The 72,089-nt window shown below is 35.3% G+C and overlaps 1 protein-coding gene and 1 long non-coding RNA gene across 2 annotated transcripts; both read left to right on the top strand.

Annotated features, from left to right (window-relative positions):
* Positions 1-32,678: 32,678 nt before the first annotated feature.
* On the top strand, positions 32,679-33,726 carry LOC109081924. The gene is made up of 3 exons (XR_006155076.1): positions 32,679-32,899; positions 33,075-33,131; positions 33,374-33,726. It is a non-coding gene; the product is annotated as an uncharacterized LOC109081924 (long non-coding RNA).
* A 9,118-nt stretch (positions 33,727-42,844) lies between these two features.
* LOC122137783 (carcinoembryonic antigen-related cell adhesion molecule 5-like) lies at positions 42,845-68,966 on the top strand. Its single transcript, XM_042726717.1, has 9 exons — positions 42,845-42,875; positions 55,341-55,622; positions 63,090-63,371; positions 64,239-64,508; positions 66,432-66,689; positions 68,220-68,321; positions 68,487-68,567; positions 68,752-68,802; positions 68,886-68,966. The coding sequence occupies exons 1-9, from the start codon at positions 42,845-42,847 to the stop codon at positions 68,954-68,956; spliced, it is 1,428 nt and encodes a 475-aa protein (XP_042582651.1). The 3' UTR covers positions 68,957-68,966.
* The last annotated feature ends 3,123 nt before the right edge of the window (positions 68,967-72,089 follow it).

Below are 72,089 nucleotides of genomic sequence, written 5' to 3'. Positions count from 1 at the left end.
TTTTATCATTAATTGAGAGTTCCTGTGTTTTCTAAAACCTTGAGAAAGCCTCAAAACAGAAATTATTTACAGTAGCTCTGTAACCTCTTTGTGTCCTCTGTTTGCCTAAAGGTGTCGATTCATCTAACATTTGCTCCCCTCATGTCGTTACAAACCCTTTTAGGACTTCCGGGGGGAAGGGTTCTAATTTTTGTTTTTTTTGGAAATACAATTTTTAATATAGTTAACACAAAAAATTAAAGTAAAATTTAAAACTTTAAAGATTTTTAGCTGAAACTGTGGTCATTGGTGATTCATTAATGCAGACGATGGTACCATCACTTGGAGTAAAAACAAAAACAAACTAAAAAAAAAAAAAAAAAAAAAGAAACATGAAAATGAATTTATTTACAGCATTATTCTTGTAATCACAGATCGGACAAACAGTCTGCGGGTGTTACAAGTCTGATTGTGCATGCATTGTGTGTTGTATGGGTCATAATCAAAATGGGTATTGGTTTACTTATCTTGGATCCAAACACCTATATTACAAATTAAAAAAATTTGCTGTGCAGTAGCTTCAGGAAGATTGATCCTGTGGAGTGTGCTCTGCGAATACATTATAGTGCAGGAAAACACCCGCCCAGACGTGTGAATGCACTCAGGACCGCTGGCAGACGTTTGGGATGTTTGTCAGACCAATTGTTTACTTCGTAAGACCTCAGTGTATGGCTCAGGAGTACTCCACAGGTTTAATTCAGCCTATTATATACATATTTAATATACATATATATATATTACATACTACTATTACTATGGCAATGCCGTTCAGGAAAAAATTTATATTGATGAATATGAAAGTTCTGAAATATATCGAATGAAAAGTCTGAATATATAGAGATAGAAAGTCTTCTTAATATAGAAAACGATGATGTCTGAATATATAGAATGAAAAGGATGAATCTATAGTGGAAATGAAAGTCTGAATATTTAGAATGACAAGTCTGAATATATAATAGAATGAAAGTCTGATAACTATATGAGAATGAAAGTCTGGATATATATAGAATGAAAGTCTGAATATATATAGACTGGAAAGTGTGAATCTCTATAGAATGAAAAATATGAATATATATAGAATGAAAATCTGAATATATCTCAGAAATGACAAGTTGTGAACTATATTAGAGACCGAAAAGTCTGAATATATATATCGAATGCAAATCTGAATCTATTGTTAATGAAAGTGTGAATATATATAGAACGAAAAGTCTATATATATATAGAAGAAAGTCTGAATATATATAGTAGAATGAAAGTCTGAATATTATAGAATGAAAATTGAATATATATAGAATGAAAAGTGTGAATATATATAGAAACGAAAGTCTTGAATATATATAGAATGAAAATCTGATATATAGAATGAAAGGGTGACTATATATAGAACGAAAGTCTGAATATATATAGAATGAAAATGCTGAATATATAGAATGAAAGTGTGAATATATATAGAACGAAAGTCTCAATATATATAGAACGAAAGTCTGAATATATATAGAATGAAAGTCGAATATATATAGACAATGAAAGTCTGAAATATATATAGAATGAAAGTCTGAAATGATATATAGAAATGAAAAGTCTGAATATATATGGGGAATGAAAGTCTGAATATATAGAATGAAAGTCTGAATAGATATCAGAATGAAAGTCTGAAAGGTATATATAAAATGAAAGTCTGAATATATATGGAATGAAAGTCTGAATATATAGAATGAAAGTATGAATATATATAGAAGATGGAAGTCTGAATATATAGAATGAAATCTGAATATATAAAAATGAAAGTCTGTAATGTTTGCTTGATAAGCAGCGAACTTCCTGGGGCTGTTGAAGTTCACCGCATTCGCTCTTCCGCGATGAAATAACGAATACATTTCTTCATCAGTAGATGATGTGGTGTCGGTGCCAATATTTTGGCCCGTACACCGCATTCGCCAGGGTGTTAATTAGATGATCGTTACTTAAATTGCCTGCTACTAAATTTGTCTGCGGACTCGCTCATTGCTCAAAATGGATAAAAAAACTGGTAGAGACGAATCCAAACAAGATGGCACTGATAACCTCAGATTTTTCATTCCATATATTCAGACTTTCGTTTTATATATTCAGACTTTCGTTATATATTCGGACTTTTATTCTATATATATTCAGACTTTCATTCTATATATTCAGACTTTCATTCTATATATATTTCAGACTTTCGTTTTATATATTTAGACTTTCATTCTATATTATTCAGACTTTCATTCTATATATATTCAGACTTTCGTTTTATATATTCGGAGTTTCATTCTATATATATTCAGACTTTCATTCTATATAATATATCAGACTTTCGTTTTATATATTCAGACTTTCATTTCTATATATATTCAGACTTTCATTCTATATATATGAGACTTGCGTTTTATATATTCGGACTTTATTCTATATATATTCGACTTTCATTCTATATATTCAGACTTTCATTCAGTTAGATATTCAGACTTTGCGTTTTATATATTCGGACTTTCATTCTATATATATTTCAGACTTTCATTCTATATATATTCCAGACTTTCGTTTTATATATTCGAACTTTTATTCTATATATATCAGACTTTCATTCTATATATATTTCAGACTTCTTCTATAATCTATTCAGACTTTCATTCTATATATATATATTCAGACTTTCATTCCATATATGTTCAGACTTCATATTATAAATTAATATAATTATTGCCGGAACGGCTTGCAATAATATGACATATACATATCTATATACATATATTATATACATAATACATATACATACTACATATATATAATACATATTATATACATATACATATACAACTATAGATCCATATGAGACATATACATAGCCAGGAATTATATACATATAATACTATCCATATACATATCTAACTATATAAACCAGATTTATATACATAGATATTAACCATAGATTCATACATATATTATCATAATACCTATAACATACATAACATATATATATATATATATAATATATAGAGTATATATATACATACATATATATATATATACATATACTAATATACATATACATATACAGATATATATATATAGATATATATATATATACACATATATACAATATATACATATATATATATATTTATACATAGTATTACAGATATTACATATACATACATATACATATATATACATATACATATATTATACAGATAGAATCGACATACATTATATACATATATTAATATACACATCAATATACATACAGATATACACAACATATATATACTATTATATACATACATATATACACCTTATATTGTATGCTATTAACTATTTTTTTAAATATTTTGTCTAGATATATATATAGATATAGATATATATATGTGCGTATGTTATATATGATGTATATGTGTAGAATATATAGATACCATATACAGAATAGTTATAATATATATATATATATCACTATATTAGTTATGATATATCACATACATACATACATATATACACAGACATCTATAATATATATACACATACTACATAACCCCCCCACCCCCCAGATACTATATATATACATATATTATTATACATATATATATATATATAATATATAATTACATACATATTATTATACATATATATAATATATATATATATTATTTAATGTTATGTATGCTATTGTATATATGTATACTATATATAGATGTAGTGTATGTATGTATGTATATATATGTATGTATGTGTAATATATATATGTATGATGTAGTGTCGTATATAGATATGTATGTATGTATGTGTATATATATATGTATGTATGTATGTATGTATATATATATTATGTATGTATGTATATATGAGGTCAGTATGTGTATATATAATATGTATATATGTATGGGTAGCTAATATAATATGTATAATATATACATACATATATAAATAACATACATATATATATGTCTGTCGCTATGTTTGGCGGGTGCTTGTGTGGAAACTGCGTTGGGAAAGCTGGTGGCTGTAGGGGAAGTGAGTGCGTTTGGGTCGCTGTTGGTCGATATCTATCTATCGATCTATCTGTCCTGTCATCTATCTATATCTATGTATTTATCTATAATCTGCGCTATCTGAAATACTCTCGATCTACTACTCGTCTCATCTAGTGCAATCTCCCATGCTCTCAAGGCGGGCTTGGTAAATTCTCTCCCACAATGTGACGTAATGCAATGCATTGTGGGGGAGGAAAAGGAGAATCGTTGCAAAAACCGCTGTAAGATAGTACCTACTTTTTCGTTATTTATATTCATTTTGGGTGATACCCCAACCACATAAAATACAAATGGATAACAGTTTAAATTGTTGATTACCAACAAGCAAATTGCACAAATATTGAAAAATTAACCATGCAACACGGCCATGGACCATTATTGAGAAGTTATCTAATGAACAATTTCATGATTGTTGCTCTTATGTTGTTGGACTCTGATGACGATTTACTGATGCACATTGGAATCCTCCTCACTGAGCATGAAGGTGATGTGCTCTCATCTGCTCTCCATATCAACCCCACCTTATTGAAGATCATCATTAAAGGAGAAGTTGTGATGGACACATATGACGACTTGCCAAAAGCTATGTGCATTCAGTATGGACTTTGCATACACACTGCATCTCAAACTACCCTAAAGCCGTCTTTCCACTGCACACGGCAAACAACAGCCGGTTGACCGGAAGTCATTCATTCCAATGGAGAGTCGCACAGGGCTGTGTTGTGGTGCTGAACATCTGTGAATGGGGAATTTTCGGATCCGATTTGAGCTTCGAATGCGTTTCAAATATTTGAACTTAACCGACTACAACCGTATGCGACACACGCTGACCAGATATGATGTATTCCAAAGTTGTCCAATCAAATCAGTTTGATAATTATAATTAATTTTTTATCACATTTTAGTTTTAAAACTTTTTAAAAAATGCAATGATTATTGATGAAATAATAAATGATTCATTTAATTTACAACAATTTATTATTTTAATGTTGTCTTTATTTTCCCTCCAAATGTTTGGGCGGACTTTGTCCTATATGCATAGCTGTTTATTGTTGGCATTCATTAATTTAATCATGGTGAATGTACGGAGGATATAGGCTCTTTCTCTTGCACTCCTTTACTGGAGACGCAAAAAGAAATACCGCAAATCAGTTGTGGAAAAAAAATAACCTACCTGGATCGGAGGAAACATCTTGGGCGACTATCACTGTTTAGTGCAAGAGCTGCGCCTTAAACGGGAAAGATTTCTGTGAGTATTTTCGGGTCTCATGAGAGGAATTTAATGAGAATCCTTCAGGTTGTTGGCCATGTGTGGCAATGACGGCAGGGCGGGGATCCGGCAAACAATATGAGGGCCGATTGTTGGTGGGAGGAGTGGGGCCCAGATCAGTCAGGTGATATGTGGCCCAAATCAGGCTATGATTCTGGCAGCATATTATGGACCCATGATAAACAAGATGCATGATAATGGTTAAATGATCACATACATTTTTTAACGAAGTGTAGTATTGTTAATATGTAGTGCTTTGAAATGGCAAGTCAAAACAGAATGAAACATTATCATTTCAAAATTAAGCAAATTAGTCAAGTGCATTAAACTGCACTTAATTAAAATTTTATTAAATTTAGATTTATATTCTTGGTAGCTACAAACAAATAATCTTAGAATCTCTTACATGAGAGAGAGAGAGAGAGGCGGAGAGAGAGAGAGAAAGAGTGAGAGAGAGATCATTTAAACCATCATGTAATAATTATTTTGTTTACCATGAGGCACATCATTATTATTAGTATGCTGTCATGCACAAGCATTAAATAAAATGATCATGAAAGTATTTTATTTTTGTATTTTTACATCCTCTGTAATCCATGTGATGCTTGGTGTGAGGAAAAGAACAGATCCAAATTCAAACCGCATTCATCGGCGATTATGCATCTCCTTCCTCTGTAGCTATAGTAACAATTGAAAAAGGTGCCGTTAATAAGTTTTACAACAAGTTTTACGGCAGCGAATATCAAACGCTCATTGGCTCTCGCCATTGGTATCGTCATAGATTGCGACATGCCGTGTTTCCGGTGATGCGTGTTTTGAATGAGAAACGCGCGCCTTAACGGAGTGGATCAGGATAGTATTTTCAGCGTTTAACCAATTTAGATTATTCCTGCTCCCGCACTACTATTTATTCTGCCAGAGAGGACTGCAACTGCAATGTATCGTCATTTGGACTACTGTGGTACTGCTCTTTGACACACCTGTAATAAATTATTATGATTAAAGGTACATGTGTCTATCTGTTACGTTCCTCTTATAGAATGCATTATTTATATACTCACTCTTTATTGGTTTGATTTGTTCTTTATAAAAATAAATAGAAAAATCAATGCAAAAAGGATATTGTTTATTGCACAGTTACATGATGTGTGAGTTTTAAGTCTGATTTTCTATTCAGTTTAAATGTACGTTTATTGGCATAGTTTGTGTGTACATTAATGTACAGATGTGGGCCGGATCTGGGCCAACACTATGTTGCTGTCTGGTTTTACCAAAGCATGTCACAAAATGAATAATTGTGATTATAGTAATATACAAGGCAAATAATCTGAAATATTAAGATTCTGTATTCCCAGACAGCAATATAGTGGTGGTCCAGAATCCGGCCCACATCTGGCCCGCATGAAATCCAACAAACTGCTTGCTGTCTGGGTTGGGTCTGGGCTATATAAGGCTCAGGTGTGGCTCAGATTTGGAGATTCTGGTTTACTTAAGGCTGAGAATTGGCACCAATAATAAAACCTGTTTTGGCCCAGTTCAGGGACAGTTCAGGGTGATTAACTGGCTGAGATTCGGCCCGGTTATGGCCCATGTGTGGCCCTTGTCTTTAATCCAGTTCTGGGTCACTTCAGGGCCGTCATTCTTTGCGGTACTTTGGCCGAGTGATTGTGTGGCCCGGATCTGGGCCAGAAGACATTTGCTATGATGGGAAGTCTAAAGGCGGTGGTATTTGCATAATGATCAATGAACGCCTGGTGTACAAATTCTACAGAACTCACCCATGTATGCTCACCTCATCTGGAATACCTTACTGTTAAATGCAGACCATCATTTCTCCCACAGGAGTTCACGTCAGTAATCATGATCTGTGTGTACATTCCACCTGAGGCTAACACTATCACCACCATAGCCGAGTTAGCCAACTACGTCTCCTCAGTGGAAAATATACACTCGGACGCAGCAGTCATTGTCCTCGGGGACTTTAAACCAGACTAATCTGTCGTCTAGAGCTCCCCGGTCTGGGCTACCCCGCTCCATCAGCAGGTAGCCCTGCCCTAGCAGACCAACACGCTGGACCTTGTTTATATTACCATCAAAGAGGCTTACCGTGCTTTCCCAAGGGCTTCGCTGGGCAGGTCCGACCACGCAATGCTGCTGCTAATTCCACAATACAGACAAAAAGTTAAATCCTCCAAGTCACCATCAAAATTCGTCCGGTGCTGGTCCCCAGAGACATCGACAAACTTTGTGGTTGTTTCGCGTGCACAGACTGGGAAGTTTTCCATGCTGCAAGTGATCTCCATGACGTCACCGACGCAAAACTTCATATATGTCAATTACTGTGTGGACCTGTGGCATACCAATCAAAAAAATCAGTAATACTACAAACCGTGGTTTCAACAAAGATGATAAACAGTTAAGAAAGGAGAAAAAATGCAGCTCTCATATCTAGGAAACAAAGAACAATAATTATGGGACTTCCAAATCACCAAACTGAAATCTGCAATAAGAGAGAGCCAAATCCAAATTATGCTACTAAACTAGAAGAACCAATCACCACTAATGATACACATTTTAATCTGGAAAAAACTTCAAAACATGACAAATTACAAAAAATAAACCCACCCCCACACCTGATGGCGACGATCAGCTCTCTGATACACTCAACTTCTTTTATGGGAGGTTTGAGCAGGTATCGGCTACTCCACCACCATCTCCTCCCGACCCCCTCCCCTCCCCCCTTTTATTATTTACAAGGAGGAGGTGAGGAGCACCTTCAGGGGACTTAAGAGGAATAAAGCCCCCGGTCCAGACCACATCAGCCCCACTGTTCTCCACCACTGCGCTGCAGAACTGGCTGGGGTCTTCCGCCGACATTTTCAATACCTCCCCTCGGTCAAATTTAGTACCCAAGTGCTTCAAAGAATCCATTATCATTCCGGTTCCTAAGACCAAGACCATCTCCTGCCTCAATGATTACAGACCTATTGCCCCTTGACAAATCAGCAGTCATGAAATCATTCGAGCGCATCATACCAATCACCTAAAAAAACTGCACCACCCCACTCATGGACCCATTCCAATTTGCATACAGAGCCAAAGGCAGTGAGGACACCGTCACCTTAGCAATCATCACATACTGAACCACCTTGAGTCTGCAATACATATGCCCGCATCCTGTTTATGGATTTCAGTTCTGCATTCAATACAATAAACCGGCCAAACTTTTTAATATATTACTGGACATGACATATTGCCCCATGCATCTGTCCCTGGATTCACATTTTTTTCTCTGGAACAGCAACAAGAAAGGTAAATATTAACAATTTACACATCCTCGTCTTTCTTCTGTTCCAACATTACGGCGCACCTCAAGGTTGTGTTCGTTCACCCTGGCTATTCTCCTCTTTACCACAAACCATCTCACATCACACCATAGTTTCTGTCGGACTATCCAAAGATGCGGACGATAAAACGATCATAAGAGTCATCACCAACATACCGAAACCGAATACCGGGCCCAGAATCAAACCAAGCCGTGACCTGGTGTACAGACCATGATCTGCCTACTCCTACTGCAATCATCAAAAACAAAATAGCCTCATCGTCGCAATAATACGTTTAGCCATCCCCCAAAAACTCCAGTTGCTCATTGACGGTGGAACCCCATTACCATCATTGATACAAATTCAACTTCCTTGGGACCCATATCAGCAACAACCTCAAATGGAAAAGCAACAGCAGATTCATATCTACAAAAAAGCCCAGCAAAGACTTTTTCCATCTCCGACAGCGTTCAAGAGTGTCAGAGTAAGGTTACATCTCCTGCTCCGCTTCTATAACGGCCATCGTTGAAAAGCATCCTCACCCACGTCCATCACATGTTTGGTTTGGGGCAGTCTTAACACACTTTCCCGTAAGAAGATTAACGCGCAATCATCAACAGAGCATCCAAAGTTATTGGTTCACAACCCCTACCATCCCTTGAATCAGACCCAGAAATAATCTACATAAAACGGACACTACGCGAGCCCCACAATAATATTTCTGATATCAACCCACCCTGCACACCGAAATACGCCTTCCCGCTACTGCCCTCTGGGAGGTGTTACAGACAATCGTCTCCAGAAACAACTCGCTTCAAACACCGTTTCGATTCCAAAGCAATAATCTTTTTAAACTCTGAACGCTGAGGACTGTGGATTAATCGTGACCCTTTATGTATTATTATGTATTCATGTGGCTGTATGTTATATGTATTGTTATTTTAGTTTTTAATGTTTATTGTTTTGTTTATGTAAGTGCTGGAGACCTGTATCGTCAACAGCTGTACTGAAAACACTTCCACCATCTTGTGCTTGTGTGGTCCGTAAATGTAAAAAAATCAAAATCAAAATCAAATTAAGGCATGACAAGGATTTGCATACATTTAAGAAAATTTTTTTTTTTTTTTTTGGCAAACAAAACATACCTGACAAACTGACAAATCTCACTAACTCTCTTCCAAGCCCCATTTTTCCTATTAACATCTCTGTATGATTCTAGGGAAGAATCATACAGAATGGGGTTTTCTGATACCGCAAGGATAATTTTCTCTCCCAATGCTGCCGACGGATCAAATGAAATTTCCGTGCGACTGCCACTGAGGGGGCGAATCGTAACAGTCATGTCCGCGACATGTCCGTGTGCAGTGGAAAGCAGGCTTAAATCTATGAAAAACAATCATTCCAGTCCTCCACACAGTACTTCTCATGAAACAGTAGAAAAAGAGCTTAACAATCGTTAAGGCAATGCGCGTGAGCGGTGCCCTCCAGCGTGAGAGGTACTGCCATCCGTTGTGACCCTTGCTGTATAAGACATTAAAGGTGTTTCTGTTCCACTTTGGCATATTTGTGCTGTTGAGGAGTTGCTCTCGTTAATGCGTGTTCGGGCGCACAACCACAAGCTTTTTGCAAGGGATTACTTAGCATATATTGTTCGAATACTGTGTTCTCATGTTTCTTCTAATTGTAAACGTAAGTACTTTCAAAAGCTTATTTTTTACCTTTCGTCCTGTGTGCCCTGATAAGTTTCATGCATTGTCCATGATACAGCAAGGCCAGCTCAGATGAGAAAAAAGTAACAAAAGAAGGGTGCATTGGGAAATCTTTTTTCCTTTTTTTAAAAAAATTCATTGAAAAAAAAAAAAAAGTTTCATACAATAAAACTCATTCTATGTCTAATTACATTGACATTACATAAATATAACATTTATCTTATTACTTAAACATGTAAAAACATGTAGATCTATCTATATATATACTACACACAGTAGCAGTCAAAAGTTTGTAAACATTACTATTTTTAATTTTTTTGAAAGAAGTTTTCTTCTGCTCATCAAGCCTGCATTTATTTGATCAAAAAACAGAAAAAAATGTAATATTGTGAGATATTATTACAATTTAAACTAATTAAATTATCATTATTTCTTGTGATGCAAAGCTGAATTTTTAGGTTCATTATCACATGATCCTTTAAGAAATCATTCTAATATGATGATTCACTGATCAAAGTGGAAACAGTTTCTGCTGCTTAATAGTTTTATCAGAACATGTGATCACTTTGTTATTAAGGATACTTTTGATGAATAACCAAGTAAAAAAAAAAAAAAAAAAACAAAAAATCCTGTTTTTAAAATATAAATATTTTTGTAACTAACAATATACACTAACTGGTCAGTAATTTTGGGGTCAGTAATTTTTTTTTTTTCTTTTTTTTTTTTTTAATAAAATCATACTTTTATTCAGCAAGGATGTGTTAAATTGATAACAAGTGAAAGTAAAAAAATATATTATTAGAATATATATTATTAGAATTTTTTTTATTTTATTTTGAATAAATGCAGTTCTTTTTAACCTTTTATTCATCAAATATATTAGACAGCAGAACTGTTTCTCATAATAAATCAGAATATTAGAATGATTTCTAAATGATCATGTGATAGACTGGATGTTACATGTGACAAAGTGAAATAAATATAATATTGTTAAATATAATTACAATTTCTATGTTTATTAAAACTACATAAAATAATTTTAAATACAAATAAATACCATTCAAATAGAAACTATTATTTTAAGTTGTAATAATATTTCACAATATTACTGTTTTTTTTCTGTATTTTAAACAAATAAATGCAGGCTTGATGAGCAGAAGAGAATTCTTTCAAAAAACATTAAAAATAGTAATGTTTCCAAAAACTCTTTGACTGCACTATATATATATATATAGATAATATATATTTTGTAACTTACAATAAAGTTATTTTTATATGCAACCTACAGTATACTCCAAATAATAAAATTGATGTGAACTTTAGATTGCAGTAAAGACTACTAATGTAAACTTATTTGTCTACTGCATAAACTCCCAGATAGCAAGCATAGTCGGTCGGCCTGATATCGTAGCTGAGTGTCGGCACAATCGGCTGGAGTCCGGGTCGGCTAGAAGTACTGTCTCACTCGTCGCACCAAAGTCTGGCCATCTCTGTATTCGTATTAAAGTACATTGCATTGTAATCTGGGCCCTATGATATGGCTTTATGTGTTGACTGAGCTGGTTGGTGGCAATGACCTCTGTACATTAATGATGATGATGATGATAGGATACAAACACAAAAACTGGCCTATATACTATTGTAGTAATGTCCATTTTTACCACAGTTGATTTTCATGATGATAATGATAAATCATGATAAATAAAATATATTATATATTAATATTATAATAACATAACCTAAAATAAACTAAGATTACAAAACAACAAAAATGATTACAAAAAATGGTACATAAACTTGCACATTAGTGGGAGAAGTCGTGGCTCTAATGGTTAGCGATTTGGAACCTTGCAACCCAAGGTTGTGAGTTCGAGTCTCGGGCCGGCAGGAGTGGAGTTTGTGGGGTTGTAATGTACAGTTGCTCTCTCCACCTTCACACACACCATTGAGGTGCCCCTCGCATCCAGTTACAAACAAGATAAATATTTTTTTGTTTTATTTTTAAAACATAAAGGCACAGACTTTGATTAATTGTTTGCATCACAGGTGAGAGGCGATTAAAACATGGAAAAAAGAATGATACTTCAAATAAGAAACTTTAAAGATGCTATGAGCGATTGAGTGTGGAATAAATTAACACTTTAGCTGAATGGTGACAAAAACCACAGGAAATGTAAAGCCAAAAAATAACTAAATAAATAAATTAAAATAACAAATGTCTCACCAAATGCTTATTTAAAGTCTTAAGATTAGATCTTGAATTTATTATGTAACACAGCCATAACATTCGGTTCGAAAAACGTGAACAGAATAACACCTCCCGATCTTCTGGTCTGTAACTACCCCCTCTCTCCTGATGGGGTCTGGAAACATTCATTTCCACAATGTGTGTTTAACGACCCTTGGCAAAAACCCCGCTCTGTGGACTTTTTGTTTAATATTTCAAACTTTAAATAAATGCATTTTATTTTTATTGGAAACCTAATTCATTCACGGCATGCAACATCATTTCTTCACAGAAAATGTAAGCTATATGTATTGTGACCTAAAACTATATTTAAATGTGTATTTTAATAACAAGCGTGTTACTATATGTACTTATAGGTTATTAACTTCTTTAAATAAGGAGAATAGTAAGTTTATAAGATCACTAAGCTTAATAAATAAGTTTGGGGAATACATGGTTAAATGTATGATACAGTAGTTTGGGCTTTCCAGTAATATGTTACTATGATGGCATATAGTTTTATTACCATTTAAAATAGAGATATAAGTCTCATCTTTAGCTCGAAAGTTTCAGGTATGTGTAATGCTTGGTTATGATTTATCAGAGCACCAAAATTGTATAATGCAAGGCAAGTACTCTTATATATGAGGTAAATTTGGTTTATTATTAAATTTCTTGAGTCCTCCTAATTAAAATACTTACACAAACTATTTTTATAAAAAAATTTAAATATGCAGACCTTTTTTTTTTCTGTGTGATGGGGAAATGTTTGTACGACGCAACATCATTTACTCCTATCGAGCGTCCCCTAAAACATAAAACCAACAACGTGTTTGAGTAGTGTGAGTGTGAGTGTGGGGTGTTTTTGAGTATGTGAGTGTTATTGTGTGTGTGTTGTGTGGTGTGTGTGTCGTGTGGTGTGTGTGTGTGGTGTGTGTGTGTGTGTGTGTTTTTTGGTGATGCTGTGTGTCAGCAGCCCCGGCCTCAGACATGGTAATTCACTTCGCTGTTAGTGATGACGACGCTCAAAGCAGGCTTTAATTTTCCAACTTATGTACAGTTTGGTAAACTTTTTACTCGAGGGTATGAACGTCCTTGGGGCTAATATGTAAAGCATTTTTTATTGACAAATGAAACTATAGTAAATTTGTAGTTTTTTTTATAAAGCTATGTTTATGTATCACCACTGGTGCACTGGATATATGTTGACATGATTGTACATGTTTGAATTTTTTTTTTTAAAACAACGTTTATACTTAGTTAGTGAAAATCTAAAATCTTTATTTAAAATGTGTTTTAATAAGACTCAATAAACATAATGTTGAGGTTGTTGTTTAAAAAATGAAATCTGCTTTAGTCACATGTTGTCCCATATTCCTTTTAAATGGGGATAAGTTATCTTTTAGCCTGTAAATGTTTACATTTGTGTGTGTGCGTGTTTATATTATTTATCAGAGCAACATTTGGTATAATGACCAGATTTTTAACACTGATATATCAAAAGTAAACGTGGTTTCTGAAATGTCTTAGAGTTCTCATAATTCAGAATTTTTCCCCCCTTTAAAAACAATAATTTCAATTCAAAATGTTTGTATGCATATTTTGTGTTTAAGTGGGTAGGTGTACAGTTTGTACAGTAAAAATCATTATGTCTATGGAATGTCATAATGGAATGTAGTTAATACTCCAAATGTTTGTCACCATGAGCATGCTTTTTGTAAATTAGAAATTATAAAACTATAATGTAGAAACTGCTTAGAATGTTTACTGTGATGGGTAGGTTTTGGGGATGATAATGTATACAATTCATTAATATAATATAAATATTAAAGTTTCTAAATATAATGTAGAAACTGCTTGCAACAAATTTGTTTTGTGAAAAACGTTATAAAAAATGAATGTGAATTGAATTGAATTATGTCATTGTAAAGCCTCCTATACAACATGGACATTTGACATGGCTGGGGGATCCCGATAACCCTTACCATTTGGCCTGTTAAAATATATATTTTTTCCCGATCCTGGCAAAATGTACAACGTTTTTATACTTTTAGTGATGACTAAAACTAGCGTAAATTTTTTGATTTGTTTTATATCATGTGTATCACATATTCTATTTATTTATTTTCATTTAAAAGAGAGATAAGACTCGGGGCAATTGAATGTGCATGGCGTGCATGAAAGAGACAGAGACGTGGGGGGGGGTTGAGAGAGGGGGAGAAAGAGAGCGTTTCCATCTTAAACATTTCATTATTTGAAGAATTGTCATACCTGTGTTAGGAAGAAGACTTTCTCCTGAAAATGTAAAGGGTAATTTTACTGTATTTATTGTTTTATCCTCAATTTATTAATAGTCATATTACATATTTTAATTGAAATTCTTTTATACAACCATCAGATTATAGTATGACATATTGACATATTGTGATGTCATGATCGTATAGAATGGTTCTATTTATATTGACCTTAAAACAATATCTTTTTCTCACATCACCATAGAGTGAGAGGTCTTTTCGGATTTTCCCACAGAAGACCCTGTTGTCTATTTATCTAAGCGTGACTTTTTTTTTTTTTTTTTTTGAATGCAACCGGTCCCCAGATGGGGCAAACCCCCCTGTCGGAACAGACCATTACAATCTACAAAAACATTCCTCAGGACGGACCATAAAAATCTTCAAAAGCATTCCACAGCATTCATTTCATCACCTGTCACGATCTGAAACAGTCAAACATCTGAACAAATCATATGTCATCCCAGGAGAGTCAAAGGTGACGTTGGAATTCACATATGTCGGGTTTTCACATCTGGATATCATTAACAGTCCACGGGGTCACATCTTGGATAGGTCCGGGGTCAACACAAACATTGGTGGGCTGCGTAAGGTTCACAAAGGTCAGAACCATCAATCAAATTTGACATTTGTGCTGCATGATATAGACTACTGTTGTCATTAACCGAGCCACTGCATTGTTTGACGTGAGGATTAACTCAAATAAGAGCAGGACCTTACATGAACAAGCCTATATTTTTCACCTCATGTTTTACTTTATATCACTGGTCTGTCCTGTAATGTGGTGCAGCTTTGGCTATGAAACAACCAAATAATGCAGTGTGAAAGAACAATTACTGAAGACATTCTCTGTGAAAACAGTCTTTCAAGTAGAAAACCAGCTTTAAACAACTTGCCTGCACTCACTGCAAAAAAGAAAAAGTTGACGTAACTTAAAATTAAAAGGCAACTTGCTGCACAGCTTTTTTTGAGTTTACCCAAACTTTTAAACACAGTAGTCACTTAAAACAAACTCAATTCACTGAGTAAGGTCCACATGTCTCCCAACTTAAGATCTTTTATTCAGCTGATTGAGTTTTTATAGTTTAAACAAATGTTAGAAAATGATAAATTTCAACTTTTAATGTTATTTTCACTTGACTTAATAAAAGTACGTTCAGTTTGACTAAAAATGTGTTTTTAAAACAACAGCACAAGGTTAAAACACACTACTACATGCTTCTATATTTTGGTCCTGGTTTTTATTTTAAAACCAGCAGCAACACATTGGTAATGGAAAAACAAACACAAATGTTTTCAACCACTTTAGCCATACTCATTCTTAAAAAAGTAATTAAATGAGTAGGCAGAAAAAAAAAAAAAAACATTCAAAGTGTTATCACATTCAACCGGTCATAAATACTTTAAATGTTCTATTTTGCAATAAATTGTTAACACAAAACATGTTACAAAACGAGCAATATAAGTGCAAGTTAAAGGAATACGCTGACTTTTTGGGAACATTAGCGTATTCACCGTATCCGCCACCGTTAGGGTGAGGCTCCTTCGTCTGTTCGGTGTTGGCACGCTTCATTGCACATGCTCCAACTTCGTGGTTCATTACAGTGCGCATGCTCCAACCCCCAACCCAAATTGTATGCTTGTTACCTTGCATTTACAAATAGATTTACAATTTATACTAGTTTGTCCAACGATTGTTGAACCAACCGTCTTTTCACTAGTTAAGCCCACATTTTGCATTTAATTGTACAGTTAACTAAAATATAATCATTAGTCTAACTTTTTGTGAGTTGGATTTTTTTACAGTGCTGAAAGAGCAGCTAAATATGTTAGAATGGATCTCTTTTTCTTCATATTTCTTCATGTATTTCTGTGTATTCTGAGTTGTCTCTCATAATCCTCATCTCTTGTATTGTGAAATGCAGGAAGTGTCTGATTTAGCGTCGCATCACTGTTAAACAGTCTGTTAATGTGTCAGTATGGGGTCCAGTGCACTGCCTCTCATGCTCTGTGAGTATTTCATTATATTCTACTCTATCTTCAGTTTTTCTGTTATTAACAGTATTCAGCTGAAGATAAATTAATGATTGTGTGGGAGGAGGCTCTATGAATCTTGCTGTTTATCGTATTCTTTATTGTTCAGATTAATGTGATGATATGTTACGTGTGGATCAGAGACAGAGTTTCAGAGAACATGCATTTATCCTGTGCTGCTTGTGAAAGATGGAGGCTCTGTGGACATGTGCTTTTTGCTGTTTATGATGTGATACTCTTTCTTCTTCTTATTTTCAGCAGTTCAGTTCAGTCAGATGTATTTGTGTTAATATGAGTTTGGTGTTGTGTATGGTATTGTATCTTTAAATAGTTTCTCCGTTAGTTAGATTCAGAGAGTTTGAGAAGAGCGCTGAAACACACAAGTTTCTCGATCACTTTTCATTCTTTCTCTGCCCCTCTTATTGAAAATGAATCGTCCATATAATGGTCCAAAAAGCCACACTTAAAAATGATTGAATTTCATTGCATGAAACACAATATATAAAACAAGTGACATCTGCCAACCAAAAAAAAAAAAAAAAGAAAGAAGAAGAAGGGGAAAAAAGATTTAACTTCTGTTTTTATAACTATCTTTAAACCAGTTTGTCTCTGTGTCATTTTAGCGCGGATGTGTGAAGTCAGTTCAGAAAAACCACAGAAAAAAACCACAGCTGTAGTTCAGTACATTACTTATATGAACATGTTCCACACTAGTGTTGCTTTCGTCAACGAAAATTGACTAAAATACCGTCGTCAACGAACCTTTATCATGTGACGAAAACGAGATGAGCTGCAACGTAAATGCTGGTCATGTGACGAGGACTATAATTAAATGTATAATGCAATATCTTTGACGAAAAAAAAAGGTGAGAACTAAATGTGGTGTTTACAAAGTTAAAACTATGCTAAAATGTCTCTTCATTTTCGTTTGACCGAAACGAAACGAAACGAAAATGTTTTAAATGTTATTTCGTCCTGTTTAGTCATTATTATTATTATTTTGCAGTATTTCTGTTTCCTGTGTCCTCACTGCGCAGACGCGACCGACATCACTTCCTCAAGTCCCCCACTCTGCAGCGAGAGCACCTTCCCAAACGGACGAGGCCTGATTTATACTTTTGCCTGGCTCTGCTGACTGCGAGAGCACCTTCCCAAACGGACGAGGCCTTTATATTTGTCACGTTCGCACCGGTTAAAAATCTTTGAAACAAAAGAGGGCGACGAGGAGTAATTGTCCTCTAAAACCATCTAGAATCACCGGTGAGAAGTAGTCATTTGCCGGTACAAGTCTTGTGATGAATGAGTTGATGAATTAACCATTACTTTATGTACAAACTTAAAACAATCTTAAATTATTCGCTGTATTACACATCAAACACAAGACAACTTTAAGCAAATAGTGTATAATTAATATCTAAGTGAATTCTAATTCTATTTTATACAATAAAAATAAAACGTACCTCAAATAAGAAGCCTTGGACAAAAAACTATGCAAACATTTTTTTTTTTCCAAAAAAAAGCATTTCCGTCAAAAAGCACCTGATGGAGTTTGAACTTAACATTAACTGCTGTTGTTTCACACAAACGCTGACACAGAATCGCCCTGAACTCATGCGTGTTCGGCTAGAATCTCCCTGAACTCGTGCATGTTCGCTAGAATCGGAAAGTTTACAAAAAATGCCGTGCACTCCGCCACAAAAATAGTTAGCATGCACTCAAAGGTGAACTTCCCGGCAACACCGCAATGACGTCATTTTCCGCACTCACCAAAGTGAACTTGCGGACGCGTCGAGTATAAATCAGCCTTGACACAGAGAAAGGGACTGATGGCCGGCCAGCCTGGTTCGTCTTTGGGAGAAAAATTAGCAGATTATTGGTTATTATTTTTTTTATTTATTTATTTTATTTAAATTTATGTGTGTGTACTTCTTACATGTTTGGTTGGTAAAATAAATGTAGTAAATTCAAATCAGAGCATCTTCCGTGTCTGTATTCTTAAGTCTATAAGGTAACAATAATATAATAAGATAACCTTGTTTGAAATGGGTTTGGCTAAAATAAAATGTTGGTTTGTCTGTACTTCTAGTTACTTGTACTACAGAATATTGACTGGGTTAAATAGAACGGCATTACTAAAAAGAGACTAAAATACCATTTTCATTGACTAAGACTAGACTAAAATGATCATCATCAGTTTTCGTCGACTAAAACTAGACTAGAGTAAAAAGAGTATGAACATGACGAAAACTAATAAAAAACTAAAATGACAGCTTCACACAAAGACTAGACTAAGACTCAAATTAAAACAGGCTGCCAAAAAACAACATTCCACACTGTAAAGATGTTTACATTCATCCAGTTAAAAAAAAAAAAATAATGTAGGTTAATTATTCACATCTATATTTTTTAACTTGAGCTAATGGAAAAATAAATAACTTGGCCTAAGCAATATTTTCTGCGTCTATGAAAACTATTTTATAAAACCTGCCACAAAGTGTAATTTTCTAGTTGAAGAAGGTCAATTAATATAAATTCTATTTTGATCTACAATGTTTTGATAATATATATATAATTTTGTTTTGATTAAATCTATATTTTTTTTGGTTTAGACTCACAAATAAAATTTAAATTCATTTTATTTCTTCACTAGAAAAATACACTTTGTGCTAGGTTTTATAAAATAGTTTTTCATAGAAAAATATATTGTTTTTTCCAAGTTAAATTTATTTCATTTGTTTTTATTTTTCCAATCTGTTAAATTAGAAAATGAAGAAAAAAGCAAACAAATAAAGGACCATTCATTCACATGCAATTTTCTTAAAAAAAAAAAAAATCAATTCCAGTTTTTATTTAAAACACAAACAAAAAATTATTTTTTCATCTGAAAACATTTCCCCATAAAACATGAAAAAAACTAGTCTAAACAAACGAACATAAATCAATCTATCTCAGAATCACGCTACAGGAACCATTTCATATAAACTGGAATAAATACAAAAATAGAGCCAAACTGAAACTGAAATGAACATAATAATAAATAGTATAGTGTATAAATTAAATAATCATAACTAAAGGACATGTGATGAAGCACGTATTTCTCAACATTTCAAAATCAAGCTACATTAAAATAAGTCAGAAAATCCTTGATTAACATGAATATTTTAATTAAAAGGTCTGTCTCCATGTACTATTCAATAAAAATCTAGGTGCATTTAATCTATTAAATAACAGGAGAGTGAGAGAGTTTTTGGATATGGTACGATTAAACTTATTTTAGTGAATAAAGTACCCACATTTCCGCTTTGTTAAGGTGGGGTACAACAAAATTGTTATTTTATACTTGCTTCTAGGAAATCCTCAATCTAACAGCTTCATGTAGCCGTAAACATTTAAATTTAATGTGGCTTTAAGCACTATACATCATTAAAGTTTCACTTTCACCCTGACTAAGCTGGTAAATGTGGTGTTTACATTGAATAATCATAATCTTTACCTTTATGGTATGAATGCAGAGTTCTCCGCATCAGTAGGAAGCGATAAAATGGTGCCTCTTCCCATCCTGAAGACTTGTGTGCATTTCGGGGAAAAAAAATATAAAAATAAAAAATAAATAAAAACAGTTGTGGAACAAACAATATAAAATGTGGGAAACTATTAATTGGTTACTCTACAATTAATAATAATAAAAATAATAATTTCCTACATTTATCATAGCACTTTTCTGGGCACTCAGAGCACTTTACATAGAAGAGGGTAATCTCTCTCAACACCACCAGTGTGCAGCATCCACCTGGATGTGTGACGGCAGCCATATATGCACCAGAAAGCCACCACACACCATCCTTACTGGTTAAGAGAGGAGACAAGAGTGATGAAGTCAATCAATGTACAGTATGGGGATTGTTAGGAGGCCATGATGGTCAGAGGCATGTGGGTGAATTTGGCCAGGATGCCGGGGTTACACCCCTACTCTTTTTCGTAAGGACATCGAAACTGACCAGCCTCAACCCTGTTAGCTTCAGTGGCTGACCAGTCTAGGGCTGCAGGGTTGATATGGCTGCTGAATATTAATTTGTAATTGTATACTAATTATACTACAACTGTAAAATACTGTAAATTGATAACTGTTCGTCGGGATGACTTTATATTTTATCTGACAGTGCCTGTAGTCCCATTTAGCATTGTTAGCAACTGTCTTTTTAAAGAACGTAAACAGTTTTAAAAAACATCACGAGTAGGGTTGTAACTGGGTGTGTTTTATGTCATAGAATAAATAAAACATGAAAGCATCTTGAGCCTGTGTGAACCAGGACCTTATTTTAAGGCTTTAACCAAAATCCCATTAAAAAAACCAATTGACTCTGGGACGATGGAACCGGAAGTGCTAAAATGCTAACTGGTTTCCGGGTTTTTGCCTACAAAGTGACATCATAGTTTCACCACTCTATTAGCTGTAGCTTATAAAGGTAATTTCATATTTTCATTTCGGGGTAATAAATATAATCTATGAATAATCCAGTGCTAATTAAACATAACAGTAATAGAGTCTTAGTTTTCACACTACTGATGCTTCACTGACTACAAAACCACATCAGGTCAAAGGTTGAGAAACACAACAGCCTCACTTCCTGTTTGGGGTGCCATCAAACTAACTGTGACATAGTAGCCAAAAAACGTCCTTTAGCAGGGTGAGATCATTTGAGGTGTTACTCAAATAAACTATGTGTGAAAACACCCTTAAACCATTATGTAGCAGAAATAGCTCAAGTAGTGTTTCACTCCAAACATTTCACAAAATATGTTATTGAAACAGTAAATATGTTGTTCATTATGAATGCCAAGATTGTCAAGCATTAGTACACTGAAAAAAGTTTTCAAGCCAGTACCTCATCCAATTAATATTTGTCTTTCAATTAATTTATACCGTTTATGTGTTTTAGATTTTTCAAGAAATATATATATTTTTTTTTCGTTCAAAACACTTGATAAATATAAATATTTTTCATGAAGAGCTCAACTAAGACATATTTGTTTTGTGAATGTAAATAGATCTAGGTTAAGTTAAATAACTCATATTATAAGTTTATCTCCTGACCACGCCCCCCACTGGTGCTGCGAGTCCGTTAACGGCACCGTGATTGTGTGTGAATTCAAGGAGCTGTGGATGACGAAGGGGGAAACTTTGTTTTTAGATAAGTTAGTTCTATGGGCGTTATTTACCTTTTGTCGCTCTTTCTTTTGCTCGAGAGACTGTTTGTGATCGGCGGAAATTGTTGTTTTGTCTAAACAGCGGGACCATTTCTCATGCATTAGATAACTTAGCTAGTTTTCTCACGCTCTGCAGCGGACAAACTAAGAATACTATAGAATACTAAGAAAATGTACTCAAGTAAAGTATTGCTACTTAAGGAATAATTTACTTTGAGTACAAGTGAAAGTACTGAAAAATAATATGTAAAAAAGAGTAAAAAAGTAGTTTGCTAAAAAAACTACTCAAGTTACTGCGTCACAAAGTACTTTAGTATAATTTTTATATTTTTACCCAAAATGAGATGATAAGCAGCATTATTTTTTTAGGAAAAATACATTTATAAAAAATCTTAGATATCATCCACATTTATTCTTACTCGTATTGCAAAATGTTTCCTTGTTTTAGCTGAATCACTATGAATGAAAATCAGCAGGCTAAAGAACACTTTACACAAAGATGTGTCTGCAGGCAGAGAAAACACAAAAATGGGGGATAGAAATGTAAAAAAAATAAAAATAAAATAAAAATAATCTTAGTACTATTACATGTTGTCAGACACAAATGAGCGGATAACTGAAACAATATGAGGGATGAATAAACTAATCAGAACGCCAAAACTAGGTCACAGGGAGCAAAGCACAACACAAATGAGATACAGAACACGACTGGACATGTGTGTTTATATATATATATATATATATATATATATATTATATATATATATATAAAGGCAAGGAAAGTTTATTTATAAAATAATATTTCCATGGCCCCTACACAAGGGTAATTCAAAGTGCTTTACATAAGTGTAATATTGTAAATTAAACTAATCGTAAAAAATAATCACTACAATAAAAGCAAATGATATATATTGTTATACATTGTACTACCTTTTTATCAGTAAAATGATTTAAAATGAATTAAAACAGTTAAGAAAAAAAAAAAAACGAGGATACATATATAATACAGTGCAATCATTGGGACGCAGCACAGAGCTCATTCAGTAAATGAACAGTCTGGACAGATGTGTTTTTGAGTCTGGATGTAAATGTGGCTACTGTTTTAGCTCATCTGATCTCTTCTTGTTTGGACTGTGAACCCTTGCTATTTCTACTGACTTGATCCTGATGATCTGAGGTCAGTTAGGCTTATATTCAGTGAGCATATCTGCAATGTATTGAGGTCATCGGCCATTGAGTGATTTATAAACTAGTAATAATACATACTTTAAAATCAATTCTAAATGTCACTGGAAGCATAAAGACCAGAGGACTGGTGTCAGATTTTCTGGTTCTAGTCAGAATCTGGATGAGCTGCAGCTGTCTAATGGTCTTCTTGGGAAGGACGGTCCAGGAGGTTAATTACAATAGTCCACCCTGCTGCTGATAAATCATGAACGAGTTTCTCTAAGTCTTGACTAGAAACAAAACATTTCTTGCAATGTTTTTGAGATGATGCTACTATGCTGGTTTACTTGTTTCTTGACATGACGACTGAAACTAAGATCTGACTCCAAGAATCACATCAAGATTCTTGTCTTGATTTCTTGTTGTTTGGTTTCCTTGAGTTAAGATATGCATTCACCTTGAGACTTTGTCTTTTGTTTCCAAATGCAATGACTTCAGGTTTCTCTTTGTTTCACTAACTGGCATATCTAACTGTTAGTTTCATCAAGGCAAACTGATGCTTAGACTTATGCTCTCATATAGTCACATAATAACTCTCCCTTCTGACTTGAACCATTTGAGGACCATATCCAGAAACCCCTTTCCCAGTCTCTCTAGAAGTACATTATGATGGACAGAGTCAAACACACAGAGCCGATCCTATACACAAAGATCACATGTTGTGTAGGGCCCCGAAACACCAGGAGCCCCCTTCCTCTCAAAGATGATTTAATTTCAGTTTTGTTTTTATTTTTGGTCAGTGGTTATGAAATCATGAATGTTCCTTTAATGTGGTGTGCTGATGCTCTTTCTACGTAACATCCAAATCAGTCAAATCATGTAATGTGACTGTCGTATACAGTCTCCTGCGTTCTTGATCAATACTAAAAATTAGTTCAAAGCACTGAGCTGCAGTTTCTCAAGCGCTTTCCGTGAGCGCGATTCAAGACGGAGTGAAACACGGACAAATATAGGCTACTCTGAGCTGTGTATGTGTCAAAATGTCTGTCTGTTGTTTTGACAGTGAATCTGCTCTGAAAGAAAAGGTTAATGATTTTGGGAAGCGGAGGGCTCCAGAAGTCTAGGATCAGCTCTGCAAACACAGCACTGAGATTGAGTTTACCAGCACTGATATTTTGTCAGAATCAGTATTTAATTGAATATCATTGATTATCTTCATGAGCGCTGTCTCTGTGCTGTGATGCGGTCAGAAACCAGATTGAAAATTGCTCAGGTTTCATTTAAAAAGAAAACTCAAAACAAGCAAAGACTTAAAGAGACAGAACTTGACTGTGTGACGTCACATTGGTTGATGAGAATATGGTCATGTGTTGTATGTTGTGGGTGAAAGTGCTTCTCTGGGCAGCAGTGAATCCATCAGTGAATCGACTCTCGTATCGTTCATGAGTCCTGTGACGTCATTGTGTGTGTTGATGTTAAATGATGGAGAATCTCCACCATCAGTTCTCATGATGAGCTTCAAAACACAGAAAACACACTTTCAGTTCAAACTCTAGACATGTTTCTGTGATCTGCATTGTGTTGAATGAATGGAAATGCTTCATATCTGTGTTTCTTCTGTGTTTAGTGCTGATGTCCTTCAACCACGCTGGACTCACTCGAGGTACTGTGCAGTACTGCAGTATTTGATTTATTAAACAAATGTGAATTGTGTTGTAGTACTTTATTTGTCTACACGGATCATATGCGGATCCAACATTTGTCTCTTTGCTGATGATTTATGTCTATATTTTGCTGTTATTCACCTTCTCTCAGAATCATTTGTCTGTGCAGTTCCTCATGCTGCTAAAACACTGATTAAAAAAAGGTTTAAATGTTAGTTTGTTGTAAAAATGTAAACTAATTAATGACTCTGTGTAATCAAGGTTTCAACACAAGGTTTTTTTAAGGGTACTCAAGTCCATGTAACAGTGTGCACTTTAACACAAACAACAACCGACAATGAACTGAGAAAACAAAGGAACTGAAGTTTTACACAGATAATGAAGTAAAAGGTGAACAGGTGTGATGATCAAATGAACTGTCAGTGTAACTACGTAAAGAGAGCAGGAAACTAGAACAAAGACAACAGTCATGAAACAAAACCAAATAAAAGTCCATAAGGAAAACTAAGAAAGACAACAGGGAAAAAAAAAACTAAATGTCCATAAGGACATTGACAAAAACTTTGACAAAGATTGATTTTGTTTTTCTTATTATAGAAATGGTTTTTAATACATGTCTCAACTAAAGCTAAGAGTCATGGAGTGATCATTGCAGTCATCTAGTTGCTATAGTTGAAATTTCATGTTATTTTATTTTATGGCAGCAATCTACCACTAAACCAACACAGACGCATTGTCCATGTTATCTCCATGATAGATAGATAGATAGATAGATAGATAGATAGATAGATAGATAGATAGATAGATAGATAGATAGATAGATAGATAAAGAGATAAATAAAATAAAAAAATAAACTTATTCAAAAGTATATTCTATTTTATGCAAAATTAAATACCAGAAAAAACATACCAAAACTGCACAGCTGTAGTAGACTTCGTGACCCATAGTCAGAATTACAATGTGTGTGTCTGTGTGTATGTGTGTGAGTGTGGGTGTGTGTGTGTGTGTGTGTGTGTGTGTGTCTGTGTGTATGTGTGTGAGTGTGTGTGTGTGTCTCCTCTTCTCACTTCATCAGTCCTTTCTTGATTTCGTGCACTTGGAAGTTGCCGGTGTGAGCACTTAAAAAAAAAAAAATCTACCACTAGTGTTGTCTTTTTTTTTCTTTGCTTTTTTTCTTCTGTCTCCTTGTTTTTTCTGGTTAGACTTGTGCTTGTTAGAGTAACCAGGACTTGTCACATCTCTTACATTGATGCTCTTTTGTTGCTTCGATTGCTTCTGTTGTCCTCATTTGTAAGTGGCTTTAGACAAAAACTTCTGCTAAATAATTAAATGTAAATGTAGATGCTTTATTGAAACCTCTGACTGAAAACAATCCCACCTACCGCCAGAACAGGAACTGTTCAATAATGCTTTAATACATTTACATTTATGCATTTAGCAGATGCTTAAAAGTGACTTACAGTGCATTCAGGCTATAATTTTTTTTACCAGTATGTTTATTCCCTTGGAATCAAACCCACAACCTTTTGCGCTGCTAACGCAATGCTCTACCACTGAGCCTATTTTTAATCATCATGACATCACTATCAACTACATTAAGTCAGATGTTTAGTTCAGAGTCTGTTTTCTTCTGTTCACAGGTTCACCCAGATCTACACTGACTGTGACTCCAGACAGTCCTGTATTCACTGGAGAGAGAGTCAACCTGACCTGTGTGATTGAGACTCACAGTAACTGGAGATATGAGTGGTTTAAAGACAGCACAAACAATCCAGTGTCACAGACGTCTGATCGTTACACTGTAAACAGAGACACTCTCACTATCAGAGGAGTAATTACATCTGATCAGGGTCAGTACATGTGTAAAGGACGGACAGATGAAGGAACAATCTCATCACAATCAAACTCTGTTTATCTCGCTGTGGAGGGTGAGTTGAATATCATTGTACTGAACTCTCTCTAGGTAACACTACAATAAAGGTACATGAATAATAATGTACTAACACTTGATTTAATACTTCAACATGAACTCATGATTATTGAAGACATGAGCAAATTATTAATCAATCAAGAGCATCTTAACTATGACTGAAATCATATGGCTTCATAAAGAACGCAGTCTTAACTACATGTTAGTACATGTTTGATAGTTAATGCATCAACGTTTAGGGGTTAACTGAAAGGAATAGGAAATATTTTGTCTAAAACAATGTAATATTGTCATAATTTAAATGATTGACATCTGCGGATTCATCATAAACATTACTGGATGACACAGGATTATTTTGTCATTATTTTCACTGATCCTCTGTATCAAATGTAGAAAATACTAAATACACTAATGACTGATCTTAAACGATCATAATCTGTTTTGTGTTATTCTCTTTCTCTGTTGGACTGTACATGTGTATTTGAGAGTAAGTTTTATAATAAATCATGAGCTGGGTTTAGTAAGTAGTTAACAGTGAATTACTGCTATTAGTGTTTGAGTTATTAATGAGTTAATAATGATGAGCACCTTAAAGTCATGATACAATGATGCACTTACAAACCATGAACTAAAATAATCAATCAACACACAATAAAGATGCATTATAAATGTACCATTAATGAAATTTAGTTACCCTCACTCTATTACATGAACCTACAAGCTGCTGCAATTCTCATCATAACATATAAAACATAAAATAACACTTGTTCACTGTTCGTCTGATGATTTGTTTGAGATGATCTGATGTTGAATCACATTAAACCTGCATTGAATCAGACGAAAGAGAGACCATCACTCTCCTCTTTAAACATCAGTGTCACACAAATACAGGAACCTCAGATGATCAGATCATGTTTTATAGATATAATTTACTTACTTTCGGTTTGTCAAATAAAGTAACTAAATCAGCCATAAATCAGAAAACAAATACAAATAAATGAAGTGTCAGCGCTAAAAAACATTCACATGTGAAACTCTGCATTCGTGGTTCATGAAGACACAGATGTGTAAATGACAACATAAACATGTGAACAAATGACAAAAATAATTCCTCTCTGATTCATAATTTGTCTAAATATTGTAACATAACTGCAAAAATAGTACTTTATTACACAAAGAGTCTCTTGTATTATTGATATAATAATGATTGTGTAATGTCTGAACATGAGCGAGCGAGTGATCGTCGCAGTCATCTAGTGACTGTAGTTAATATTTCATGTTATTTTTATTTTATGTCAGCAATCGACCACCAAACCCAGCACATCGTCCATGATATCTCCATGATTCAAAGTTAACATTTACATTAAAAGAGTAACGTAGAAATATTGATAAAGTGGTTGATATCACCAGAAGAAAAGTTTCTGGGGTGTGTGTGTGGGGGGGTTATATATTTGTAATAAATTGTTAATGTGTAAGTTTTAGTATTTCAGTAATTAAACATACTCTTGATTACTACAGATAAATCATTACAACAGAAGAGAAAACAACATAATCCAGAAAAATTAACCAGAAGTTCAAACATCTGATAGTATGAATAACAACAGTGTGTATGTTTATAGATTAGCAAACATTTAAATAGATTTAATTTAGCACCAAATATGGTGCATAAACTGTAATGACAGAAGGTCACACACTTGAGCTTCCATGTTTATTAATTTATTATTAATGAATTAAATAGAATACAAAATATGAGTTAAACAATAAACAACAGTTTGGTAAAACATTTACATAATTATTAGTAATATTTGAGGCCTTTTTATTCATTAGTTTAAAATCCAATCTTGATTTCAGGAACAAAGTGTGATCTGTGTAAACTTGTTTCTGATGCAGTGATGTTCATGTGTGTGTGCTATTGCTAATGATTGATTATTTCATTTCATCGGATCCAGATACACAAAGTATTTCAGCAGTGTTTAGTTTAATTTTATATTAAGAAATATCCTTTGTTTAGTGGACTAAAATGGAAAATGTTCACATTAATAATGTGATGTAAATATTAATGTTAATATTAGTTTTGGAATTTAAACTTAAATGGTTTAAAGCAATTTACAGTGTTAGAGTGTTTTTTTTTTTTTTACGGAAATGAAAGAATGAATAAATAAATGAATAATAGTGATCAATAAAGTGAACTCAACACTGCATCACTGTACACTCACAGATAAACCGAAGCCGACTCTAACTGTAAACCCCCAGAGTCCAGTGTTCACTGGAGACAGAGTTACTCTGAGCTGTGATGTGGGACAGTTAACTGGATCGACAATTCTCTGGAGAAAAGACTCAAACCCTGAATCCACGGGTGATGAAACTAAAACAATCGAGTCTGTGAGCGTCTCTGATGAAGGAAACTACTGGTGCATAGCACAACGAGGAAACTACTACAGCGAGTTCAGTGATGCAGTTACGATTACAGTAAAAGGTCAGAGCTCTCTTACTTTCTATACATTTTTTAACAGAAGATAACTTGATGTGTTTGTTATGAAACATGATAAATACTGTTAATACTGTAATACACTGTAAAAACTGAACCATTATTTTATTTTTCCGGCTATTGACATTTTCAATCATTTTAAAAACCAAACTAAAAAACCAAAACAAATGCATATAAAACATTGTTTATTGATAAACAACAACAATAGCCATAGTTTCAAATAAATAATCACCTTAAATAGTCAATACTGCACATCACAATCCCATTCATGGAAACATCAGTGTTATACGGAGCCCTGCACATGACATGCAAGAAAAATATCAATAAAATTGTGCGCACAATTTACTAATTCATTCTCTCGATTTATAAATCGTGTACATTATTTAGCCCACTTTTTTTCTTGCATGTCATGTGCGGGGCTCTGTAGTTTTAATATTGTTATAAACAAAAAATAAAACATTTACACCTTGACAAAAATGTAAATAAATAAATGTGACTCAAATATCTTAGAACTTTAAAACACATTTCATGTACCTCAAAAATAGTATAATTTAAATTAATAATTCCAATTACAAATTTAATTAAAATTGTATGTACAATCAATAGTAACATTTTCTTTCCTGATCTAAATGGAGGTCACTGATTGGGAAAATTCACACACAACATTTTATGAAATTGATAAGCCTCAAGATGTATGTAGCTTAATAAACCTTCTTCACATTTCCAGGTTTCTCAACAGCAGAAGTCGTCATACAGTAGTTGGGTAAACTTTGAGAGCAGTGAATGGGAGAGTACCACACATATATTTTTTTGCATTCTCATTTATTCAAATAGCAAAAGAAAAACTCTATGAAAGTGTTTTCACGACTTTCAATCAAAGGAAAGAAATTGTCAGAGACTGATAACAGCAGTCAGAAGAGAGAACAATGTCAAATTTAGCATCCCTCCCAAAGACGCTGCATTAGAAACACCCTCACATTAGCATTAACTAGTTTTTTGTAATTTGATACAAATGTGATATAATACAAAGTATAGTGTTACAAATGTATACATCTTTTTTTTTTAATCAAAATATACAAAAATTGTGAGGATTTACGAAGCTGATGGCCGCTGAAACACATCATCAATCTTTTGAAAATGGTTCATGATCTCCTCTTGATGCTCAACAGATACAGCAGAAAAAATAGTGCACTTTAGTGTACTTTCAGTTGCTTTTCTGTATAATGTTGAACTGAACACAGGCACTCATAGTAAGGTGAAACTCATGACTGCAGGTTCATCAGCATCAGGAAAGTCTGCAGTGCTGCTCTCACCAGATGGGGTCTCCCTGTTATTACCCCAGCTGCTCTGAGATTCTGTGTACGCTGCTCATTGAAAAAAAGAGGGATTTACATAAAATAACAAAATATTTACATTTATTCATTTAGCACAGGCTTTTTTCAATCTTAAAAATGAGGAACACACACAGGCATATTAGTGTATTGATTTTCAATGTCTATTACAATAACACACACACAGTGTATGTAATGTGTGTGTGTACACTATATATGTATACACACATGCACAAACTCAGACTTACCTCATTTATCATATACAGTCCAGCACAGCAGATCATCATGTAACAGGGCAAGGCTAGGATTTCTCAGAAAATAATAAAAGAAAGAAAAAAAAACTGTTAATAAACTATAAATAAATGAATGTTTAAGAAGTGTTTCTGGTGTGTCTCTGCAATTGTTCACTTATTTACCTTCACAAGATGGGGTAGGTCCAGAGAGGTCTTTTTTGTCAGCCAGCAACAGACTTCAGCAACTGTCCACTGCCTCACATTTGAGTGTCCACTACAGAGCCATATTCATGAAAACATATGCAGAACACATTTATTTATTAACCACTGAATAAACAGAATACATGGATAATTCTTAACTGTTTCATTCAGTTCAGTGTAACAGTGTATACAGTCATAAATAATTTTGGATTAGGCCAAACTGGAACACTATTTCAGTTACTTCATGTGTGCCGTTAATATTTTTGTTTGTGCTGCTTTGGTTTTTTAAGATATTTTTAGTGATAATTCTGAGGTCTTTCTCATCTTTCTGATGAAATTAGTGTTATATCCAGCAGGGACATGAGTGTAAAGTCAGAAGTCTGGAGATAATGAGTGATTTGATGTACCTTTATAATAACATCATACAGTATGTGACTCACGATCAGACCTGCGTGTGTATGTTCTCCTGTCTCACAGCTTCATCTTCTCTTCTGGGTCACTGCTGTGGTTGTGGGATCGAGTGTTTGCTTGTTGATCTTCATCTCACTGCTGCTGCTGTGGAGATACAAGAAGAACAAAGGTGTGGAGCAGTTCATGACATGATTAATACAACTGAACAGAAACACATGAAAGATGCAGTTTATGAATAAAGGCTCATGAGAAGATCTAAATATCAGCATAAAGAGTCAGTGTAATCACTGCAGATACTCTTGAGTGACCATAATGCTCTCTGTTTCTATTATAGATCAGCAGCGTAACATTAACCAGACATCAGTCCCAAATCAATCTGCAGAATCTCAACCAGAAAACTCTCCTCTACAGTCTGGTCAGCCTCACTAACTAATCATTTAAAGTCATAGTCTTCTGTGGATATTTTCAAAATTGTCTCTGTTGCAATTAAAGTCCCAATGATGTTTGAACACCAGCATTCTTTAAATTTTTGAACTATTTTTTGTTTTACTGTTTTACTTTTCACCTTTTATCCTCAAATGCTTGTTTGCTGTCCAGCAGATTCTGATCAGATTTGTGACGTTGTGACTGAAGTGAAGAAGAGAGACAAATGTTGATTCATAAACCTTATTTAAACACATATCGTTCAAAATCAACAAATATCATTCATTAAATCATATAAACTTTTTTTAAGGTGATCCGGAGCCATTGGCAGATGTCACATATTCAGAGATCACTGTCAAGAAAAACAAGAAAAAGATGGACAAAGGTTAAAATAAATTCTCTTAACTTCACCTGAACAATATGATCATCGTCAGAAACATTAATACTTTCTAATTAATTAAATTAAAGTGCATATTTCTTTATTATATATAATAACTTGTTTTTTTCATGATAGGTGCTGGACTTCATAATATTCTGATTGAAATGAAATCTGAGGACAAACAAAGAGCTAAATAAAGAGATGATCTGAAATGTTGTCATCAGCAGGTTACAGATCATGTGAAAATGTTTAAAATAATAATATAGGCTAAATATTTTACAGAACCTACTAATAAAATAAAATAATTATAATGATTGATTGTAATTCTGTTGGCTGGAGATGATATTCACACTTATTAATCAATAAATCTGTGGTTTCTTTGTGGTTTGAGGCATCGCTGCGTCCTCATATGATCAGTTATTAGTGTTGTTCAGATGTCTGTTGTTGTGTTTCAGGAAAGAGCAGTGAGTCTGGAGACACTTTGTACTCTGAACTGAAGCACAACACAGACAGAGGTGAGAGAAACACAAGACAAGCTTCATCACTATTACAGTCCAACCACTGACCTTCAATATGAACCATCACCGTTTCTGCTACACTTCACTATGATTCCTGAAGTCACGTGACTCATCGAGGAACATCATGTATTTTATCATTATTGTGTTGTTATTTATTATTTGTGTTCTTCAGGTGCTGATGCTGGTCATGAAACCTATGCTCAACCAATGAGGAAGAAGAATAAAACACGTAAGAATTCTGCTACAATTGTACAATAATTTTTACAATAACTGAAAATGTCCGTTTGCACTCGTTCGTGCAGATCGTGGCATGTATTGATTCTTTAATAAATGTATAAATCTGCTTTTAGTGATTCAGTTATTTGTGATGATCAGAGGTTCACTGTGACCTTAAAACTGTAAATCATCAACAGAATGAGCTCATTATTCACATCATAACACATCATCTTGTATCTGTTTTATCTGTTAAAGGTCTCTGAGTGCAGTGAAGACAACAGACGGCTGAAAGAGATTCACAGCAGCAGACACAGTGACGCTTGCATTGCTTCAGAAATGAATCTGAGTGAACTGCTTACACTCGTGCTTGATTCAATTACTTTAGAGATACATATGCATTGTATTATCTGTACACATGCAAGCAATCAAATCTATCTATAATATATTGTAAAACACTTTGTGAACACGTTTGTTTAATACAATTCATAACTAAAAGTAATCACAGCAACTAAATAGTTAAAAATATAGAATAAAAAGAAAAATAATAAAGTGTAACTGGCAATTTGTTGATAGTTACAAATTAATGCTTTTGTTTTGCCAAAGTCATTAAGATGGATGAAGATTTTTATCTTATATATCCACATACTGCTTTTTACATTCATGTATTTTTTATACTTTTTTGCAGTTAATGAAGTGTTTATATTCAATAAATAAAAATAAACTAAATCAAAAACATCAGTATGTTTTCTTTGCACGAGTTTAGCAACAAGTCAGCCTATTTGCTTTGACTGTAGAAAAGTTGTTTTATTTATTTAATTTAATTTAATTTAATTATTTGTATTTATTTTTGAGGGTGCAGGTTGATTATGCAGTTATTGTTATTGCCAGGGACCAGTCAAGCCCGGTCCCATCCACCACTCAACGATCACTCTCTCCAGAGTACTAATCACCTGCACCTGTTTCACCATTTAGCAACCTCATCACAGCACACCATAAAACACTCACCACAGCCCCAGTTCAGTGTCAAATCTCCAACAGGAACAGACCATATGCTGTTGTCTCCTGACCTGCTGATGCGCCACGGATTAAAGGATGTAACGTATACTCACCTTTGAAACACTAACCTATGTGTCATCGTCCTCCTGCTTCCAGGACTCCTGCTTAATCCCCTGTTACCTGTGATCCGATGCTCATCTGAACTCCCAGTGTTTTCCTCTGAGCTTGCTTGGTTGCGTCCGCATCTGAAAGAAAGAGAGACAAGTACTAACCAACTGTGACGGCTTGGCATTGACATATCTACAGTAGACGTGCTCACCTGCATTCAGCCCCGCACTGAGTAATCTGCACCAGAAGTCACTGAAAACTCACCTTGCACTTGTGTTTCTTAAATAAAACACTGTGTTTGGATTCACTTACCTCTGCCTCTCGTCTATATGCTGACAGTTATGAACAAAATGACCACCATAGTTTGGACGGTTCACCATTAGAGTAATGTCTGTTTTCGGAGCTGGAGGACATGTTTGTCTTTAGCATCCAGCACCAGATATGAGTCATGCAAATCAGATCCTGATGAGGAAACCATGAAGTAACACTTATGTGAGATTACCTTGTGGAGTCAGTCACAGTCCAGCATTATGATTCCTGAAGTGACACCTGACTTATATTTTCATGACAAGTAGAGATGATCAGCATCATCTTCCTACAAAAAAGAACTAGAAGCTATAGAATTATTTTTAAACAGACTTTGAGATTCAAATTCTTAAAATAAGATGAATGATAAACAAATCAAAGCATACCAGAATAATATCAGCTCTTATGTGTTTTTAAAGTGATGATACACTCATTCACCCACATAGAAAAAATCACACAAGCTACAGAAACTATTTACTGAATTATTCAATAGAGAAGAGAAATGAGACGATTCCTTATATATAAAATATATATATATATATATATATACAGTATATATAAATGTCCCATAACATTTGTAATTTCACAGTAATTTCTGTGAAAATATATATATATATATATATACAGTATATATATATATTCTGAGAATATTTTCAATTTTTGTATTAATTTTACATTTAATGAGGTACCTGAGTGTAAAGATGTGGGAAAACCCTGGAGTTATCATTTGTTTGTGATTTAGTGGATAAAAATAACAATAATTGCATATTCATAAAGTATATATAAATGTACTACGAGTAAAGCATATTTTGTTAATTTGAATGACTTTGCATTAAAAGAACAAGAGTGAACTAAATGAGTTCAGAGACATTTGAGGCACTAATAATCCCAATAATCCAGGATTTTTATTAACCCTCTGATGCATGAATTATTATATCACAACGTTAAAAAATTAAAAATGTTTGGTTTTACTTTGAAACAAATGAAAAATCATGCCAATAACTCATACACATTCAAACACACACAAGCGCACACACCCTTCCACCACACACTCGAACACAATCATGCACACATACAGGTCCTTCTCAAAAAATTAGCATATTGTGATAAAAGTTCATTATTTTCCATAATGTAATGATAAAAATTTAACTTTCATATATTTTTTAGATTCATTGCACACCAACTGAAATATTTCAGGTCTTTTATTGTTTTAATACTGATGATTTTGGCATACAGCTCATGAAACCCAAAATCTCAAAAAATTAGCATATCATGAAAAGGTTCTCTAAACGAGCTATTAACCTAATCATCTGAATCAACTAATTATCTCTAAACACCTGCAAAAGATTCCTGAGGCTTTTAAAAACTCCCAGCCTGGTTCATTACTCAAGACCGCAATCATGGGTAAGACTGCCGACCTGACTGCTGTCCAGAAGGCCATCATTGACACCCTCAAGCGAGAGGGTAAGACACAAAGAAATTTCTGAAAAAATAGGCTGTTCCCAGAGTGCTGTATCAAGGCAACTCAGTGGGAAGTCTGTGGGAAGGAAAAAGTGTGGCAAAAAAAACGCCTGCACAACGAGAAGAGGTGACCGGACCCGTGAGGAAGATTGTGGAGAAGGACCGATTCCAGACCTTGGGGGACCTGCGGAAGCAGTGGACTGAGTCTGGAGTAGAAACATCCAGAGCCACCGTGCACAGGAGTGTGCTTTTGAACCAGAAACAGCGGCAGAAGCGCCTGACCTGGGCTACAGAGAAGCAGCACTGGACTGTTGCTCAGTGGTCCAAAGTACTTTTTTCGGATGAAAGCGAATTGTGCATGTCATTCGGAAATCAAGGTGCCAGAGTCTGGAGGAAGACTGGGGAGAAGGAAATGCCAAAATGCCTGAAGTCCAGTGTCAAGTACCCACAGTCAGTGATGGTCTGGGGTGCCATGTCAGCTGCTGGTGTTGGTCCACTGTGTTTTATCAAGGGCAGGGTCAATGCAGCTAGCTATCAGGAGATTTTTGGAGCACTTCATGCTTCCATCTGCTGAAAAAGCTTTATGGAGATGAAGATTTCGTTTTTCAGCACGACCTGGCACCTGCTCACAGTGCCAAAACCACTGGTAAATGGTTTACTGACCATGGTATTACTGTGCTCAATTGGCCTGCCAACTCTCCTGACCTGAACCCCATAGAGAATCTGTGGGATATTGTGAAGAGAAAGATTGAGAGACGCAAGACCCAACACTCTGGATGAGCTTAAGGCCACTATCGAAGCATCCTGGGCCTCCATAACACCTCAGCATTGCCACAGGCTGATTGCCTCCATGCCACGCCGCATTGAAGCAGTCATTTCTGCAAAAGGATTCCCGACCAAGTATTGAGTGCATAACTGAACATAATTATTTGAAGGTTTGACTTTTTTTGTATTAAAAAACACTTTTCTTTTATTGGTCGGATGAAATATGCTAATTTTTTGAGATAGGAATTTTGGGTTTTCATGAGCTGTATGCCAAAATCATCAGTATTAAAACAATAAAAGACCTGAAATATTTCAGTTGGTGTGCAATGAATCTAAAATATATGAAAGTTTAATTTTTATCATTACATTATGGAAAAATAATGAACTTTTTCACAATATGCTAATTTTTTGAGAAGGACCTATATATACATACATATACATATATACATACATACATATATATATACACATATATATATATATATATATGTGTGTGTGTATAGTGGAGGTTGGGCGGCTAAGGTTTTTTTTTATTGATATGCTATTAGCAAGATTCTATTTAAACTAAATTTTAAATATTTATACTATATTCTGAGTCACATGAGGGTTTCTTCAGAGTCACTGCACAGCTGGATTGTGCAGAAGATAAACCTTTTAAAACTAAGATAAAACTTGCTTTTTACACAATCAAGAAAAATATTAAACTCGACATCCCAATTGAAATCTGGCTAAAAATAATCCAATCGGTTATAGAAACAAATCACTCACAAACCAAGACTTCACCAAATGGGACAAACACCCAACAGAGACTCTGCAGAGCAGAATACTGTAAAAATATTCTCCGTGTACAACGAAAAACTCCACACAATGCCTGCAGAGCAGAATTAGGTCTGTACCCACTAATATTTAAAATAAAAATAAAAAAAACAATAAATTCCATGCACACCTAAAAAGCAGTCATACTGAGACCCTCCACCATAAAGCCTTAAACTACCAAGAACTAAACCCAGAGAAAAGCCCCTCAGCAGCTGCTCTCAGAACTGACTTTACAATCCAAAACCCCAGCTAGACTAAATCACATCATTAAAACACAGAAAGAGAAATATCTGAAACACTGGACAGAAGCAACAGCTCAGCAAAGTAAATTAGAACGCTATCTGTCTCTAAACAGAGAATATAAATTGGCAGACCCTAAACTAAGAAAAGTCCTGACCATGTCCAGACTCAGTGACCATAACCTCACTATAGAGACAGACAGACACAGACAGACCTGCTGCCAGAAGAAGACAGATTGTGTCCACACTGCACACAACATGAAGTGGAAACAGAACTGCACTTTTTAACAACATGCCCTAATTCTACACAGATTAGAGAAACATTCTTCCCCCAATCCACAAACCAGCACAAAGACTTCAAGCAGACACAACAAAAGGACAAACTGCGGTACATTCTGGAGAAACCTCAACAAGCTCTAACCTGCTGCAAGGTACGTCAAGTCCTGCCATGATAAAAGAACAAGCAGCAGAACAGAAGCACAAGTCACAGCCGGAAGAAAACACTGTACAACACACACACACTGACATGACAGCATCCAGTCCTTCTCCTGTCTCTTTATTTGAGTTTTTATTAGTACTTTCGTTTTACTGCATACAGATATATAAACTCTGTATGCTATATACTTCTATTCTTATATATAATTGTGTTAAATGTTTATTTCAATGTTTCTATGCTTTGGAAATGTAAAAACACTTTTCTTCACCATGCTAATAAAGCTTCTTGAATCTCGGCTCCATCACACGGTCTTTATTCACTGCTCTGTGCTAATTTCAGAAGAGAAGACGGCGGTCTGTGATTGCGTGTCTCCATTGACCAACCCACAGAATGATTTCATTGGCCACATTAAAGCCAATCAGAGGCTTTAAAATGTTAATCCCGCCCACCATCTCGTGTGATACATCAATCATGCAGAAACACCTTCAACACACCGCGCGTCTCCTCGTAGATTAGCCCAGTGTTGCCAATTTAGCGACTTTGTCGCTAGATTTAGCGACTTTTCAGACCCCCTTAGCGACTTTTTTCGAAAAAAGCGACTAGCGACAAATCTAGCGACTTGCCTGGACAAACCTTATTTAGTCTCTGAGACTCTCTGGTACTGCCGCACGAGCGCGAGGTCTCTCTTTCCCAGCGCGCGCATCTCTCTGTCTGCATCTGCTCTGTTCAGTGAGCGCAGAGAGGAGCAGCACTTTCAGTTAAAAAAATATTCTGTTGCTTCCAACTCTATTTTACATGCGAGTATAGCCGAAATCACAGCACAACCATTGTCTTAATCGTACGTGTATTTGATTTCATTAGACAATGTCGTGAATAGGATTTTTGTGCAGATTAATATCTTTGAGAGCTGGTTATGTAGTCTTAATGGACCGCGTTTCAGTCATTATAATATTCATTTCGTTGTTTGTCAACAGAAACATTAAAATATAATAATAAAAACAGTTTTATTCCGAATTTGGCTGCATTAAAATGCAGTATGTAAGCACAGGGAGGCAAGAAAATACGACGCACTTACGTCATGAATATGCTAATTAATGTATGACGTCATCTAGCGACATTTAGCGACTTTTCAGGCGGGGTTTAGCTACTTTCCATTGAAAGAAGTTGGCAACACTGGATCAGCCCAGAAATACGCTTGACGCGCCGCGAGTCCGAGTCCTTTACTTTACCGCCCTTTCCTCTTCCAGACATGTGGAGATTAAATAACAAATTTTATTATTATTATTATTATTATTATTATTATTAATATTAATATTAAACTATGTCATAGCATAACAGTAATAAAGCTCCACCGGTGGCGGATGCTCTTCCGAGCGGCTTTAGTCAGCAGCTGCTTCTGGGCTTTATCTCCGGTGGATTTAGTCCACATCGTAGCCACCGGCAGCGCGCGCTTTCTTCAGACGAAGAGACACAGCGCTCCTCTCCTTAGATGCGGACACAGCCTTGACGATGAGCTCGATGACGTCTGTGCTCCTCCTGCACGAGCAACTCGTGCTTGTGTTTTCTCCTCTCATATTTGGAGCAAAATAAAGCAACATTATCTGTAGTCAGAGGTCATGACCACTATTATCTTTCACGGACTTTTTCCTGGACTGCGCCCAGCTGGTGGAATGACCTCCCGATCTCAATTCGAACAGCTGAGTCTTTACTCATTTTCAAAAAACATCTAAAAACTCATCTTTTTCACCTGCACTTGACCAACTAATACTAGTACTTACCTTTTCTTTTTCTTGTCTATCATATTCTTAAAAAAAACAAACAAAAAAAAAAAAAATCCTGGCTACGTGTTCTATACTAGACTAACTGAGACTTGTCATAGCACTTGTATACCGTTGTTGTTCTCGTTGATCTGATTTTTCTATTGTTCTCATTTGTAAGTCGCTTTGGATAAAAGAGTCTGCTAAATGATTAAATGTAAATGTATTATATATTTATTATATTATTTTTTTTGTTATTATATATTTTGGTCTTTACAGTCTAAGTACAGTTGTGGGGGAGAAGGGACAAATATGAAGGAAGAATCTTGAGTCCAAGTGAGTTCTGCAGATGTTTCTGTCAGTGCTGTGGTTTGTAGATGTACCTTGTAATGGAAGTCACAGCATTCTGTTGGTTGTTTCTATATAGTGGGCCTCATTTTTCTGAGGCCGTAGGTAGTAAAAAAAATAAAAATAAAATGCAGACACATTGTTATTTGTGCATTGCTAACTTTAAAAGCTGCTTGTAGAGAGAAAATGACAGAAGTGTTAAAAGGCCTAATAAAGGTTGAGCTGGTGATTGTAGTTTGACGTCTGCTCTATTTCTGCTCTATAGTTTTAACCAGAGCGGGGAAGATAGTTATTCTTATTCTGCATCTTTAGTTTCATAAACCTCAAAATACTACCACAAGAGCAAAAGATTCCCAGCAACATGTGCATGTCAATTTTATTTACTTCCCCTTCTTAGAAACCCTGTCTAATATCAGTTTTAAGAGTCCCTGTTTTCTTATATTTTATTTGACAGTAAAGCAGCAGTAATAGCAGCTGCTGAAGCAACATTTCTAGTGAGAGGCTTCTGTCAGTTCTTGTTCTGCATATCGATAGTCAAACCTGAGACAATCACCTTTTGTCTGTGATGACTTTTGGTGGTCCTGCTCCAGTCTTTGAAGTTGTAGCAAGCGTCCCATTGCTGCTTTGCATGTTTAAAGTTAAAAAAGCTTGTCTTGACCTGTAACAACTGCTCTCTAAAATGTATATTAAACTCCAGTGTTTCACTGCTTTAGACTGAATGACTGCAGCAACAAACAGCTTGTTCTCAATAAAGAATCCTGCTGAAGATACACAAGAGTCTCCTGGAGTAAGTAACTGCTGTCTTGTAACTCCTTTTAGAGAAGAAATAAACATTTTAAATATTGTTGTGGCAGCTCGTCGCTCCATCTAGTCTGAATCAATATCATGTTATAGACTTGATCTGTCACTTGTGTGTGACAGTATATTCACTTTAAATCATTTATACATGTGTTGATCTTCATATTTTGTCTCTGATAGTGTGACCATACCAAAAGAGAAGTGAAATATATTTAAGGGGAAGTGTTTTTCTCTCTAGTCGTGATTGTGTTTATGGGGTGCAGTCTAACATGTGTTAAAGGGGTCATGTGACATTGCCAAAGAAAGAACATTATTTTGTGTATTTGGTGTAATGAAATGTGTTTTTGTGGTTTAAGGTTCAAAACACATTATTTTCCACAGACTGTACATTATTGCTGCTCTGGCTGTGAACAACAAAATAATGCAGTGTGAGAACAATTACTGAAGACATTCTCTGTGAAACAGTCTTTTCAAGTAGAAAAACAGGTTTAACAACTTGCATGCACTGAAAGAGCAGCTAAATATCTTAGAATGGATCTCTTTTTCTTCCTGTTTTGTGTTTCTGTGTAGAGTTGTGTCTCCTCCCTCATCTCTTCTTGAGCTGTGAAACGCAGGAAGTGTCTGATTTAGAGACGCATCACTGTTAAAACGGGAAGTCGTGGCCTAATGGTTAGAGAGTCGGACTTGCACTCCAAGGGTTGTGAGTTCGAGTCTCGGGCCGGCAGGAATTGTAGGTGGGGGGAGTGAATGTACAGCGCTCTCTCCACCCTCAATACCACAACTTAGGTGCCCTTGAGCAAGGCATCGAACCCCCAACTGCTCCCCGGGCGCCGCAGCATAAATGGCTGCCCATTGCTCCGGGTGTGTTCACAGTGTTTGTGTGTTCACTGCTGTGTGTCTGTGCACTTTGGATGGGTTAAATGCAGAGCACGAATTCCGAGTATGGGTTACCATACTTGGCTGTATGTCACGTCACTTTCACTTTCACTTTCACTTTAAAACCAGGGGGCAAGGAAGTCGACCGGAAGTTGAAGTCGGCCGCGTGCCGCCATCTTGTAGCAGAACTTCACTTGCGTTAGCATCCCATTGACTCCCATTCATTTTTGCGTCACTTTGACAGCGAATAACTTTACATCTGAGGCGTTTTAAGACTCCATTTGTCCATTATTTATTTCTAAAGATACACGACAATGTATAAAGGGCTCCATTACCTTCTATGTTACATTATGGCCCCGTAGAAACAGTTTTTGTAAAAATAGGCTGACGATTGCGTCATAACCACTCGACTCTCTGTCGCACAGTAGAGAAATTACCGTACAGACAGGAGGAGAAGCTCGCAGTCAATCGGGTAGACGTCAAGAGATATGGCGTACTGGCGTTACATTTTAAAATACCATACAAAATAATTAATCGGAATACTTACTCCTGCTCACTCAGGCCAAAGAACTCCCCCCCGCTCAAACTCGCCGTCTCTGCAAGATTAACGATGGCAGTTTGCACGCACAGCTACTAGAAGGTTTACATCTGTCAGACAGGTTGCTGACGTCATCAAGCTTAGTTTGAGTCTGCGCGTCAGAAACGGAAGTTCTAAAAATCGCTAAAAACGGGCTTCACTTGTCTCAATTGAGTTCCAATGGGGTCGCTGTGTCCATTTCTTTTACTGTCTATGGTTAAAACAGTCTGTTAATGTGTCAGTATGGGGTCCAGTGCACTGCCTCTCATGCTCTGTGAGTATTTCATTATATTCTACTCTATCTTCAGTTTTTCTGTTATTAACAGTATTCAGCTGAAGATAAATTAATGATTGTGTGTAGGAGGCTCTATGAATTCTTTATTGTTCAGATTAATGTGATGATATGTTACGTGTGGATCAGATACAGAGTTTCAGAGAACATGCATTTATCTGTGCTGCTTGTGAAAGATGGAGGCTCTGTGGACATGTGCTTTTGCTGTTTATGATGTGATACTCTTTCTTCTTATTTTCAGCAGTTCAGTTCAGTCAGATGTATTTGTGTTAATATGAGTTTGGTGTTGTATGGTATTGTATCTTTAAATAGTTTCTCGATCACTTTTCATTCTTTCTGCCCCTCTTATTGAAAATGAATTATCCATATAGTGGTCCAAAAATCATACTTAAAAATGATTAAATTTCATTGCATTAAACACAATATATCAAACACGTGACATCTGCCAAAAAAAGAAGAAGAAGAAGGGGGGGAAAATATTTAACTTCTGTTTTTTTCAGTTATCTTTAATTAGTTTGTCTTGGTGACATTTTTTGCAGATGTGTGAAGTCAGTTTTCACATTGTCAGCAAAAAAAAAAAAAAACAACACAGCTGTAGTTCATCACATTAACATATGAACATGTTCTACACTGTAAAAATGTTTTCATTCATCCAATTAAAAAAAAAAAAAATAAGTTAATGATTCACATCTATAACTATTGAGCCTAACTTGAGCCAATGAAAAATAAATAACATGGCCTAAACGATATTTTCTACGTCTATGAAAACTATTTTATAAAAACTGCCACAAAGTGTAATTTTCTAGTTGAAGAAGGTCAATTAATATAAATTCTATTTTTGATCTAATATATATATATATATAGGTTTAGATCACAAATAGAATTTAAATTAATTGTCTTTCTTCAACTAGAAAATTACACTTTGTGGCAGTTTATTATAAAATAGTTTTCATAGACAAATATATTCTTTTTCCAAGTTAAATCTATATAATTGGTTTTATTTTTCCAATTTGTTAAACTAGAAAATTAAGAAAAAAGCAAACAAATAAAGGACCATTAGATTGGTCGGTTCATCCATTACAAAGTTTTCTTCCGTTGATTTCCACTCTAGATGGGTTTACTTGTGGACTTGATCAACGCTGAGGACTCTTACTGGAGTCTGTCTTGTCAGCTGCATCCTAACAGAGGAAGAAACAGATCGATAAAGACATTATCAAGTCAGATAGATAATGCTGTTGTCAAATACTCAAGATCATATGCTGCGTTCACACTGTGTTCTGCTTGGAGCTGTTCATGTCCTTGGACCAGAAACTGTGCGTTTCTATGGAAACACTATCAGTGCCTAAATTAATCTGCAGCAGTCAGGTACAGTCACGTGATACAAGTAGAAGCTCTCAGAAAATTCCCAGATTACAAATGATAATTATGAGTTCTACAAGGACATGAATGCTTCTTCCAAATTGGAATCTTGTAATTATGGCAATTACAACATGGGATGAATGCACTTATACGAACCTGGTTTACTGTAAAAAGAGCTGATCTTTGAAATACCATCTGGGTGATGTCAGGCTTGTCATTGACAACTTTTCTGTGAAGAGCAAACACAAGAGCAAAACTCAACATAAGGGCATCTGACTAAGGGTTTATATTTAATTGTGCAGTGTGCCAGTCAATAAAGTGATGCCTCCTCAGAACAGGTCTCAGTTAACCCACATGACATACAGCTGATCTGGAGTTCTGCTGTGAAGGTGGCATAAGTTTATGTTTTTAGTGCATAAAGTGATTTAAATGTATGTACATGCCTGATGTGAACAATAAAATTGTTCCGTTCTTGTATAACTTCCATGTTTGAACAAAGAAACAGGGTTTCACAGACAGGGCTTAGCTGAAGCCAGGACTAGGCCTTAGTTAAATCAGGATACTTAAATAACTTTTATAAAAATGCCTTAAGAACTTTACTGGTGTACATCTTGAGACACGACAATGGCACTGACATATTTTAAGATGTTTCAGTACAAGATATTTTCAGCTAAGACAGTTTGAACATGAATTTGAGTCTGGGACTAGCCTTAAGCCTTGTCTGTGAAACAGGGGGGTAATGTTTATATAGCTGTGCTCTCTTTTCACAGTTATGAGGGTCATTCTTACACTTACAAAGCATCTCTTCCATTTCTTCTTCCTTCCAAAACAAGACAGTCGTTAAGAGGACTCTGAACCCAGATAGAACAGAAGTATATTCATCTGTTTTTTGTATTTGAACTGTCCTGAGCACATTCTCAACAGCTGGCGTGTGACGTCTTCTTCTTCTTCTTCTTCTTGCTTTACGGCAGATCGCAGACTTATAAGTGCATTCCTGCCACCTATCTCTCAAGTGGACCAGTGGGGGCAGCTGTGGCCTAACGGTTAGAGATTTGGACTTGTAACCCAAAGGTTGCAGATTCGAGTCTCGGTGCTGGCAGGAGTTGTAGGTGGGAGGGAGTTAATGAACAGCGCTCTCTTCCACCCTCAGTACCCATGGCTGAAGTGCCCTTGAGCAAGGCACTGAACCCCCAGTTGCTCCCCAGGCGCTGGATATAGCTGCCCACTGCTCCGGGTGAATGTTCACGGTGTGTTCACTTCTCACTGCTGTGTGTGTGCACTTGGATGGGTTAAATGCAGAGCACCAATTCCGAGTATGGGTTACCATACTTGACAAATGTCATAACTTTCACTTTCACTCCTAATTGATATTGAAGATAGAGTGTCAATGGTACATTTGAGAGATAGGTGGCAGTAATGCACAAGTCTGGGACAGTTCGGTCAACTTTTGATGAACCAAAGGTAAAAAACTGCTAAAACAGACTGCTGGGGTAGAGCCCTGTGCTTCAGCCAATAACAGACAGGTCTGACTCGGGTGCAAAACCAATCAAAACTCCCAGTTCAGCAGCGGAGGCGGGCCGTTCAAACCACGCTATTGTTACGTCCCAAGGAGTAATTATTTTTAGTTTGTAAAATAAAAAAGAAAGTACCCCTTTTGTAAGTTAGATCTGTTTTGTTTGTTGTTTTGGCCTGGTCCCCTCCTGAAGCTTTATTTTGCACTGTGCTTAGTACTGTTTTTTTGGACTTTTAAATAAATCAGTTTTCTAGACTGTGACAAGTCTGTGTGATTTCTGTGGAGTGAGATAAGATCTCCAGGTGGCCGGTAGAAAAGTTGATGTTTTTTCCTGGCTTCGTTCATAAATTTTCTTGTTTCAGCCACCCCTGACCCTAGTCAGGGGAGGCATGTAACACATTGCTTTGACTGTCAATCACCTGCATTGTCGTTTTGAATCAGCATCATTAGCGTTTCAGTATTTTAGTGAATGTGAGCTATGATTTGATGTTAAATGATATTACACAGCAGTATAAATAAATAGAAACTCGGTTGATAGAAGGACACAGTTATTGCATGGATGGAGCAAGAACAATGTAAGTGTCTAAAATACACACACATAGTTCAGTTTAATGGTAAAAATCTCCCTCTTTAACAGTGCAGTTAAACTAAATGTACGAAGCTAAAATAACAATATTAACAACAACATTGAAATAAGACCGCATGCATTTTACTTGCATCTGGCTGATAGATTAACCATGATTTAACTGTCAATCAGATGCATTCAAAATCACTTTTTCTGTGTGCGTGCTTTGGATGTGTGAGCACATTGGCTTATAAACAAGATGGTCTATGTATGATTTATTCATACACAAAACAAGACGAAATGCACACTACCGACCACAAAACACTCTCATGCAGAAAATACATAAAACATACACAAAAAATGAGAACGATATTGTGCAGAAAGTCCAAAATGGCCCAGTACAAGAAAATAACTTATGACCTGCAGGAAATCCCTTATATGGACAAAGGCATCCCGCTATAGAGTGGTGGAGCTATGATGTCACTTTGTAGGCAAAAACCCGGAAGCGATCCGGTTCCATCATCTCAGAGTCAATGGGTTTTTTTTAATGGGATTTTGATTAAAGGGTTACTCCACCGCAAGATGAAAATGTTGTCATTAATCACTTACCCTCATGTCATTCCAAACCTGTAAAAGCTTCGTTCATCTTCGGAACACAATTTAAGATATTTTGGATGAAAACAGGGAGGCTTGAGACTGTCCCATAGACTACCAAATAAATAACAGTGTCAAGGTCCAGGAAAGTATGAAAAGCATCATCAGAATAGTCCATCTCTCATCAGTGATTCAACCGTAACGTTATGAAGCAACGAGAATACTTTTTGTACATGAAGAAAACAAAAGTAACAACTTTTATTCAACAATTCCTCTCCTCTGTGTCTCCAAATCAGCATAGCACCATTTTGGTAATTCTGAGCAGTACGCAGGTGGCGTACGCTCTTCTGTGCCAGCAGTGCTGCACCGATGCGTTGTTTGCTTTCAAACCAAAGAGTAAATACACGTAAAAAATGTATCCTTGTGGCGTTGCTGACACAGAAGAGCTTGCACCGCCTGCATACTGCTCAGAATTGCCAAAATGGTGCTACGCTGATTTGGAGAGACACAGAGGAGAGGAATTGTTGAATAAAGTTGATATTTTTGTACAAACAGTATCTCCAGTAAAAGAAAGAGCGATAAAAGGTAAATAACGGAAAAGAGCACCCATAGAGCTAACTTATCTAAAACAAAGTTAACACCTTCTCATCCACAGCTCCTTGAAATAACACACAATCACGGTGACGTTAACAGACTCGCAGCAGCAGTGTGGGGGTGTGGTCAGGAGATAAACTTCTTCTTCTTCTGTAGCTTTATTGGCGGGTCGCATACCAGCTTTTAGGTGCATACTGCCACCTCCTGTGCTGGAGTGTGAAGTGATTTCAGTCTGGGTGTATATTATGTTAACTATATTATATTCTTAAGTACACTATTCTTGATGAATTTTAAAATTGTCTTTATTATTTTACCAGATCCTTATTTTGTGTTTAATATGTTTCAGCTTGAAAATTCATTGCATCCTAAGTTCTGTAATTCTCTTTGTAGTTCATTCCTTTCCTGTTCATACCTAGGACAGAGTAACAACACATGATCAACTGTTTCCTTTACTTGGCATGTTTCACATAATCCAGTACTGTGTTATCATATTATATGAAGTGTAGAGTTAAGTTTTAGGAGATAAACTCAATAATATTTGTACACAAATATATGAATTAATTTAACTTAACCTAGATATTTTACATTCGTCAAAACAAATGTCTTAGTTGAGCTCTTAATGAAAAATATTTATATTTATCAATTTTTGAATGAGAAAAAAATATATATTTCTTGAAAAATAAAACAAATAATGGTAAATTGAATTGAAAGACCCATTATTAATTGAATGAGGTACTGCTTGAAAACATTTTCAATGCACTAATGCTTAACAATCTTGGCATTCATAATGAACAACATATTTATTGTTTCATAACATTATTTTGTGAAATGTTTTGATGGGGAAACACTACTTGAGGTACATTTCTTGTTTTGAATTGGTTTAATGGTTTAAGGGTGTTTTCACACATAGTTTATTTGAGTAACACCTCAAATGATCTCAGACCTGCTAAAGGATCTAGAAATGAAACTTACTCAGACCACATCTTTTTTTTTGGTGTTTTTTTTTTTTTTTTTTTTTAGTTTGATTGAGTCCATTTACATTGTGAAGAGCAAAAGCACTGATGTCAGTTGCAGCTGGTTCCCTTTCTGATTCACTTTAACTGAACTGGTTTTGTTCATTTAAAATATACTTAATGTAAAACACCTAAAGTCTTCAAATTTCTTTGGCTACTATGTCACAGTTATGTTTGATGGCAACCTCAAACAGGAAGTGAAGATGTGTGTTTCTCAAACACTTTGACCTGATGTGGTTTGTAGTCAGTGAAGCATCAGTAGTGTGTAACAATGATCACATTAATGTTTATTTGCTTGTAATGTGTGTTTGCTAGTATATATATATATATATATGCACATACACACACATTGATACACTCTCCTTGTGTTCTCTCACACACACACTCACACACTGATACACCCTCCTCCCCACGCACACACACCCACAGACCCACACTCTCTCTCTCTCTCTCTCTCTCTCTCTCTCTCTCACACACACACACGCATGCACGCACACCCCCACAGTCACACACACACTCACAAACACTCTCTCACACACACATGCACGCACGCACACAGGTCAGTGTTGAGAGTACATGCAGGAAGATGAAGGGTAAATGGTCTTTTATTTACTTCACAAAGTTGATTGACAAGACCATCTAACCTTAGACCCGCCCTGAGTGAGCTGTGAGCTGTCCGTCATTGTGTCGACTCCGGTGCAGGGGAAGACAAGAATGTCTCCGATTAAGAGATTGAGGTGTTTTGTTGTTGGATCTAATAATGAACATAGCAGTCATCATTTACTCACGACATCTGAGCCGCTGAAGATGCAGAGGATTAACGTTACTTTCATTTTAAAAATGGGTGTTTTTACACTACCATTGAGAAATTCTAACAAAAGAATCATACCAACTTGTGGAAAATGGGCATCCGATGACCCCTTTAAGTAACAGACACAAATGAGGATAATTGAAACAACAGGTGAGATGAATAAACTAATCAGAACACAGGCAAAACTGGGTCACAGGGAAAAAAGCAAAACACAAATGGGACACACAACAGACTGACATGTGTTTTATATATATATACACTGAACAAAATTATAAACACAACACTTTTGTTTTTGCCCCCATTCTTCATGAGCTCATTATCTCGGCAAAGGAGAAGTGCTCACTAACTGTAACATGGAGTCAGAGACGTTCGGATCCATATGCAGTACTTTATTGTCAAGAATGGTCAAACAGGCAGAGATCAGAGAACAGCGTCAGGTATGTCAGGGGGTATCCAAAATCAATACCAGTACCAGGCAGAGGTCGGGGCACGCAGCAGAGAATCACAGTCGGTATAAACAATCCAAAGTCAAAACACGGAAGGAACAAACACTAGGAAACCGCTCAGAAATGCTAGACAGAACTAGAAAAAGACTTTGCAAAGACTGGGAGTGATTGTGCTGCTTATATATGTGTGTGTGTGTATTAGCTGCAGGTGTGTGTGTGTGCAATCAGTCCCAGGAATGAGGCAGGGATGCCAACCGCCATTAAACATTAAAAAGAAGAAGAAGAAGCAATGAGGCATGATGGGAAATGGAGTTTGAAAAAAGGGGATGGACACAAAAATCCTGAGTGGAGTGCCCTCTATTGGAGTTTATGGGCACTCCAGCTAATGATCATGACACTAACACAGATTTAGACAGATTTGTGAACAATATTTTGAGAGAAATAGGTCTTTTGTGTACATAGAAAAAGTATTAATCTTTGAGTTCAGCTCATGAAGAATGGGGGCAAAAACAAAAGTGTTGCGTTTATAATTTTGTTTAGTGTATAAAGGCAAGGAAAGTTAATTTATATAGTATATTTCATAGCCTACACAGTGGTAATTTAAAGTGCTTTACATAAAATAATTATTACAATTAAAATAATCACTACAATAAAAGAAAAGGAGGAGGGGGGGGGGGTTCATAGTTCAGTGGTGCCTGGGGCAGAAGAGGGAAGGGGTAGCAAGTTTGGGGAGTGAGTTCATCTTCCTGACAGCCTGGTGAATGAAGCTGTCCTTCAGTCTGCTGGTCCTGGCCTGGAGACTCCGCAGTCTCCTCCCTGATGGCAGCAGACTGAAGAAGCTGTGTGACGGGTGTGTGGGATCACCTGCGATGCAGAGGGCTTTGCGAGTGAGATGGGCTCCGTAAATGTCCTGGAGGGAGGGGAGAGAGACACCAATGATCTTCTCAGCTGCTCTCAATATGCGTTTAAAACGAGGATACATATATAATACAGTTCAATGACTGGGACGCAGCACAGAGCTCATTCAGTAAATGAACAGCTGGACAGATGTGTTTTGAGTCTGGATGTAAATGTGGCTACTGTTTTAGCTCATCTGATCTCTTCTTGTTTGGAGTGAACCCTTGCTATTTCTGCTGACTTGATCCTGATGATCTGAGGTCAGTTAGGCTTATATTCAGTGAGCATATCTGCAATGTATTGAGGTCGTCGGCCATTGAGTGATTTATAAACGAGTAATAATACTTTAAAATCAATCCTAAATGTCACTGGAAGCATAAAGACCAGAGGACTGGTGTCAGATTTTCTGGTTCTAGTCAGAATCTGGATGAGCTGCAGCTGTCTAATGGTCTTCTTGGGAAGGACGGTCAGGAGTTAATTACAATAGTCCACCCTGCTGCTGATAAATCATAAACTATCTAATCCAAGACTAGAAAAAAAACAAAAATCACAAATCTCAATATATTATAGAAAACAGTATTACTTTTTACTCTTTTCTTTGACATGATGACTGAAACTAGGATCTGACTCCAGAATCACATCAAGATTCTTGCCTTGATTTCTTGTTGTTTGGTTCTTGAGTTAAGATATGCATTCACCTTGAACACTTCATCTTTGTTTCTAAATGCAGTGACTTCAGGTTTCTCTTTGTTTCAGTAACTGGCATATCTAACTGTTAGTTTCATCAATGCATTGATGCTTAGACTTATGCTCTCATATAGTCACATAATAACCTCTCCCTTCTGACTTGAACCATTTGAGGACCATCCCAGAAACCCTTTCCAGTCTCTCTAGAAGTACATTATGATGGACAGAGTCAAAAACACAGAGCCGATCCTATACACAAAGATCACATGTTGTGTAGGGCCCCGAAACACCAGGAGCCCCCTTCCTCTCAAAGATGATTTAATTTCAGTTTTGTTTTTGATTTTGGTCAGTGGTTATGAAATCATGAATGTCGTATACAGTCTCCTGCGTTCTTGCTCGATACTAAAAAATGAGTTCAGAGCACTGAGCTGCAGTTTCTCAAGCGCTTTCCGTGAACGCGATTCAAGACGGAGTGAAACATGGACAAATATAGGCTACTTTGAGTCAAAATGTCTGTCTTGCTGAGTTTTCACTAAACACAGTCAGTTATGTCTTAAATAAACATTAACATTTTATAAAGTAATTGAAAGCTAGTCAGTATATGAGATCTGTGACAGCTTCCTGCTGTATAAACCTGACGCTGTCTGTCATCATCTGTTAATCAAACAACTAAAGAAAAGAAGAGAATTAATCACTCCTCTTCATTCAATATTGTTCATAACTTTATGAATTAATTTATATTAAATTTATATGGTGAAGTCTATGCAGTGACATATTTGTACATTTGATTACTTTAATCAATCTCTGTATAATAGGCTATTATAGGCTAAATTGTTTATTTTATTTGTATATTTTTATCTGTTGTATTTGCCATATTGTTTGTCATTTTATTCCTTTTTTGTATTACATTACATTTACACTAATTTTCCACAGTATCTATAGACTACACCGATACAAGCCGCATCTCTTTCCTCTCCAACCAGTGCATGAAGTGGAAAAAATAAGTGCTGGTACTGACCCCACCCCAATGTATTTATGAATTTATATTTAATAAATAAGTTCTTTTTAATAATTCACAATGTATGTATAGTGCCACAATCAATCGATCAATAGTTTACATTTACATTTAGTCATTTAGCAGATGCTTTTATCCAAAGTGACTTACAAATGAGGACAATGGAAGCAATCAAAATCAACAAAAGAGCAATGATATATAAGTGCTATAACAAGTCTCAGTGAGCCTAAACACAGTATACGTAGCAAGGGCTTTTAAATAATATAATAAATAAAAAGAAAAACCGATAGAATAGAAAAAGAATAGAGCAAGCTAGTGTTAGAGGTCTTTTTTATAATTGTATAATAAAATGAAAAGAATATTGAATACAAAAAAATAGAAAGGTAGTTAGATTTTATTTTTTTTTTTTTTTTTTTAATAGAATTAGAATAGTGAGTGCAAAAGTTAGAGGGTCAAATAAAGATGGAAGAGATGTGTTTTAAGCCAATTCTTGAAGATGGCTAAGATTGAGTTGGGCAGGTCATTCCACCAGGAGGGAACATTTAATTTAGAAGTCCGATAAAGTGAAGTGTGCTTCTTTGGGATGCACAATCAAGCGATGTCCACTTGCAGAACACAAGCTTCTAGAAGCACATAACTCTGAAGTAATGAATTCAGGTAAAGGGGTGCAGAGTCAGTGGTGATTTTGTATGCAAACATTAATGCCTTGAATTTTATGCGAGCAGCTATTGGTAGCCAGTGCAATTACTGATTACTAGAGTTTGAACTGAAATTAATGTATAACTGACATATATATATAAACTGTTGTTTTGACAGTGAATCTGCTCTGAAAGAAAAGGTTAAGGAGTTTGGGAGCGAGGGCTCCAGAAGTCTAGGATCGGCTCTGTAAACACAGCACTGAGATTGAGTTTACCAGCACTGATATTTTACCAGAATCAGTATTTAATTGAATATCATTGATTATCTTCATGAGCGCTGTCTCTGTGCTGTGATGCAGTCAGAAACCAGATTGAAAATTGCTCAGGTTTCATTAATAAAGAAAACTCAAAACAAGAAAAAAACACTTAAAGAGACAGAACTTGACTGTGTGACGTCACATTGGTTGATGAGAATATGGTCATGTGTTGTATGTTGTGGGTGAAAGTGCTTCTCTGGGCAGCAGTGAATCCATCAGTGAATCGACTCTCGTATCGGTTCATGAGTCCTGTGACGTCATTGTGTGTGTTGATGTTAAATGATGGAGAATCTCCACCATCAGTTCTCATGATAAGCTTCAAAACACAGAAAAACACTTTCAGTTCAAAAACTCTAGACATGTTTCAGTGATCTGCATTGTGTTGAATGAATGGAAATGCTTCATATCTGTGTTTCTTCTGTTTTTAGTGCTGATGTCCTTCATCCACGCTGGACTCACTCGAGGTACTGTGGCTGTACTGCAGTATTTGATTTATTAAACAAATGTGAATTGTGTTGTAGTACTTTATTTGTCTACATGGATCATATGAGGATCCCACATTTATCTCTTTGCTGATGATTTATGTCTATATTTTGCTGTTATTCACCTTCTCTCAGAATCATTTGTCTGTGCAGTTCCTCATGCTGCTAAAACACTGATAAAAAATAAATAAATAAAAAAAAATAGGTTAAAATGTTAGTTTGTTGGAAAAATGTAAACTAATTAATGACTGTGTAATTAAGGCTAATGTGCAGTTCAGGGTCATTTTAGATGCCAATGATGGGTGGATAAATAAATAAATAAATAAATAAATAAATAAATAAATAAATAAATAAATAAATAAAGTTCTCTTCTGTCACAGTCTCAAGGTTTCAACACAGGTTTTTTTTTTAAAGGGTATCCATGTAACAGTGTGCACTTTAACACAAACAACAACCGACAATGAACTGAGAAAACAAAGGAACTGAAGTTTACACAGATAATGAAGTAAAAGGTGAACAGGTGTGATGATCAAATGAACTGTCAGTGTAACTACGTAAAGAGAGCAGGAAACTAGAACAAAGACAACAGGAAAAAAAAGAAAAAAAAAAACTAAATGTCCATAAGGACATTGACAAAAACTTTGACAGAGATTCATTTTGTTTTTCTTATCATAAAAATCATTTTTAATAGTATCTCAACATAAAGCTAAAAGAGTCATCGAGTGATCATTGCAGTCATCTAGTGGCTATAGTTGAAATTTCATGTTATTTTATTTTATGGCAGCAATCTACCACTAAACCAACACAGACTCATTGTCCATGTTATCTCCATGAATGAAAGACAGAATGTACATCAAAAGATAAACCTATTCAAAAAGATATTCTATTTATGCAAAATTAAATACCAAAAAACATACCAAAACTGCACAGCTGTAGTAGACTTCGTGACCCATAGTCAGAATTACAATGTGTGTGTGTGTGTGTGTGTGTGTGTGTGTGTGTGTGTGTATGCCTCGTGAGCACTTAAAAAATCTACCACTAGCGTTTTTTTTTTTTCTTTTTTTTTTTTTTTTCTCTTCTGTCTCCTTGTTTTCTAGTTAGACTTGTCTTGTTAGAGTAACCAGGACTTGTCACATCTCTTACATTGATGCTCTTTTGTTGTTCTCATTTGTAAGTGGCTTTGGACTAAAACTTCTGCTAAATAATTAAATGTAGATGCTTTATTGAAACCTCTGACTGAAAAACAGTCCCACCTACCGCCAGAACAGGAACTGTTCAATAATGTTTTAATACATTTACATTTATGCATTTAGCAGATGCTTAAAAGCGACTTACAGTGCATGCAGGCTAACACAATTTTTTGACCTAACGTGTGTTCCCTTGGAATCAAACCCACAACCTTTTGCGCTGCTAACGCAATGCTCTACCACTGAGCCTATTTTTAATCATCATGACATCACTATCAGCTACATTAAGTCAGATGTTTAGTTCAGAGTCTGTTTTCTTCTGTTCACAGGTTCACCTTCACTGACTGTGACTCCAGACAGTCCTGTATTCACTGGAGAGACAGTCACTCTGAAGTGTGTGATTCAGACTCACAGTGACTGGAGATATGAGTGGTTTAAATACAGCACAAACAATCCAATGTTACAGACGTCTGATCATTACACTGTAAACAGAGACACTCTCACTATCAGAGGAGTAAATACATCTGATCAGGGTCAGTACTGGTGTGGAGGACAGAGAGATAAAGGAACAATCTCATCATATTCAAACACTGTTTATCTCTCTGTGGAAGGTGAGTTGAATATCATTGTCCTCCTGAACTCTCTCTAGGTAACACTACAATAAAGGTACATGAATAATAATGTACTTACACTTGAATTAATACTTACTTCAACATGAACTCATGATTAGTGAAGACATGAGCAAATTATTAATCAATCAAGAGCATCTTAACTATGAGTGAAATCATATGGATTCATGAAGAACACAGTCTTAACTTCATGTTAGTACATGTTTGATAGTTAATGCATCAACGTTTAGGGGTTAACTAAAAGGAATAGGAAATATTTTGTCTAAAACAATTTAATATTGTCATAATTTAAATGATTGACATCTGCAGATTCATCATAAACATTACTGGATGACACAGGATTAGTTTATCATTATTTTAACTGATCCTCCGTATCAAATGTAGAAAATACTAAATACACTAATGACTGATCTTAAACGATCATAATCTGTTTTGTGTTATTCTCTTTCTCTGTTGGACTGTACATGTGTATTTGAGAGTAAGTTTATAATAAATCATGAGCTGGATTTAGTAAGTAGTTAACAGTGAATTAATGATAATATGCATGAAATAAAGTCATGACAAAATAACACATCAACAAGACATGAGCTGCTATTAGTGTTTGAGTTATTAATGAGTTAATAATGATGAGCACCTTAAAGTCATGATACAATGATGCACTTACAAACCATTAACTAAAATATCAATCAACACACAATAAAGATGCATTATAAATGTACAATTAATGAATTTAGTTACCCTCACTCTATTACATGAATCTACAAGCTGCTGCGATTCTCATCATAACATATAAAAGATAAAATAACACTTGTTCACTGTTCGTCTGATGATTGTTTGAGATGATCTGATGTTGAATCACATTAAACCTGCAGTGAATCAGACGAAAGAGAGACCATCAGTCTCCTCTTTAACATCAGTGTCACACAAAGAGCGTAAGAGTGTAATAATGTAGAAACTCACTCAGAGATCCTCGAGGATCATCACAGATCAGTGTGGATTGTAACGGCTGTTGATTCCCATGACAGAAGAAATCAATGAGAGCAGAGTCAGGCAGGTCAGTTAGATCAGAAACGTCCAGCAAGTCTTCGATGGTCCTCGAGTGAATGAGTTTCTTGGTGAAGCTGAATTAATGTGACTGCTGGATCTGTGAGGGTCTGTTGTTCTGTTTCAGTAAAACACAGTGTTGGATCCAAGTGCAGTTTAAAGCTCATTTAAACAAGACAACAAAATTAAATCCAGCAATGAACAAGACAAACAAATACAGGAACTGAAACTAATGCTCACGCTTCATCCGTATAAGAGCAGACAATAAAGAAGAGAAACACTGGAGATCATACAGACAAGAAGAGACAGGTGTAGGCAATGAGTCGCCATGGTAACAGAGGAGGCTTACTATGGAAACAGATGAGGTAGGCAAGGCAACAAGAGAAACAGGAACTAAACACAGGAAGTGAACACAGAAACAATGGGAACAGAAAATACTTCAACATAAAAGTCCTTAAACAGAAGACTATAATCATGACAGAATCATGATAAAAACAACGTGTATCGTTTATAGATTAACCAAACGTGTAAATAGATTTAATTTAGCATTAAAAAGATGCATAAAATATAATGAATCCAGAAAGTCACACATTTGTGCTTTCATGTTTATGTTTATTAATTTATTATTAATCAATTAAATAAAATATATTATTTAATAAAACACAGTATTTAAACATTTTATATGTATGTATTCAGAGTGAAAGCATGTGTTTCTAATATAAAACTGTATTTAATAAGCAGATTCATGAATGTTTCTGTTCTGGTGTCTTTATTGTTCTCTGCATGAGAGAGAAAAACCTGTTCAAGTCCATTCCTGATGCAACACCAAATTTAACATTTCTGTGAACATTATTTTGTGTTAATTGTTAATCATAAGTCATTGATGTATTAATTAAAAACAAAACCTGCCATTTTTACTCTATTTTTGTTTTAAGTATCATGTTGGTATCATACTGTGAGATCAGTATCGTGTATCAAACCAAACCATGACATGAGTGTATTATTACAAATATTATTAACTAATATTTATTGTAGTTTATTGTCGCTATGGTTACAGATGATATTCATGACTATCATGAGAATAGAAATGGACTTGAGTGATAGAGTTCAGTACAGATGAGTTTTGTCCTGAAGTCAGAGAGAATGAAGTGACGTACAGATAATGATGTGAAATGAGTTGATGAAGTCTTCAGATAGTCTGCTGAAGTTGATTGAGGTTCAGTTGCTCCTCATATGAGGTTGTAGTTGGAGGTCTTCAGCTCTCCTTCAGCAGGAGCTTCATTCTGCTTTCTATGACGAGTCAGAGGTGTTTGTCTGAGGACGAGACGGAGCCAGAGCCTCCAGAAAACACTCCCATCAGAAAAATAATCACACCACAAAAACAAAACACAATACATGTTATGAAAGATGAGTTAAAAGAATTTATAAACAATAGTTTTGTAAAACTATTTTTATTTTCCCTGAAAATTTATTTTAATATTAGTATTATTTTATTGTATTTATTTATTATCTTCCTTCCTTCTTCACAGATTTACCCAGATCTTCACTTTTTAATCTTGTGCTATTTTGACAGATAAAAATATATATATATATATATTCCAAAAAACACTTTTTCAAGTGCAATGTATGGAAAGTTAATACTTAAAAAAATTCTAACACTAATGTACCTTGCTGTAAGTGTTTGCTAGTAACACTGAATAAAACAAAAATCACATCTTATGATTTTAAAGCATATTTACTTAGAATTAAGTAAATTTAGAAAACAGCTACATTACAAAAAAACAATATTGAAAAACATGAAATTAACAGCAATATCCCTGATAGGTCAAATATTAAATAAAAAAAAAAAAAAAAAAAAAAAAAAAAAAAACAACACTAGAAGTGTATATGACTGTATCAATGAAAAACATCAAACAATAGCTACATTCCAAACATACATTCTGAAAAAGACAAATTCACACAGCAATGACATTTCTATCCATCTCAAAACATTTTAAGTGCATAGTACTAATGAGGAAAAGACACAAAACGATGTAGTACACATGCCAGACCAGCATGTGGCACTGAAATTCTGCCACAGAGACACACAAGAACGGAGAAGACATGGACTATGCACATAAACCTTGCGCTCGGTATACAAACGAACATGGAACAATACATTTATTAATTTGTGTTAATGTTAGTTAATAAAAAAACAATTGTTCAGTGTTTGTTCATGTTTTTGTTGCTCTTACGTGACGTAGCAGTGTTTGACTAGGGGCGAGACGTGGGCTGATGACGTCATCGTTTCAGAAAATATACGGATTTTCTGTCCACATGAAAATGCAAAGGCGGCATTTCCAAATTTATCCACTCTGGGACCCGGTTTAAAAAATATCGGTTTCACTCTCCCAAAATGCCAGATCCGTGTGGACGAAACACCTATACTATACAAAATGTATGCATATACAGCGAAATGCGTCTCCGTGTGGACGAGGCCTTGAAGTGCATAAGGTAGTAACAATGAAGAAAAATCAACATTACAAAAAATATATTAAAGAACATGAAATTCCCAGCAATAACTTTGCCTGGTCAAAGACTTCCGTGGACAGCAAATTAATCTGTGGTAGGCAGATCTTACACTGAACAGTGACATTTTCCCGTGTCTTTCTTTAAAAATGAAATGATGTCTGTGCATCCAGTGATTAAAGGCTGCTTTACCCTCTATTTTCCATTATCATGTTGCTGATTTCTTCTGAGCGCGATTCTGACACCCCTCCCCCTCTCCGCCGGAAAAACTTGAAGAATCACGAACGTATATAAGCGGCAGTTTTATTAGGAAAAAATATAAACGTTAAAAAAAGGACATTTAGGAGAATCAATTAATTGTGAACAATTTATTACCATTGTGTAAATAATATGTAATCATGTAATCCATAAAAAAAGTAACTGTAGTCTGATTACGAGTATTTTAAAAAGTAGTTTACTCTAATTACAAGTACTTGAGATTTGGAATCTGATTACGTAATCCAGATTACATGTAATCTGTTACTACCCAGCTCTGTGTATATATATATATATATATATATATATATATATATATACATATATATATATATATATATAGACATACATACATATATTTTATTTACTTACTTTCATTTTCTAAAATAAAGTAACTAAATCAGCCATAAATCAGAAAACAAATACAAATAAATGAAGTGTCAGCAAAAACATTCACAATGTGAAACACAAGACAGCAACATCAACACTCACAGAAAATTCAGACTGTCCAAAAAAAACAAACAAACAAAAAAAAACCGGCAAAGAAACAGGTTACTGATTAATTCCTTTACTTGTGGAAATAAAAGTTCATATTTAAAGCTATCAGTGTAATTAATTCATTAAATAAATGAATGAATAAATAAATAAATAAATAAATACACACACTATGAGACCATCACTCTCCTCTTTAACATCAGTGTCACACAAATACAGGAACTCAGATGATCAGATCATGTTTCTGACGAGTTCACTGAAAGAGCTCCGTCTTCTTTCTTCACAGATCTACCCAGATCTTCACTGACTGTGACTCCAGACAGTCCTGTATTCACTGGAGAGACAGTCACTCTGAAGTGTGTGATTGAGACTCACAGTAACTGGAGATATGAGTGGTATAAAGACAGTGTAATGTTACAGACGTCTGATCGTTACACTGTAAACAGAGACACTCTCACTATCAGAGGAGTAATTACATCTGATCAGGATCAGTACTGGTGTAGAGGACAGAGAGATGAGAGACCAAACTCATCACAGGAGAGTAACCAAATACATCTGTCTGTTAATGGTGAGTAAATACTGTGATAAACACTAACATCACCAGGCACTACATGATACACTGATGCACAAAAGAAAAAAATAATTATCATTTTTGGGGGTTTAAACACACCTGCTTTTAGAAAAACAAGGTTTATTATAGAATGTGCCAGATACATAAACATAAATGCTATCTTTCTGATGAAATTAGTGTTATATCCAGCAGGGACATGAGTGTAAGGTCAGAAGTCTGGAAATAATGAGTGATTTTATGTACTTTTGATATTTTATCACACAGTATGTGACTCACGATCAGATCTGCATGTGTGTGTTCTCCTGTCTCACAGCTTCATCTTCTCTTCTGGTCACTGCTGTGGTTGTGGGATCGAGTGTTTGCTTGTTAACAGTGAATTAATGATAATATGCCTGAAGTAAAGTCATGACAAAATAACACATTAACAAGACATGAGCTGCTATTAGTGTTTGAGTTATTAATGAGTTAATAATGATGAGCACCTTAAACTCATGATACAATGATGCACTTACAAACCATGAACTAAAATATCAATCAACACACAATAAAGATGCATTATAAATGTACCATTAATGAATTTAGTTACCCTCACTCTATTACATGAACCTACAAGCTGCTGCAATTCTCATCATAACATATAAAAACATAAAAATAACACTTGTTCACTGTTCGTCTGATGATTGTTTGAGATGATCTGATGTTAAATCACATTAAACCTGCAGTGAATCAGACGAAAGAGAGACCATCACTCTCCTCTTTAACATCAGTGTCACACAAAGAGCGTAAGAGTGTAATAATGTAGAAACTCACTCAGAGATCCTCGAGGATCATCACAGATCAGTGTGGATTGTAACGGCTGTTGATTCCATGACAGAAGAAATCAATGAGAGCAGAGTCAGGCAGGTCAGTTAGATCAGAAACGTCCAGCAAGTCTTCGATGGTCCTCGAGTGAATGAGTTTCTTGGTGAAGCTGAATTAATGTGACTGCTGGATCTGTGAGGGTCTGTTGTTCTGTTTCAGTAAAACACAGTGTTGGATCCAAGTGCAGTTTAAAGCTCATTTAAACAAGACAACAAAAGTAAATCCAGCAATGAAGACAAACAAATACAGGAACTGAAACTAATGCTCACGATTCATCCGTATAAGAGCAGACAATAAAGAAGAGAAACACTGGAGATCATACAGACAAGAAGAGACAGGTGTAGGCAATGAGTCGCCATGGTAACAGAGGAGGGTTACTATGGAAACAGATGAGGTAGGCAAGGCAACGAGAAACAGGAACTAAACACAGGAAGTGAACACAGAAACAATGGGAACAGAAAATACTTCAACATAAAAGTCCTTAAACAGAAGACTATAATCATGACAGAATCATGATAACAACAGCGTGTATCGTTTATAGATTAACCAAACGTTTAAATAGATTTAGTTTAGCATTAAAAAGGTGCATAAAATATAATGAACCCAGAAAGTTACACATTTGTGCTTTCATGTTTATGTTTATTAATGTATTATTAATCAATTAAATAAAATATATTTATTTAATAAAACACAGTATTTAAAACCTTTTGTATGTATGTATTCAGAGTGAAAGCATATGTTTTCTAATATAAAACTGTATTTAATAAGCAGATTCATGAATGTTTTCTGTTCTTTTGTCTTTATTGTTCTCTGCATGAGAGAGAAAAACCTGTTCAAGTCCATTCCTGATGCAACACCAAATGTAACATTTCTGTGAACATTATTTTGTGTTAATTGTTAATCATAAGTCATTGATTTATTAATTAAAAACAAAACCTGCCATTTTTACTCTATTTTTATTTGAAGTATCATGTGAGTATCATATTGTGAGATCAGTATCTGTTTCAAACCAAACATGACATGAGTGTATTATTAATATTATTAACTAATATTTATTCTAGTTTACTGTCGCTATGGTTACAGGTGATATTCATGACTATCATGAGAATATAAATGGACTTGAGTGATAGAGTTCAGTACAGATGAGTTTTGTCCTGAAGTCAGAGAGAATGAAGTGACGTACAGATAATGATGTGAAATGAGTTGATGAAGTCTTCAGATAGTCTGCTGAAGTTGCTCCTCATATGAGGTTGTAGTTGGAGGTCTTCAGCTCTCCTTCAGCAGGAGCTTCATTCTGCTTTCTATGACGTGTCAGAGGTGTTTGTCTGAGCCTCCAGAAAACACTCCCATCAGAAAAATAATCACACCACAAAAACAAAACACAATACATGTTATGAAAGATGACAAAGTCTATGTATAAACTATACCAGTGCTTCCCAAACCTGTCCTGGAGGTCCCCCTGTCCTGCACTTCTTGTATGTCTCCCTTATCTAACTTATCTAACAAACCTGATTCCACTCATCAGCTCGTTAGTAGAGACTGCAAGAACTAAATTGGGTGTGTCTGATTAGGGAGACATATAAAATGTGCAGGGCAGGGGGGCCTCCAGGACAGGTTTGGGAAGCACTGAACTATACTATAAGTCTATAGTACTGTAAAATCAAATATAATAATTTTCTTTGAACTGTTTGTCACTTATGTTTTTGTCTTCACAGATTTACCCAGATCTACACTGACTGTGACTCCAGACAGTCCTGTATTCACTGGAGAGACAGTCACTCTGAAGTGTGTGATTGAGACTCACAGTGACTGGAGATATGAGTGGTATAAAGACAGTGTAATGTTACAGACGTCTGATCGTTACACTGTAAACAGAGACACTCTCACTATCAGAGGAGTAATTACATCTGATCAGGATCAGTACTGGTGTAGAGGACGGAGAGATGAGAGACCAAACTCATCACAATCAAGATCTGCTGTTTCTCTCTCTGTGATCGGTGAGTTTAATATCATTCTCCTCTTAAATAAGCTTATTTGACTAATGTTGAAAGTTTATGACACTCTTAAAGTATGTGAATATTGTAAATAAAACACGTAGACTAAGTATAAATTGCAATGTTTTGTGTAGTTTTTACAAATAATTGGAAGTTTTTTAATGTAATCAACACAAACTTACAAGCAAACCAGATCTTTAATTGAATGCAGTATTTTTCTCAGAAGTAGGTTTTGATTCACTGTCAATATTTATATGTTTAACATCATTAAAGAGAGAGAGAGAGAGAGAGAGAGAGAGAGAGAGAGAGAGAGAGAGAGAGAGAGAGAGAGAGAGAGAGACTGGTAATTTTCTTCCAGGACATTATCCAATAATTTTACAGCATTTCTGTTAACCCTAGAACACAACACAATGCAGTGTAAAATACAAAGTACAGGTAAAAAAATAAATACAGAAAATTCCTTCAAATTAATAAAATACATTGTGCCCTATTTTTACCATTTTTGGAGTGCTGTATTCTGCCTGCTGCTTTATGGTATTAAAAACAAACCACTTTATGCAACAACAAACAATTCAATCTGTCTCATGATCACATCACGTTCAGCACTCTTTATACGCTCTTAAATTATGTAAATATTACACAATCCATAAGTGTGATATGTGAATACAAAAGAACATGAATGAAGTCTGGATATCAATATTTTATTTAGCTTTAACCAATAATTACCAACAGTTTTGATGTAATTAATACAATCTACAAGCAAACAAGATCTTAAATTTAATGCAGTATTTTTCTCATAGGTTTATAATAGTGATCATGATACTGTGATGCTGTTTTTATCAATATTTACTCATATGTGTATTAATACAGAGAGACCAAAAGCTGTAGTGAAGGTGAGTCCAGATGAGCGTGTGTTCAGAGGAGAGACAGTCACTCTCACATGTGACATACAGAGAGCAGGAGACATTCAGTGGACATACAGCTGGTTTAAAGATGGAAACACTCACAATCCATACACAACAACAACAACAGCAGAGATCAGTTTCACAGCTGATTACAGTGCTGAATACAGCTGTAGAGGAGAGAGATCAGACTCACAGAGATCACACATCAGTGCTGCTGTTACACTGACTGTATCAGGTGAGTGTTCATGTTCACATCTGTTTAATGATCATTTAAATCAATATTTTTTTGGATCAACACTTCTCATATACTCTTCTGTAGCAGCAGCATCTGTTCTTATAAGAGGACTGAATCAGTTCATAAATCATTATTCTGTCATTATTCTGTTTAGATTCAGTCCTGCAGATCTTGAGTGTGTTTTTGTGGAGGTTCTGGTTTATTATAATGTCATGTAAATTGTGACAAGGCTTTCCATCGACATCTTTGATATTTACTTTAGTCACTGTCACTGTGTTTACAGGTGATATTCACTATAATCAGAATAAGAAAGGACTTGAGCAACAGAGTTCAATACACTGTAAAAAAATCTAAAGTTGAGAAAAAGTAAAAGTAAATAAATAAATACACACACTATGAGACCATCACTCTCCACATCTCTCCTCTTTAACATCAGTGTCACACAAATACAGAACTCAGACGATCAGATCATGTTTCTGACGAGTTCACTGAAAGAGCTCCATCTTCTTTCTTCACAGATTCACCCAGATCTTCACTGTTAATTTTTATTTATTTATTTATTTTATTTAAATATTAATAGATATAATTTACTTACTTTCGGTTTGTCAAATAAAGTAACTAAATCAGCCATAAATCAGAAAACAAATACAAATAAATGAAGTGGCAGCACTAAAAACATTCACAATGTGAAACTCTGCATTCGTGGTTCATGAAGACACAGATGTGTGTAATGACAACATAAACATGTGAACAAATGACAAAATAATTCCTCTCTGATTCATAATTTGTCTAGATATTGTAACATAACTGCAAAAATAGTACTTTATTACACAAAGAGTCTCTTGTATTATTGATATAATAATGATTGTGTAATGTCTGAACATGAGCGAGTGAGTGATCATCGCAGTCATCTAGTGACTGTAGTTAATATTTCATGTTAATTTTTATTTTATGCCAGCAATCTACCACTAAACCCAGCACATCGTCCGTGATATCTCCATGATTCAAAGTTAAAGTTAACATTAAAAGAGTAATAATTAATTAATTATTAATTAAACCTAAATGCTAAAAAAAAAAAAAAAAACCTGCACAATTTAAAGTAGAAATATTGATAAATTGATTGATATTACCAGAAGAAAAGTTTCTGGGGTGTGTGTGTGTGTGGGGGTTATATATTTGTAATAAATTGTTAATGTGTAAGTTTTAGTACTTAAATAATTAAACATACTCTTGATTACTATAGATAAATCATTAAAACAGAAGAGAAAACAACATAATCCAGAAAAATTAATCAGAAGTTCAAACATCTGATAGTATGAATAACAACAGTGTGTATTGTTTATAGATTAACAAACATTTAAATAGATTTAATTTAGCACCAAATATGATGCATAAACTGTAATGACAGAAGGTCACACATTTGAGCTTCCATGTTTATTAATTTATTATTAATGAATTAAATAGAATACAAATATGAGTTAAAACAATAAACTACAGTTTTGTTAAAACATTTACATAATTATTAATAATATCTGAGGCCCTTTTATTCATTCGTTTAAAATCCAATCTTGATTTCAGGAACAAAGTGAGATCTGTGTAAACTTGTTTCTGATGCAGTGATGTTCATGTGTGTGTGCTATTGCTAATGACTGATTATTTCATTTCATTCAGATCCAGATACACAAAGTATTTCAGCAGTGTTTAGTTTAATTTATATTAAGAAATATTCTTTGTTTAGTGGACTAAAATGGAAAATGTTCACATTAATAATGTGATGTAAATATTAATGTTAATATTAGTTTTGGAACTTAAATGGTTTAAACCAATTTACAGTGTTAGAGTTTTCTTTATGGAAATGAAAGAATGAATAAATAAGAGTGATGAATAAAGTGAACTCAACACTGCATCACTGTACACTCACAGATAAACCGAAGCCGGCTCTGACTGTAAAACCCCAGAGTTCAGTGTTCACTGGAGACAGAGTTACTCTGAGCTGTGATGTGGGACAGTTAACTGGATCGACAATTCTCTGGAGAAAAGACTCAAACCCTGAATCCACGGGTGATGAAACTAAAACAATCGAGTCTGTGAGCGTCTCTGATGAAGGAGAGTACTGGTGCAGAGCACAACGAGGAAACTACTACAGCGAGTTCAGTAATACAGTTAAGATTACAGTAAAAGGTCAGAGCTCTCTTACTTTCTATGCATTTTTAACAGAAGAAAACTTGATGTGTTTGTTATAAAACATGATAAATACTGTCATACACTGTAAAAACTGAACCACTAATCCACTTTAAATCAAAGGAAAGAAATTGTCAGAGACTGTTAACAGCTGTCAGAAGAGAGAACAATGTCAAATTTAGCATCCCTCCCAAAGACGCTGCATTAGAAACACCCTCACATTAGCCTTAGTAGTTTTTTGTAATTTGATACAAATGTAACATAATACAAAGTATAGTGTTACAAATGTATACATCATTTTTTTTTTTTTTTTTAAATATACAAAAATTGTGAGGATTTACGACGCTGATGGCCGCTGAAACGCATCATCAATCTTGTGAAAATGGTCCATAATCTCCTCCTGATGCTCAACAGATACAGCAGAAAAATAGTGCACTTTAGTGTACTTTTAATTGCTTTTCTGTATAATGTTGAACTGAACACAGGCACTCATAGTAAGATGAACTCATGACTGCAGGTTCGTCAGCATCAGGAAAGTCTGCAGTGCTGCTCTCACCAGATGGGTCTCCTGTTATTACCACAGCTGCTCTGAGATTCTGTGTACGCTGCTCATTGAAAAAAAGAGGGATTTACATAAAATAACAAAATATTTACATTTATTCATTTAGCACAGGCTTTTTTCAAAGTATCTTAAAAATGAGGAACACCACAGGCAATTTTTTTTTGTCATATTAGTGAATTGATTAATGGTTGTGGACTAATTAACTGCACGATGTCTATTACAATAATACACACAGTGTATGTAATGTGTGTGTGTACACTATATATGTATACACACATGCACAAACTCAGACTTACCTCATTTATCAGATACAGTCCAGCACAGCAGATCATCATGTAACAGAGCAAGGCTAGGATTTCTCAGAAAATAATAAAAGAAAAGAAAAAAAAAAACTGTTAATAAACTATAAATAAATGAATGTTTAAGAAGGGTTTCTGGTGTGTCTCTGCAATTGTTCACTTATTTACCTTCACAAGATGTGTCCAGAGAGGTCTTTTTTTTTTTTTTTTGTCAGACAGCAACAGACATCAGCGACTGTCCACTGCCTCACATTTGAGTGTCCACTACAGAGCCATATTCATGAAACATATGCAGAACACATTTATTTATTAACCACTGAATAAAAGAATAGATGGATAATTCTTAACTGTTTCATTCAGTTCAGTGTAACAGTGTATACAGTCATAAATAATTTGGGATTAGGCCAAACTGAGAACACTATTTCAGTTACTTCATGTGTGCTGTTAATATATTGTTTGTGCTGCTTTGGCATTTTTTTTAGATATTTTTAGTGATCATTCTGAGGTCTTTCTCATCCTTCTGATGAAATTAGTGTTATATCCAACAGGGACATGAGTGTAAAGTCAGAAGTCTGGGAATAATGAGTGATTTGATGTACCTTTGTTATTTTATCACACAGTATGTCACTCACAAACAGATCTGCATGTGTGTGTTCTCCTGTCTCACAGCTTCATCTTCTCTTCTGGTCACTGCTGTGGTTGTGGGATCGAGTGTTTGCTTGTTGATCTTCATCTCACTGATGCTGCTGTGGAGATACAAGAAGAACAAAGGTGTGGAGCAGTTCATGACATGATTAATACAACTGAACAGAAACACATGAAAGATACAGTTTATGAATAAAGGCTCATGAGAAGATCTAAATATCAGCATAAAGAGTCAGTGTAATGACTGCAGATACTCTTGAGTGACCATAATGCTCTCTGTTTCTATTATAGATCAGCAGCGTAACATTAACCAGACATCAGTCCCAAATCAATCTGCAGAATCTCAACCAGAAAACTCTCCTCTACAGTCTGGTCAGCCTCACTAACTAATCATTTAAAGTCATAGTCTTCTGTGGATATTTTCAAAATTGTCTCCATTGCAATTAAAGTCCCAATGATGTTTGAACACCAGCATTCTTTAAATTTTTGAACTATTTTTGTTTCACTGTTTTACTTTTCACCTTTTATCGTCAAATGCTTGTTTGCTGTCCAGCAGATTCTGATCAGATTTGTGACGTTGTGACTGAAGTGAAGAAGAGAGACAAAGGTTGATTCATAAACCTTATTTAAACACATATCGTTCAAAATCAACAAATATCATTTATTAAATCATATAAGCTTTTTTTTAAGGTGATCCGGAGCCATTGGCAGATGTCACATATTCAGAGATCACTGTCAAGAAAAACAAGAAAAAAAGATGATGGACAAAGGTTTAAAATAAATTCTCTTAACTTCACCTGAACAATATGATCATCGTCAGAAAAATTAATACTTTCTAATTAAATAAATTAAAGTGCATATTTCTTTATTATATATAATAACTTGTTTTTTCATGATAGGTGCTGGACTTCATAATATTCTGATTGAAATGAAATCTGAGGACAAACAAAGAGCTAAATAAAGAGATGATCTGAAATGTTGTCATCAGCAGGTTTCAGATCATGTGAAAATGTTTAAAATAATAATATAGCCTAAATATTTTACAGAACCTGCTAATAAAATAAAATAATTATAATGATTGATTGTAATTATTTTGGCTGGAGATGATATTCACACTTATTAATCAATAAATCTGTGGTTTCTTTATGGTTTGAGGCATCGCTGCGTCCTCATATGATCAGTTATTAGAGTTGTTCAGATGTGTGTTGTTGTGTTTCAGGGAAGAGCAGTGAGTCTGGAGACACTTAGACACTTTGAGTCTTAGATTGTTGTTTTTGTTATAAAAAAATAAATAAATAAAAAATGAACAACCATATTCTGGACAGTTCTGTGCATGTCAAAGGTGTTTTTTTGGAGTATGTTCTGATTCTTCTCTGATGCTGTAACTAAACTGATCTACAAAGAGAAAGCACAGTTTCTTTCTCTCTTTCTCTCCTGTCATGTTTCAGGACGTCCCACATTAATTGATCGGGCGTGAGTGTTACGGTCAGCTCAAAACTGCAACAAAAACGACGAAGACCAAACCAAAAACGTATAATGAAGAATATTTTTTATTACATAATTCTAGGGGTTTACATTTAAAATTAACACATCAATTTAACTACTGACGACAGATCCACAAACAACGCGCGATCAAGTGCATGGAATGATGTCACTTCTCACGTGCCTCGACCCACGTCTCAGAAGCACTTTTATTCGTATGTCCCGATCTATAACAGGTGTTGTTCATTACGCCATCACCTAGAAGAAATCACAAGAGAAAACAAAAAGCAAAAAACCCACACACCCTTACACCATAACACCTCCCCCTTTAAGATAGAGGATACTTGTAAAGGACCTATATTAATCAGAAAAAAAATAAGGGTTACAATGCACCAGATGTTCTCAAAAAGGCCTCACTTGTAACTGGAACCACGGCAAACTCTCGGCACCTACGAAAACAAGTCAGTCACAGTCATACAAGTTTTTTAAATCAGGTATCCAGATTCTCACATGGAGCCCGAGACAAGGCATCGGCCAACACATTCTCGACACCCCTTATGTGTCGAATCTCTAATGGATACGGCTGCAGAAAAAGAGACCAGCGTATAAGGCGCTGATTTGGGCTCTGCAAAGAATGTAAAAAAGTGGATTGTGGTCTGAAAACACCACAATCGGAAAAGTGCCACTTGTCAAATAAACTTCAAAAAACTGCAAAGCCCAGATCAATGCCAATGCCTCCTTTTCAATAGTAGAATAATGCAACTGGTGAGCCCTAAACTTCCTGGAGAAATAACAAACTGGTCTTTCTATTCCATATTCATCAGTTTGTAATAAGACAGCTCCGGCCCCAACTTGACTGGCATCAACCTGAATCTGGAACGGGTATCCAATCCGAGGCGCAGCCAAAACAACCGGTGCCGTACTAAGCAACAGTTTGACATTGTCAAATGCTTGTTTACATTGCAAGGACCACTCAAATTTCACACTCTTCTTCAATAAATCGGTCAGGGGGGCTACCACTGAAGAAAAATTTGAATAAAAACTCCTGTAATAGCCCACCATTCCCAAAAAAAAACCGCATAAGCTCTCGTTTTGTATTTGGTGGCGGAAAATTATCTATTGCCAGTACCTTAGCTCGCACAGGACGTACATTTCCCTGCCCAACTACTTTCCCCAAAATAAGTCACAGTCGCCTTGGCCAACTCACACTTGGCCAAGTTAACTGTGAGCTTAGCTTCAGCTAATCGCTCAAAAAGTGCTCGAATACATACAATGTGTTGTTCCCATGAATCACTATACACAACCACATCATCTAAGTAAAACAGCACATCCATCCAAACCAGAAGTTACACGGTTCATTAAGCGTTGGAAAGTAGCTGGTGCATTTCTAAGGCCAAAACTCATTACTGAATAAGAATATAGTCCAGAAAGAGTAATAAATGAAGCAATCTCCTGTGCACGAGTGGTTAAAGGCACTTGCCAATATCCTTTGAGTAAATCAAATTTACTAACATACAGAGCAGAGCCAACCGCATCTACACAATCTTCCATCCTGGGCAAAGGGAACGAATCTGGTTTTGTAATATTGTTAAGCTTCCGATAGTCAGTACAGAATCGGTACGTACCATCTGGCTTTCCCACCAATAAACAAGGTGATGCCCAACTTGAAAAAGGTTTAGCGATGTTATTCTCAATCATGTATTTTATTTCAGACTCCAGATGGCGTTGTTTTTCCAAAGAAACCCGATAAAAATGCTGGCGTATTGGCTTGGCGTCACCAACCATCTATATCATGTTCTATCACATTAGTACGAGAAGGAGAATCTGAAAACAACATAGGAAAATCTGAAATTAAAGAAGACAATTCATCTCTCTGCTTAAAAGGCAAGTGTTTAACAAACTCATCCAGTTTCTTTAAGGTTTCAGAATTGTTAAGCCGAGGCTGTAAAATACCATCCTCGGGTACCTTAACATCCTCAGCCATTTCAGTCACAGAAGATGCTATGGCTACAGCAACTGGAGCCTTCTCGGACTCACTGAAACGAGAGTAAAAAGGTTTTAACAAAACGAATTAAAAATGGTTTTAAAACAATTTACATGGCACAGCTGTGAATGTCGCTTCCGCTCAGGAGTTGAAATCAAATAATTCTGCTCTGAAACTTGACGTACAACTGTATAGGGACCCAAAAACTTTGCACAAAATGGAGAGGTAGGAAGAGGCAACAGAGCTAACACCCGGTCACCTGGACAAAACACACGAGACTCTGTGTTCCTATCAAACAACCGCTTTATCTTCTTTTGCTTATTCAGCAAATTTTCTTTAGCCATTTGACCAGCCAAAAATAACCCGACGCCTGAAACCCTCTACATATTGTAGCAAACCCTGAGGTGGGTCAGATACTTCCTTTAATC

The sequence above is a fragment of the Cyprinus carpio genome, chromosome B7, assembly GCF_018340385.1.
Source record: "Cyprinus carpio isolate SPL01 chromosome B7, ASM1834038v1, whole genome shotgun sequence".
NCBI lineage: Eukaryota > Metazoa > Chordata > Actinopteri > Cypriniformes > Cyprinidae > Cyprinus > Cyprinus carpio.
The sequence above is the reverse complement of the archived record's forward strand: the minus strand, read 5'-3'. Positions and strand labels throughout refer to the sequence as shown.

Excerpts from the sequence above, each read along its gene's own strand:
- LOC122137783 (XM_042726717.1), top strand. The coding sequence starts at position 42,845 with ATGGGGTCCAGTGCACTGCCTCTCATGCTCT. Across the intron at positions 68,322-68,486 it reads GAGATACAAGAAGAACAAAG|ATCAGCAGCGTAACATTAAC; the intron begins GTGTGGAGCAGT and ends TTTCTATTATAG. Across the intron at positions 68,803-68,885 it reads AGTGAAGAAGAGAGACAAAG|GTGATCCGGAGCCATTGGCA; the intron begins GTTGATTCATAA and ends CTTTTTTTTAAG.